Here is a 72,089-nt window from a genome sequence, read left to right on the forward strand (position 1 = left end):
TTGCATTTCCCTTCACATGACTTTCTTTGACCTGACTTGTTTTATCCAAGTGGTACCAGGCTTCTTTTGCTTGTGAATTAACGAAAAAGGCATCAACATCAGTTCCTGTCCTAACACATAGGCACACAGACAGATAGACTGACACACACAGACAGACACAGACATACACATGCACACACACATAGAGAGAGACACAGACAGACAGACAGACACACGCACGCACACATGCATGCATGCACGAACGCACTTTTAGGGGAAGTTACCCTGTTGACTTCTAGGAGGATGTTGGAAAACAAGCCAAGGAATCCAGTAGATCTTTCAGGTCAAATTACTTTCCAAAATGGGTGAGCACTGAAAGGAGATGACAAAATGTTCTCTCTTCTTTCTTTTTCATGCTACAAAGGGTTATGTGTGGGAGCACAGAGGAAAGTTTGCATGCATTTCTTCTGTCACCAACTCAGCCTGCTCAGTTGCTAAGAGCCTGAATAATCATAGCCAAGGGTCCAGGCTCTTGTCTGCCAAGAGTCCCAATAGCTTAGTTGGGAACAGAGGCAGCCCAGATGCTCCCAAAAAAATGTAAAATAGAGATGCTGTGTTTCCTACAGCGTTAGCCAAACATACTTAAAGACGTATGAATCTACTCAAGATGGTAGTTGTGATATAGAATGCTTCTCCAGTGTTAGTGTTCACATCATTTGCAATACTCCCAAATTCTCTCATTATCAGTCTATAAAATCAGCTTCATTCAGCAATTTGCCATTGCATTAATTTTCTGCCTGATAGAATATATCTCTAGCCTTCTTTGGAGGTGGCTTCTTCCTCCCACCTTCCTCCCTTTTCTTCAGCATTCTTCCCCCTCCCCTGTTTCCTCTCCACTCCTTACCTGCTCCAGCCAGCCATAGACCACTTTCCTTTAGTTTCAAATAGAATGCCACAGAAACAGGGATTTTAATTTTAACCATCCACGATGTGCCATCTGTTCTCCATTTCTTTCTTTTGCTCAGTGCATATTGAAGTCCTGTTTTGGTGAACACCATGCCAGGTACTAAGGATATACAGGAAAATGTAACAGGAAGTTACAGTTTGGAAGCGATGAAAGACACACTTTTAATTAGTGAATTATAGTGGTAATGTAATTAAAGGACAAGATTGCAACAAATTTAGTTTTCTACATCTTGATGGGGTTTATTTGGCTTCCTGGAGTTACCAGCTGTGTGTTCCAAATATGTCCATAGTGTTTCTTCCCCAACCATATGAGCAAGTTATTAAAACCAGAGAAAAGTTGTAGAGGCAGTCTGGTTGGCTGTAGCGCCTGTCTGTCGTATTTGAGGATTAAGTGCTTGTGATTGGCTGAGACTCAGGTACTTGGCTAGGAATCCAAGTACTTAACTGTGTAAAAAGAAATCTTTAGGTTTATCTTTGAATGTGTACAGAGGCAGCTTTGGGCTAAAGTTAGTTCAATTAACAAACGTGCTACGAAGGAGAAGTTGAAGATGAGTATAAAATGAGAAGTGTTAATTGTGCAGGGGACAGGACATTCAAGGTAGACCCACTGAGTGAGTGGGGGTTCCTGGAGCTAAGGGCGTGAAGGCGAGGGCAGATATCCTGAGCTATTCTATAAAGGCTGTGAACAAGCCTTAAGTCCAGCAGATGAGGGTTGAGTCAGGGAAGCATAAAAGGTTAACTGATGGCCGAACTCAGTGCAGGAGTGAATCTGAATGGCCATCCAGAGGCCACATAGATAGACTGTGTGTGTCATCTTCTGTGTGAGGTTAGGTTTATCAGATTACAGCAGGGTGAGTCTAGGTTTTAAGCTACCGTAGGCTGCCTGTGATTCAAAAACATAACACACACAGAGGAATATGAGGAATAAACATATTCCTGACCCTTGCTCACAACATTTTATTTTCTTTGTTCTGTGAAGGTATTTTTTTTTCTCCATCTGGAGGATGATCGGGGAAGTGAGTGTAATGGGAGATAACTTGGAAGGATTGCCTCAGACTTCCTCTAGATAAGAGCCACAGGTCCTAAAGACTTGAAAACTGGGGCAGGAGGACTTGGAGCTTAGGAAGAAAACTGTGTTCACACTTGTGAAGTTCAAAATTTAATAGGCCATGTTGGAAGAGTGAGGTAGCCCCACAGAGGCCAGGAACTGAGAAGAAATGAAGGTCCTATTCCTTCCTCTTCAGAGAAGCAGTCAGGGATTCACGAGTTTGGATCAGTAAGAAAACAGTATGTGACGGTCTTCGTTGTCAACTTGACAAGGTTCCAGCTCTGCCTGCCAGGCATACTTAACCCTTGGCCATGCCAGTGAGAGGCGGTGTTGATTACATTAATTGAAGTTACAAGGCCCATCCTAAACGTGGCTACACCTGGGATTGAATCTTGGCCTGTATGAAAAAGAGAAAGTGAGCTGAATGCAAGCTTTAATCCCTTTCTTTCTGACTGGGGATGCAATATGACCAGATACCTCAAGTTTCTCAGGCAATAACTTCCGATCAGTGTTGGCTGTAATCTTGCACATCCAACCAAACTGCACTGTCAGGGTATTTTATCAGAGCAACAAGAAAAGAAAGGAAGACATAGCTCTGTGTGCACCAAATATGGAAGTTTTCAATGCAGGTCAGCGCTGCTGTTAGGAGTTGAGCAGCATAGGTCTCAAAGCAGTGCTGAGGCTGCTGCAACTTACCATAGAGCTTTACAGACGTCCAAGCGAAGCTTCCTTTGTTCCTCCAGTCAGTCTGTGCCCAGAAGCATGCTCCTGTCTCCAGAAAGCACTAGCCTTCCCCCTTCCTTTTAGATCTTATGTAGATGCTTTTTGCTGGCAGACTGATGGAAACCCAGAAGAAAATGGATTCCAGATCTGTGGCCCCTGGTTTCTTTTGTGTGAGGCCTAGGAGATATTTGAAGAGGGTGGCGTTAAGGGGAGATTAACAAAGGAAGGATGCAGGACAAACCGTGACCCTGAGCCAAATGCAGTGGCACTTGCCTTTAATCCCAGCCCATCCGAGGGGCAGAGGCAGGAAGGGTTCAATTAGTTTGAAGCCAGGCTAGTCTAAACAGGGAGTTCCAGGCCAGCCAGAGACATACACAATGAGACCCTGGCTCAGTTACAAACAAACAACAACAAAACAGGTCCAAACTTGGACAATCACATCTGGCTACTGTGAGGGCAAGAAGGTTGATAAGAGTGCTGGAGAGAGGGCTCAGTGGTTAAGAGCACTGATTGCTCTTCCAGAGGTTCTGAGTTCAAATCCCAGCAACCGCATGGTGGCTCACAACCATCTGATGCCCTCTTCTGGTGTGTCTGAAGACAGCTACAGTGTACTTATATATAATAAATAAATTAAAAAAAAAACTTTGTAAAAAAGAAAAAAGAGAAGGTTTACAAGGCTACAGGATGCTGTTCTGGGGGTGTGCTTTGAGCCAGGGAGCTGCTGAGGAAAAGAGCTAATCAGATGTGCGTGTCTACATATAAATGTGAGCCTACCTTCTTTGTACTCCCACACTCAGATTTGTTTGAAGAACCTGGCAGCGCATAGACTGGCAAATGGCACATCTGCAGGATAGGTCTTTAGCCTAGACCCACAAGAATGGCAGCTACAGCTCAAGGCAGAAAGCCATCTGCTGCCAGAATGTTCTTTCTGCTCTGAGGTCAGTCTTTGATCCAGTTGAGGATATTACCTGACTGGAAATGTACCATGGCTCTTTTATTTCTTTATTCATACCCAAGAAGTCATACCTCGGCCTTGGAATAAATGAAGATTGATAGATATATGCTGTACTGGCTGGTTTTCTGTATCAATGGGAGACAAGCTGGAGTATCACAGAGAAAGGAGCCCCTGGAGGAAATGCCTCCACGAGACCCAGCTGTAAGGCATTTTCTCAGTTAGTGATCAAGGTGGGAGGGTCCAGCCCATTGTGGGTGGTGCTATCCCTGGGCTGGTAGTCCTGGGTTCAATAGAAAGCAAGCTGAGCAAGCCAGGGGAAGCAAGGCAGTAAGTAACATCCCTCCACGGCCTCTGCATCAGCTCCTGCTCCCTGACCTGCTTGAGTTCCAGTCCTGACTTCCTTTGGTGATGAACAGCAGTGTGGAAGTGTAAGCTGAATAAACCCTCTTTCCCCAACTTGCTTTTTGGTCATGATGTGCAGGAATAGAAACCCTGACTAAGACACAAACTAACAAACCACATATGTATATATGTGCTGGTACTTGGAGAAGACAGCATGACTAAACATGAGATGGGCAGAGGCTGAAGAATGAGGCTTGAGTATGGGATCTAACAATGATTTTGTGCTTCTATAGTGGAGCAAAAACATTTTAAAGGTTCTCTCCAAGATGAACACTGGACACTGAATGACCATCAGATCTATAATAAACAAGGTGCTAGAAATCTAGAAATCGGTATTTTGGAAAGAAAAGGTAAGTTGGGAGAGGAAAGATGGTCAGATGGATGTAGATAAAGGTTAGAGAAAGGCTTCATTGAAATGGCAGAAAGCAAGTGTTTAAGGCTCTGTAGACCACAGCATCCATGCTGAGACAATTTTTTTTTAACTCTTTGATATTAGACTCAGGAAACATGGCTGTGAGCTGGCATGGCTGTGTACTGATAAACTTTATTTTATAATAAGGAAGTCATGCAAATAGCAATGCAGAACACTGAGGAACAAGGTCTCTGATGCTACACACACCCTGTGGAGGTTTGATTAGAATAACCCCCATAGACTCATAGATTTAGATACCTTGTCACCATGGAGTGACACTATTTGAAAGGATTAGGAGGTATGGCTTTCTGGTAGGAAGGTGGGCTTTGAGGTTTCAAAAGCCCAAGTTAGACCCAGAGACTCTCTCTCTCTCCTTGCTGCCTTTGGATCTGGATGTAGAATTCTCAGTTACTACATCTATGTTGCCATGCTACCCTCCCCATGAGGATGATGGACTAAACTTATGCACTGTCAGCAAGCCCCATTTAAAGACACAAGTTAGGCACACAACATGCACAAAGATTTCTAAATCTGAATGTCAGATAAGTGCTATACAAGTTGAAAAGTCAGTTAGGGAGTAACTAATTTTTCTTTACATATCTACTAATACAAGAAATGGAAATTATATATTTTCCAGGCATTTATTTGTTCAGTAAATCCTCTGTGATCCTCAGATAATATTATCTCTCATTTATATATGTATATGTATGCATGAATATTTATGTGTATACATATTTAAATGTACAAAAGCAAAGGCATATATATATTGGAAAACATTATTCATTTGTCTTGTGGTGTTTGGCTGTTTCCTGTGATTTCTGGATCCTGTCTTTCATATCAACTGGCTGACACCAGGATGAACTTTTCTTGGGTTTGGCCTCACAAGTAGAACTCATATGCTCTTTCGTTAGAGAAGTGATTTTTAGGGAGAAAAACTCAGTGAAAGTAAAACTTTTGCAGAGTGAGAAAGGGAAAAGGTTAGTCTGTGTTAACAGACATTATCTTTTTCTGTGGAAAAACCTTGATCATCCTGGCACTTTGCTCACTCCAGTGTATATGGATACATTATTCAATAGCAAAACTAAAGAGGCCCTTGGCTCTTGGAAGGTTTATCACCCTGACTTATCAAACTTTGGAATTTCCAAATAATCTATCTTGAGAAGGTAGAATGACTTTACGTAAGAGTTTCTTCCAAGATTGTAAGAGTTTCTTCATTCCATCCTGCAGAAAGGAGGTAAACTACTTAAAAGAGCTTCAGGAAGTCCCTGAAGCTGACTAGATTCACTAGGCACCTCCTTGCCAGAGTAGATAATAAAAGCTGTAAATGCACTTCAGATGGGAAGGGAGCCAGGCTGCAAAGAAGACTTCTAGATCAGACCAACTGTCTGGAAGAAGCAGAAACCAGCAGAATTGCCTGAAGAGGTTTAGACTCACTGAGGCACCAGGAAAGACACTCTCCAGCCTGTTGAGCTGTCTGCAGGCTATGTAGTGGACTCCAGGTTCCCAGCTTCATGAGTTGTCACCCATGCTGGGGTGGGCTTTGGAGATGCAGCTTTCTTTGAGTCATTTGTACTCCTCTGAGAATCCCCTCACTTGTGCCCCTGTAAGTAACCTCAATAAAAGTCAATAGTTGATCAGGGTGGATTTAGTGGCATTCATTTTTTGGTCTTTTGTGGGATCTCTATCTGGGGTGAGTAGACAGGTATGCTTAATTGTCCCAGAAAAAGCCTGTCACACAACAGATGCACTCATGTCTAAGCAGTACTTATGTGTGAAAGTCTTTTTAAGAAATCTTTTTTACATGTAATGAAAAGCAAAAAAAAAGTTCTGAGTGTGAAGAGGAGTTGTTCCAGCAAAGCCTTATGAAGGATTGGTGGAGTGAGTAGCACAGGTTGGTCTTTGAGCAGCTGGACACCTGAGCCTCAGTGCTGTTTAGAGGGATCAGGGCCCTTTGCCATGGCAGCCCCTCCCTCCACCCGCCCTCTCTTCCATGCTTCCTTCCACATTTCCTTTATCCAAAAGGGGCGCCCTCTAATGGAGTTCACACAGCTGCTATGGTTTCTGGACAGCTAGAGCTAGCTGTGTGTCCACCGCAGCACATTTCATGTAGTAAGATTTTAAGTTCTAGGGGAAGCTAGATGCGGTTGCCATTTACCGCTGCAAGAAGGAAATTGGACACATTTCGTGGGGCCAGTTCTCAATGAAAGCAAATCTATAGTGTTCTGAGTTCCAGGGAGCACTCACTGTGAATGTGATCGCTGGCCGACGACAACCGGAAGTAAGTCATTACTTGCCTTGACTTGCTTCTAGTTCTTTAGGGCCCCGCAGTACCTGTTCTTCTGATAAGGTTTCTCACTGTTGTTGCCCAGGCTGTCCTTCAACTCACCGTGCTGCCTCCCCTCTCGAGTGCTGGGCACCTGTTACTTTTGAACTGGTTTGCAACAAACATATAAACCCCCTGTAACTAATTTTGCTTTATATTTATTATATTTAAGTACACCTTTGGATGATTCTAGAACATAATTAGTACCTTCTTTCTAATGCACTTTAGGAATGTTTGTGGAAAAAACATCATTAGAAATTTGTAAAGCAATAGTTGTGGCATTTGTGACTCCTGCGCTCCTTGAAAAGCCACAAGGACTTTCCCTCTTAGTTAGGGGCTTCAGAATGAAACGCATATTTCTCTGGAGTCTGAATATAGCAATTGTTTCCAGAATTTTCCTAAGTTTTTTTCTGGACCCGGTTGCCCAGGAGATCATGTGCTGTCAGTACCGGGTGTGTGTGTGTGTGTGTGTGTGTGTGTGTGTGTGTGTGTGTGTGTGTGTGTTAGGGGGTAGCCAGTAACTCTGTTCTTACCTCAATGTCTCTAATCATGAGTTATTTCCCTCAAAATATTATGGGAGAAAAGTTCTTAGAGGGGAACTGTCATTTGACTGTGTCCTGGATGGACATGATTTCTAACAGCATAGGGAGTTGTCAGCGTCATCAATGGTGGAGCCCCTGCCTGCACGTGCAAGGGCAGAGTCCTGAATTTCGCCCCCAGCACTACAACTAAACCCAAACCTAGTAGTCTTGCTGCCCTAAGGAAAGACTCACTCATCTCAGATGCTGAGAGGCTTAACTTGCGCATAGTTTTGAAAAATTAGTAAAACCTTTTAATGTATCATTCACGATTCCTTACTTGTTTTCAAAACCTGGGGAGCCTGGTGCAGATTTCTGAGGTCTATTTACTGCTACTGCTGTTTTTCCTCGTTGGTTCAGTGAAGGCGAATTCCTTTAGGCCCTATGACTAACATCTCTAGATTCAGAGATTATCTTATGAGTTCCTTAGAAAACTTTGGAACAAAATGAATTCAATCCTTACTGAGTATTCGATGTGCTCATAGCTCTAGGGAAATCCACTGGCTTCTGATTCAGTGCTTGGCTGCAACAGTCTGGCAAGGAAGAGAGCTGGGATAAACATTCATTATTGGGGGAACCATCAGGGACCCCAAGGTTCCTATAAGACAGAGAGAACCTCAGTTTTAAGTTTTCTTCCAGAAAACTTGACTTCATTTGTCTGTTGGTAGAATCCACCATTTTTGTTCTTAAGAATATTATATGGAATGTAAGACATGGATTGTGCCTTTGTCTCCCAGAAGTTTTAAGTGGATTCTCTTGGGAGATCAGTTGAATAAAAATCTCAGGCACATTTGCTTTAGGCCATGAGTTTGAAAAACCTACAAGGACCTGGAGGATTTTCCTGAAGGAAAAGGAAACTCAGTTTCCTTTTTTAACTTGGATGCATCAAAAGAAATTTAATCTGTGCTCCAGAAGTCCTTCTTAGTAGTCACCAAGTGCTTTCCCCATGACATATTTTCGTATTTGTGTTGAGATAATGCTTTAAACATTTTGAAAGCACAGAGAAATACTGTGGAAAAAGAGGACCCTGTCCTTGCTCTGTGTTATAAAAAAAGCTCAAGTTATAACTCATGGTTTTGGCCTGAGTTTTTTCCTAAGCCTGCCTTCTGCACATATATTGATAAATTGATGTAAGACTTCTTGGCCTCATGAATATAAGTGTTTTGTGGGGTGTGTGTGTGTGTGTGTGTGTGTGTGTGTGTGTTTGTGTGTGTGTGTGTGTGTGTGGTGTGTGTGTGTGTGTTGGGTCATAGTGGTGGGCTCAGGTCTCAGGGTACTGTATATAAACCTTTGCAGTTCCATTTCAAATGTCTGTGTTCAAAGCCTAGGATATCGAGTTAGCAAATGTGTTCCTATTGATGTCCAGCCTGGGGCAATCAGGGAAGGGAATGAAACCCATCTTCCTGGAACTGAAACTTAAAGTTGAACACAGAAAAAAGTAAGAGACTCAAAACCAGTATTTATATTCGAGGAGAACATTAGTTTCCCTTGTGCCTGACCTCACTCAGTATAATTTTTTTCCCTGTTTCATCCACTTACCTTCTAATTTTATTTTCTTTGCAGCTGGATATAATTCCACTGTGTGACTGTACCCCGTTTTCATTATCCATGGATGGACAGCTAGGCCAAGTTCATTTTCTTGCTATTGTGAGTGGAATGGCAATAAGCATGGATGAGACACCAAACCTGGTTATTGTTTAAAAATAAACTTTTAAGAGCTTAAGAATTTTAATTCTACCAGGCTTCTGTCCAGTTGCATAATTGCTTGATTACAGTAGTAAAACTAAAAGATGTGTTTCTGAATCAATAATAAAGAATAAGCCAAATAAATCAATGTTATCTGAGTCTGCATAATCATTTGGATTTAATTCCAGTTAAAATTGTAAAACAGAATAAAGGTATTAATGTGATTCATTTACACTTATACTAAATATTTACAAAAACATAACCTTTGTTTGTGAATTTGCATTTGAGCCATTGTATCAATTCTCTTAATTAACGGCAATGAAATTAAGTAACACAGAAACTGTTAATGTGTCCTGTGGCCCCAGGACCTTGGATATGCTTTTTGGAGTACAGTGCAACTGCACTGAAGCACTCACTTCTGCCCTTGTGTTGTGTGGCAGACGTTAGCCACTGCTGGAGAAACAACCCTGTTGCCAGTGGAGGTTGTGCTGGGGAGGGGAAGATTTTAGGGCAGGGCCATATTAGGTTTTTGGTGATGGAGAAGGGACAGGAAGTGCTTTTCTCAGGAAATTGACCATTGGATGGGACCAGAGGCTGCGGCTTCCGTCTGGCTCTGTGGGGGATTACCAACCATTGTATCATTTCCCTGGATTTCATTTCCGAAGCAGGACAGCCTTCATGTTATTCAGAGAAGACACAGTGTAATGCACGAGTGCTGTTTGTCCTTAGTTCTGGCCATACACAGAGAGAGGGTGGGGTGGGGGAGGTGGGATGGGGTGGGGGAGGTGTAGGAGGTGGGGCAGGCTCTATGTTGTCCTTTGTGGAAGAATGGCTGGATGGTGATAGAGTTGGTCTGCTCAGGGCTTTCCATGGTCCTGCGCCATCCAGCAAGAGTGGTATCTCAGGGACACTGGACTTCCTGTTTGTATTAGTTTGCCAGGGCTACCACACCAACGCTCCACAGACTGAATAACTTAGACAGTACAAATGTATTCCCCCAGAGTTGTAGAAGTCAGAACTCCAAGGTTTGGGTGTTGGAAAGCTGACTGGTGCTGGATTCTCTAACTGTTTGCAAACAGGATCAACAATGCCACACACCTTTACCACCAACTCATTTTCCACATCTCGCTACAAGATTCACTTTTAAAATTTGATTCTGTGTGTCAGAAGGGGTGCAGGTGCACATGAGGGTGGCATCTGCAGAGAGAAGACTGTGACGTCAGACCCCCAGGAGCTGCAGTTACAGGTGGCTGTGAGCAGCCTATTACAGGTCCTGGGAACTGAATGGGCGTCCCCTGGAAGGGTGGCTCTTAAGGTCTTCACTGCTGAACCATTGCTCTAGCTCTCATTGTTTATTCCTCACCAAAGCTATGCATCCTGAGGCACTTTTGTCTTTAAATTTCTCAAAGAAAATATGACACCAAAATGAACTTTCCTTCCTTCCATCCTTTCTGGTTTTTTGAGGTGGGGGTGGGGGTGGGGGGTGGGGGAGTCTCAGGCAGCCAGGCTAGCCTCGAACTCTGTATGTAGCCGGGTGACATAGACCTCCTTGACTGCCATGCTTTCCCCCACCGGGTGTGTTACATGTGCCTGGGTTGCTTTTACTTCTATGAATTAAGTCTCATTCTACCTGATGTTGCCCGGTGGGGGATTATGTTTTGAAGTTCTACATCTATGTGTTGCTTCTGATTTCCTGTGATTATCTGTGTGTATATCACAGTCACTCACGTACATATTGGGGAGCGGTAACGTTTCCTTGTATTTCAAGTATACATTTTAAGTTCACAATGAAAGATGAGAGAAAGAGAGAGAGAGAGAGAGAGAGAGAGAGAGAGAGAGAGAGAGAGAAAAGGAGAGAGAGAGAGAGAGAGAGACAGGGAAAGACAGAGAGAGACAGGGGAGAGAGAGAGAGAGAGAGAGAGAGAGAGAGAGGAGAGAGAGAGAGAGAGGACAGAGAGACACACAGAGAGAGGAACAGGGAGAGACAGACACACTGAGAAACAGAGAGACAGAAAGAGACAGAGAAACAAAAAAAGCAGCAAGGGATTCCCCCAAAGAGAGCAATGCTCCAAAGAGAGACCCAGTGTTTGGTGCTCTCCAGAACACTAGCTTCACTAGATACCCCTCTGATAAACTCCCTTGTTTTGGCAATCTAATAGTATATTTGAAGCAAATATAATCCTGTAAAAAATAATCTGTAATGAACATGCTGTATTACCATAGCACACCCATGTCCATGTGCTTCTGCTCATTCCCAATAAGACCTCTGTCATCTATTAAAGATAAAATAAATGTTACATACTAACATATAATATGTGAATTTTATTTGGACTGTTTTTGAAAACATTTAAATGTAATTTATTAGTAAAGTTTTCTGTCTGCAAAGATTAAACCATATACTCTCTCTAAATAGAATTCCCAGGCACTAGAAATAAAGGAGCTGGCTCTTATAATACAAAGAATGCTCACTAGAATGAAAAACAAAGACATAAAGGTTCCAAAGTACATTCTAGCATGGCAGGAGAGTCATGGCACAAGAGCGTAAGACACTGGTCACGCTGCATCGAGAACTCGGCCCACACTCTCCTCATGTTTAACCTAGTCCCTAGCCAATGGATTATGGCTTTTCCCAGCTCAAGTAACATAATCCATGCAGTTCCTCATAGATATGCCCTCAGATTTGCTCCCATGGCGACTGTAAATCTCTGTCTACTGGTCCTCTCTCCTGGCCATCTGGGCTGATAACACAAAAATTAAAAATGGGAGACTGAGGATGTGGCTTAGTTGTAAGAGTGCTTGCCTAGTGTGAAAAAAAATTTGATCTAATTGCCAGTAAAACCAAGTGTTATGTCAAATGTTTGTAATTCTAGAAATGGAGACAGAAAAATTGGAAATTCAGTGTCGTCCTGAGCTACAGATGGACTTTGAGGCCAGTCTGGATTACATCGCTGCATCTATCGGTAGTGAAGAAGCAGAGATCAAAGGATGGCTACAAGCATCCTCAGCTTGCCTCTCCCACACTCATACAGTTTATCCCGGATTCCCATCCTAGGAAATGATGTTACCTACAATGCGTGGGCCTTCCTAACCCAGTTAATGTAATCAAGACTAACCCCCTACAGACATATCCAGAGGCCCTTTTCCCCGGTGACTCAAAATTAGTTAAGTTGACAGTCAGCACAGTCTCTTTGACAACGGATGTTGAGAGAATTACAAGCCCATATCCAAACAAACAAACAAAAAATAAACAAATAAATAACTAAATAAGGAAAAAATAAAGTTAGATTCAAGTTCTCAAAAATATGCCCCCTGAGAATCAATGCTTTCAGGTTTTAATACTCGATTTGAATATCTTAAACTGTTTTCAAAAACTAACTTTGCCCAGTTACAGTCGATAAATGCTTGTATTCTCAGAAATGAGGAGGTGGGGGCAGGAGAATCAGTTCAAGCCCATCCTTAGTTGTATGGCAAGTTTGAGACTATAAGACCACTGCAGGGTTGGGGATTTAGCTCAGTGGTAGAGCGCTTGCCTAGCAAGCACAAGGCCCTGGGTTCGGTCCCCAGCTCCGAAATAAAGAAAAGAAAAGAAACAAACAAACAAACAAACAAAAAAACAAAAACAAAAAACAAACAAACAAACGAAAAACCAAAAAACACTTAACCAGAGTTCCTGAGTTCAATTCCCACCAACCACATAGTGGCTCACAACCATCTGTTAATGGGATCTGATTCCCTCTTCTGGTGTACTCACATACTTAAATAAGTAAACCTTTAAATTTTTTTTTAAAAAAGAAGTGAATGATAACTTTAATATCATCCATAATGATAACTTTAAACTTCTGAAGAAAGTGATAAAGACACTGGAAAAACAAAGGCGTCCCATGGTAGAGAATTAATACTGTGAAACAGCCAAAAGTTATTTACAGTTTCAGCGAAGTCTCAATCAAAATCCCTATCTCGTTTGACCTGCACTAGCAGGCAGTTTTTTAGTGAGGGGTCTTGAGAGAGGACCAGGTCAGAAGACAGGAGACAAAAAAGCTGGGATCAGGAGGTCCTATATAAGCTCTGTCTTATTCCGAGCACGTTTATCAAGAAGTACAGCATCTTATTTCCAGGGGAGAAATGGGTTGAGTCCACAGAAGCTATCATACAATAGGACAAAGTCAGCAAGAAGCAATGCTTCACAAAGGGAACTCGGGGCGTCTCAAGAATATTAGAGACAGAGCACATGGCAGCCTAGGTACTGAAAATTCCAGTCTTTTCAGGGGAATAAAAATCCATGTTCTTAGGAACTAAAACCTTAACTCCTTTGAGACCATAGCCTCAGCCCCAGAATAGCCTTTCCAAGTCTACTCTTGAGCAAGGACACAGAACTATGTTCCTTTTATCCTTTCATCAGGGCCCCTTGAGAAATCCTTGGATCAGTTCAACTCTGAACATCATGCTTCAAAGAAAGTGAAAAAAAAACAAAACCCAACTATCCTAAAATTCATATGGAATCACAAAAGTCCCCAGATAGCCCAAACAACCTTCAACAACAACAACAACACAAAACAAAACACTTGAGGGATAAAAAACCCAGATCTTAAGATATTTCAGAGCCTTAGTAGTAAAAACAATACTGGCACAAGAGCAGGACACGTAGACCGGTGGAACAAAATCGAAGACTGAAACATGAGAAACATCAACCACTTAACATTTGAGGAACGTGCCAAAAACTGAGGCTGGAGAAAAGAAAGTGTCTTCAACAACCGGTACCAGGAAATCTGGATGTCCACACGCAGAAGAATGATATCAGACCCATTTTTATCACTTTGCACAAAACCCAACTCCAAATGGATCAAAGTCCTAAATGAGGAACCCGAAACACTGAAACTGCAAGAAGAAAATAGGCGGTGCTCGCATGCTGCAGGCAGAGGAGAGGACTTTCTGACTAGGACTCCACTTGCCCACGAATTAAGGCCAAGAATTGACAAATGGGACTTCATAAAACTAAAAAAGCTTCTACACAACTAAAGAAACAATCAATCGGATGAAGGTGCAGCCCAAGAAATAGGAGGGAATCTGCCAGCTACACATCTGACACAGGTTAACAGCCAGAATAAAAGAACTTAAAAACAACAGTATAAAACAAACAAAACAACCCCCAACTGACCCATTCAGAAAGGCCTGGAACCTGAACAAAGAGTTCCCTAAAAGAAAAGGAACAACAACAACAAAAAACCCCCAAAAAACAAAAAAACCAACCAACCAACCAAACAAACAAAAAGAGTGTGGTTGGTGGGGGGGGTGATAAGAATTCTCTAGAATCACAGAACTTATGGGTAGTCTCTATATAGTAAGGGAATTTTTGGTGACTTACAGTCTGCAGTCCAACTTACCAGCAATGGTCAGCAGCTGTGACTGGAAGTCTAAGGATCTAGCAGTGGCTCAGTCCCACAAGGCAAGCAAGTGAAGAAGAGTGAATCTTCTTTTTTTCCAATGTCCTTATATAGGTCTCCAGCAGGTGTGGCCCAGATTAAAGGGGTGTACCACTGTGCCTGCATCTGGGACTTGCTTTGTCCCAGATGACCTTGAACTCAGAGATCTCCTTGCTTTACTCTCCTGGGATTCATGGCCTCTATACCTCAAGATCTCCATGCTAAGATCCAGGTCAGAAACTTGTATCTCCCAGCCTCAAGATCACAGGTGAGCCTTCCAATTCTGGATGGTAGTTCCTTCCAGATACAGTCAAGTTGACAACCAGGAATAGCCACTATGATAAATGTCTAAATAAATGTTCATTGTCCCCAGAAACTAGGGAAATGAAAATCAAAACTTTGAGATTTCATCTTATCCAAGCAGAACAGTGAGGATCAGCAAACAACTAACAAACCTAGAGGCAGCATAACAGAGCCCAGACACTGACATGGCTGATGCCCTATAGGAGGCTCTGTTCTTACCCTAAACTTAGCATGTAGGCCCCAACACCTGGTCAGCCCTGAAAACAGACACACAAGTAGTGCTATACAGACCAAACGCATTGCATTTTGGAATACATATACATTTACATATATGCATGTAACAAAATGAATGATAAAAGATGCCAGGAATTTGAAGGAGAATAAGGATGTAGCTATACTACAACTTCAAAAGTAAATAAAAGTCACCAAGATCAAGACAGCTCATAAAAGAAAACATGATGGGGCTGTGTTAGACTCCATGATGGCAGAGTGAGGCATAGAAGGAGGAATAGCTCAGAGCTCATATCTGAGCTGCAAGCAGGAGGCAGAGGATCTGAATATGAAATGGTACCCGACTTTTTTGAAACCTCAAAGCCCCCCCACCCATTTACTGTTCTTGTCGCTGTGGTAAAATACCCTAGCAATTGGTAGTGCCCGCCATACCCCAAGGTAGTAGGTCCCGTGCCCAGGAGTAGTTACTGGTCAACACCAAATAAACTAAAATATTTTTTTCTTTGTTTAGGTGGAATTTTTTGGTCTCATTTTAGTATTTTTAGTGACAATTTGGAGGCTTGTCTCCTGGGATTATAGATACAGTCAAGTTGATAACATTAACTCTCCGAGTGTGTTTAACGTATAGTGTGCAACGCATAAGAACTTGCTAGATAAAATTTATCATTTCAAAAAACCCTATTTTTGAATAAAAACACAGAGAGTTGAGGTAAATTATCTACATCCACACAGCAACATTTACATGCGCAAAAGATTCAATGCAGAGGTTTCAGAACAAGTTCAAGTGTTTCCTGAGTCAACCGCCACTATTAGGTTCTAATCGATTTGTTATTTTGAAATAAATGAAAATGCAATTTACATATTTCTCAGTTGAGGCAAAGCCTTGAGGTTTAAGAATAGTTTAAATATTCATGCTCTTTTACTTTTCATTTATTACTGGGTAATTGGCCAAGTGCTGAGAGTATATGGGCTGCAGGAATTGGACTCTGTGGGTTTAAAATAAAATGAAAAAACAAAGAGTTATATCCATACCCATAGAAGGAATATGGTTCTAGAAGGAATTAGGGAGTGATGGTTAGGTTTGAAATGCAATGTCCAAACTTCTCAAAAGAAATTAATAAAGACATGAAATAAAGATCAAACAAACGTGAGGACAAAATGGAATCAGGAATTCTAATTGATCCAGTCACTACACTTCCTGGTAGGAGGAACCGGATAATCCGGAAGCTGTCTAGAGGATAGTCGATCCAACCCGATTGGATCAACTTAGAGTAGAGAGTTCCGCCCACCGCTCTGTATTTAAGGGCTGCAGCGACGCCTCCGCTTCCACACCTACTCTGGTAGGCGAATTACTCACTCGCTCCAGAGCTGCGTCTCCAGGGCAGCATGAGCCTGAAAACTGCGCAAAGTTGGTTCCCACAAGGGCATCCTGAAGCCAGGAGAGTCCTGGTTCATCCAGTTGGGAACTTCCTGCTGTCTTACTACCAGTGCCCCCCAACTTGTTGCCAGACCCACCAGTTTATCGTGGTCCAGGTGCCTTCCCCGAGGCCTGGCCCTGGGGCGCACCACGGCTGGCTTGCAGCGCCTTGGGAGCAGCTACACTGGCGACCCCAGGTGGTCTGGAGGAAGATACTCTGCCCTGAGACGTTGACCACGTCGTCGTCGACTGCGTCTTCCTCCTCTTCGTCACCGTCGTCCGCTGCGTCTTCCTCCTCTTCGTCGTCGGCTATGTCTTCCTCCTCATCGTCGCCGTCGTCTTCCTCGTCGTCCTCAGCCTCAGCTCGGGAGAAGAGGAGGCTCATCCACACGTCCAGCCCCAGCCTGGCCAACACCACAGCTGCCAAGAGGACCTTCAGCAGCAGCATAGCCACAGGTCAGCCGCCACACTTAAACACTTACATAGTCACTCCACAGCAAGTTATCTACAGCTATACTTTAATTGGAGTGAAGAAGCCCGTCCTCACCAAGGAGTTTAAGGACAAGATCCCTGTGGCCATGCGTCAGCACTACTTGGGCTTGTTCACCGAGGAGTGCCTTAAGTTCTCCTCTTCGCACCTGGAGGCCATCGAGAAGGCGCAGTCAGAGGAGAAAGTGATCTACGACCGAAGTCCCAGCAAGAACAAGTACCTGAATGTCGCCCTGCACACCCTGAAGAAGCTCAGGGGCCTGGTTCCCAGCGCCATCCCGGGTCTCAGCAAGGCCACCTTGTACAGCCGCCTTCAGGGCTATCTGCTCACGGAGGAGCAGCGCAAGGTACACGGTTTCCCGTTTGCGCATCCGGAGAAGCCAGGGTCCGCAATGCTCTACACACGAGAGCAGCCGCTGAGCACGGCACACAGGACCTGCTGCCGCTGTGGCAACAAGTTCCTCGTGTCATCCTCGGGCCGCTGCCTCAGCTCAGAGCCCTGCGTGTACCACTGGGGGCGAGTCCTCTCCAACCCGGTGCAGGGAGGCTGGCAGGTGCGCTACTCATGCTGCTCCGCGCCCATGGGAGCCACAGGCTGCAAGGTGGCCAAGCAACACGTGCAGGACGGCAGGAAGGACAACTTGCATGGCTTCGCCAAGACCTTCCCGAAGAAGGACTGGGAAGCGCACGCGGGAATCTACGCCCTGGACTGTGAGATGTCCTACACCACACATGGCCTGGAGCTCACCCGCGTCACAGTGGTGGACACTGATCAAAATGTGATTTACGACACCTTCGTCAAGCCAGACAATGAGATCGTGGACTACAACACCATGTTTTCCGGAGTGACCGAGACAGACCTGGCGAACACCAGAGTTAGGCTGTGTGATGTCCAGGCCGTGCTCCTTAGCCTGTTCAGCACTGAAACCATCCTCATAGGACACAGCCTTGAGAGTGACCTGCTGGCTTTGAAGTTCATCCATGGCACTGTGGTGGACACATCCGTGCTCTTCCCGCACCACCGGGGCCCCCCCTTCAAGCGCTCCTTGCGGGGCCTCACCTCCCAGTACCTCAACCGGATAATCCAGACACACAGCGGTGGACACAGCTCCATCGAGGATGCCACAGCCTGTATGCAGCTGGTGACCTGGAAGATACAAGAAGACGCCAAGACCTCGAGCCCCTCTCAGCAGCAGGCCTCTTCCCAGAAGTGCGACCCTCTGCCGAAGCTGCGGGTTTGTACTAGCCGATACACCCAGACACCGAAGATGCTGGAGATTCCAGACGTGTTGTACCTGGAGGAAAGTGATTCAGATCAATCTCTCCAGCTAGAGACTTGAGGACTTCTCGGCGTTGATTACGCATGTGTGGGTGAGGAGTGGATCCCCTACAGTTGCAAAATATTTAGTCCAAGCTTGAAACCTTGTAGAGTTATGCCATCTTATCAGCCAAGTCTGGGTACTGCTTGATGTGTTGTGGGTGTGAAAATTCTTCATACAGAATGACTTTGGTTAAGTCTCATCACACCCAACTAAAGGGAGAAGGAGGAAGTATTTCAGCGGGTTCCGGAACTTTCTCCCAGAGCTGACCCAAAGAAAACAACCTGGCCTTAGAGGTGAGACTATTTTGATTCAATAAGTGTGACTGGAACTGTTAACTGTGACTTTAAGATTAACTTTGCCCAAGTAGAAGCTACCACTCCTTGTTTGCCCGGTCTTCAATGCGTCAAGAAGTTCGATGAAATATTTTGGTTATTACTAGTTCCAAGCAACACTGATAGTTTTTAATTTTCAGGGTTTTTATTTTTGTTGTTGTTGTTGTTTTATTTTTGTTCTTGGAGTTGAAATAGTAAAAGATTTTTTTTTAGATGGGGCTAACTCTTTTCCTTCCACTTCACAAATAAATTCCATTTATACAATATATCAATTATAAAATGCAAGTGGCTTTTGAATGGTTTTCAGAACTTGGTTGAAAGTTTATTGAATTATTTCCACTAGAAAATATTGTGGACCCAAATACCCTTTATCTCTTCTTAGGGTTATTGTTTTTAACCAGAAAATCAAAAGCACTTTTGTCTTAACTGTGAAGGAAGCCCCCTAGCTGGGTTAAAGGTCACTTTCTGTTACTGTATGAAGGCTAATGCAAGCCACTGTGTTTTAGAGGGCAAGGGGAGAAAATTAACTAGTTTTAACCACCCAACTTTTAGGTGGCATAGGATAAGTTTAATAAGGAATGTTAGTGTTTGTACACGCCAATAAAACCTTAAACTCTTTATACCCAAGGCAGGAAGGTGAACTCATTAGCATAGTATTTCTAATATGTTCAAAATGGAAATAGAGCTCTTAATACTGTTCTTTCCCCCGCTGTTTCACCTGTGTGGCCTAGAGCTGGTTTTGATCTTTTTTCTGTAACCTCTAGATTGGGACTACAAGTATGAATTACTATGCCTGGCTAATGTCCCTCAACTGCTTTTTCAAAACTAAATTCTAAATCACCAGTTATTCTTTGGACTAATAACTCTTGCCTGTGTTTTTTGGTTTGTAATCTTGTTGTTATTCTCAAATAAAGTTTTTATTTTTAATTAGACATTTGTGCCCATGTGTTTGTTTACATTTGGTAGGGTAGGAGTAGGGTTTGAGAAGGACTGGCAGGACAGAAGCTTCTAGGTCGGAATCTGGAGTCCTGGTCTTTAGAGGAGCCAGTCTTATACCGAGTCTTCTGGCTTCCAGAATTTGCTTTCCCAAGCCCACTTGGAGCTCTGACTTGGGACAAAGGCATCCTTTATAAGACCCCAGCCTTCACATCTGGGTACCTCTTGTCAACGGTGGACTTAGCCTGGGTGGGCTACCCTGGCTGGCTTGCTTTGCGTTCTGTGCCGAGAGAGAATAGATGTTTCTGTTGGCCGATCACTTGTTTTAAGAGTCTGGCTTTGAACTGTGCTTATGTGGCTGAAATGGCTGTGGACTTTACTCCATCTCCCAGTTGTTATAAGGATGACAAGCGTGTGCCGAGACTGTTGGTTAACTCGGGTTACATGTTCAGCCCTTGTTTTTATTTTATTTTATTATTTTTTAATATATGTTTTAATACTTTAAGCTGGGGACTTAGCTACTAACTCTGTGTAACCAACCATGATTTACAACTCCTAGATACTGGGTTTAGAAGCTCATGTCACACAACCAGCCAGAGTTTATGTGGGAAAGAAAAAAAAAAAACATGTTTGGGAAGGATAAAATCTCGAATTGAATTAAAACTATTCTAGAAAAGAGGAGAGTAGGATTGTAGGCATTGGGACCATATTGGCGATCTTCTGCTTTCACTATTTTATCAGTTAAACAACAGATCGGGGATAGAGGTGTGGGAGGAGTTGGTGTGGGGGAGTTGGTGTGGGGGAGTTGGTGTGGGGGAGGAGGTGTGTAGGGGGTTGGTGTGGGAGTTGGTGTGGGGGAGTTCTTGTGGAGGCACCCAGCACAGCAAACAACAACAGCAATTTCTGATCTAGTTTTCAAAGACAAAGTACTTCACGAGTATTTAAAGCTGTAGAGAAGCCGAGCTTGTCCTACAAGGCAGATGCTGCTTTCACAACAGTGCAGTGTAAGGAGAGCAAATTAGCAGGAAGAGAAACCTGTCCTGCTTGCATTCATTTAAGGACACTGGAGTAGATACAAACCTGAGCTCCTCTGGCTGTTAGCAGTTTGCTGGAAAATCTTCACCATAATCCTGTAACCAATGCATTGCCTCTGGGTGTTTAATTACGATGATCATACTAACCATTTGCAAGAGTACAGCTTTTATGTAGTTAAGAGTCATATCCTTAACCCATTTTCAGAAAACACGGATTGCAGCTGAGCTCTGTGCAGATGGAATTATTTTTTGATAGTCCAAAATAGTATCAACCAACTTCTGAATGAAAGAAACTGAATAATCCAAGTAGATTTAGACCCTTCATCTTTAGTTGGGCAGTGGTGGGGCGTGCCTTTAATTCCAGAACTTGGGCGGCAGAGGCAGGCAGATCTCTGTGAGTTCAAGGCCAGCCTGCTTTCTAGAACAAGTTCTAGGGCAGTCAGGGCTACACAAAGAAACCCTGCCTCAAAAACCAAAACAAACAAAAACAAAAGGAAAAGAAAGAAAGAAAAAGAAAAGAAAAAAAAGTATGTTCATCATTAACTATTTTATTAAACAGAGTCATGATCAGGTAGCGATGTTTGGGGGATGACAGACTAAATATTAATGAAAGTCCCATAAGATTGCAATAGAAGTCAGGTCGTGGTGGCTCATGAGGTGAGCAAGGAGTTTTACTGCAAATTCAAAGTCAGACCAGTCTACAGAGTGAGACTCTGTTCAAAGCGGGTGGAAAATTATAATACATCTAAAAGAATCCCATTTCCTTGTGCCTTTACAGTAAGGTTATATATAATATGACGAATTAATCATATGTTTGGGTTATAGCATTGCAAACTGTAAGTCTAGAAATGCCACCATGTGCTGAAAAAAAAAGAAAAAGAAAAACTTCTTGAGACAGGGTCATACTGCAGCTCTGGCTGGCCTGAAACTTACTTTGTAGACTAGGCTAAGCCAGAACTCAGACCGGCCTCTGCCTCCCAAGTGGTGGGATGAGAGGTGTGTGTTACTACACCCAGTGTCAGAAAATATTTGGTAATGATTAATGACTGTTATTATGTATACTATGCTCTTAAGAATATTTATTTTTATTATTTTTAATTTTGTGTATATGTGTGTGGCGGTTATAAATGAATGGATGCCAGGGAGGCCAAAAGAGGGCATTGTTTTCCCCTGGAATTGTAGTTAAGGGTGGTTGTGTGCTGCTCAACATGAGCGCTGGGTTCAGATCTCTGATCCTCTTTAAGACTAGTAAGCATGATATGATATGATATGATATGATATGATAGGATATAAATGCTTGAGACTGTACTCTTACTTACAGAAAAGTGTTATTATGAAGTGATACCTGGTGCACCACCCGCAGCTTCAGATAAGCTTCAGATAGCTTGTGCCTACTTGAGTCAAGATTGCATCACGATGTCAAGTCATGTGACTGACTTATGCTGTCTTGGTTTTTGTAAGTTCACAATATCATATTTGCACAAGACTGGCTGATTGGACTGGTGATGTGTCTCATTTGGTAAAGTGTTTGCTTAGCATGCACAACCCCTGGATTGTATCCCTCCCTGATACAACATAAAACCACATGAGCAAGTACACCTGTAATCCCAGCACTCAGGAGGCGGAGGCAGGAGACTTAGGATTTAGGAGGCATTCTTGGCTACACAGGGAGTTCAAGCCCAGCTTGGGTCAGTTTTTCTTTTTTTAAAATCTAAGCTATATTATTACCATGCTGTTCTCACAAAAGATGGCATAATTTATGTTAATCGTTTGGGTAAGTAGAAGCTACCCAATGAGTTTGAAATGATTTGTGGGGCATTTACGTCAGGACAGTTTACTCGTGCCCTCATTTTTGTTCATTCTTACATATCTGGACTTCCTTCACAACGAATGAGAAAAGTAGAGCTTCAAAAGACTTGGGTTAGAAAGAATTATGTCTTTAATACAAGCACAGGGGAGGGAGAGGTAGGCGGCTCTCTGTGAGCTTGAGGGTGGTCTGGTCTACAAAGTGAGCTCCAGGACAACAAGAGTCATGTAAAGTAACCTGTCTGGAAACAAGCAAACAAATAACTCCCACCCCCCAAGCCCAAACAAAAAAAATAAAGAGTCAGAATGGAGGCTGGAGAAATGTTCTGCAGTTAACAGTCTGGCTTTTTTTTTTCTTTTTTCTTTCTTTCTTTCTTTCTTTCTTTCTTTCTTTCTTTCTTTCTTTCTTTCTTTCTTTTTTTTTTTTTTTTTTTTTTTTTTTTTTGCAGAGGCCCCAGGTTCAATTCCCTGTACCCACATGGAGGCTCACAACTGGTTGTAACTCTAGTTCCAGGGATCCAACCTGCTCTTCTGACTTTTTCTGGGTACCACACCCTCACGATGCCCATAATGCATGCCCACAAATCCTCACACACATAAAATTAAAATTAATGCATCCGGTTAGCCAGGGACATTCAGATGACTGCGAACCCACTCAGAGTAATGTGTGCTGTGGGTTTCAGTCCCTAAGTTTATCTAGAAAAATGGCCTAACCGTAAGGATGTGGCAGAGCAGATTCGAGTGTCCATGAAACTGTTCTCACACTCTGCCTCAGAGCACGTCACCCCAGGCCACTATGCATTTCCATTTTTAGTGAAAAGCATGTGAAGCCCGTCAGAAATAATTTTCTTTTATACATGGAAAAAAAATTAAATCAACTTGGCACATTTCCTGAGAAACTAAACTCAGATTTTCTCAGTAAGTTTTTTTCTGACGTTCTGTTAATGGCTTATTTTATTTTTCCTTTTTTCAATACATTTTTAAAACTTCATTTTACATCCTGATCCCACCTCTTCCTTCGAAGTTCCACCCTTAGAAATCTCTCAGAACACTGGGAGCACCCTTGGGTACCACCCCACCCTGGGACATCTAGTCCCAGCAGGACTAGGTACATCCTATCCCACTGAGGCCCAACTCTTCCAGTCCAGGGAGAGGGGGAAGGGATCCAATGGCAGGGAACAGACATTGAACCCCTGCTTCTCTGTGAGTCCCCGTGGGCCAAGGTCAGTTGATTCTGCGTGTCTCCCTGTGGTAACCTTGCTCAAGACTAAGACTCTCTGAGCTCTGCCTGTTGTCTGGCTGTGGGTCTCTGCACCTGTTTCCATCTGCTGCCGGATGAATCCACTCAGGAGACAGATATGCTATGAAACCTGTCTGAAACCATAGCAGAGTATGGCTAATGGTGTCAGGGTTTGGCTCTCTCCCATGGGATGGGTCTCACGATGGGGTAGTCATTGGTTGGCTGTTTCCTCAGTCTCTGCTCCATCTTTATTCCTGCACATCTTGAAGGCAGGACAGATTTTGAGTTGAAGGTTTTGTGAGTGGATTGATGTCCCTCTCCCTCCTCTGGAATTCCTGCCTGGGTTTAGGAGGTGGTTCCTTCAGTCTCTAAATCCCCCTGTGGTAGGAATCTCAGCTAGCACCCCCCCATAGACTCCTCATATCCCCCCTCCATCCCATGCCTCTAACTGATCCCAGAGTTGCCCCCCTGCTGATTTCTGTTCCCCTCTTTCCCCCCTTTTCTTTCCTACCCAGTTCCCTCTCCATCCACCTCCGATGACTATTTAGTTTTCCCTTTGGAGTGAGATTCGTCTGTCCACCCTTGGGGTCCCAGTTTCTTTGGGTCCGTGGGTTGCTTTATGGCTGTCCTATGCTTTATGACTAATGGCCACTTACATGTGAGTACATATCATATACATTTTTCCGGCTCTGGGTTACCTCACTTAAGATGATATTCTCAAGTTCCATCCATTTGCCTGCAAGATTCATAGTGTCTTTGTTTTTAATAGCTGAATAGTATTCATGGTGTAGCTATAACACATTTTCTTTATCCATTCTTTAGTTGAGGGACATCTAGGCTGTTTCCAGTTTCTGGCTGTTACAAATAAAGCTGCTATGGATATGGTTGAGCAAGTGCCCCTGTGGTAGAGTGGGACATCTTTTGGATATATACCCACGAGTGGTATAGGTGAGTCTTTAGGTAAACCCAAAGCCACCAAAATAATGTTCAAAGTGGTTTTACAAGTTTGCACCCCCATCAGCAATGGAGGAATGTTCCCCTTGCTCCCCATCCTCATCAGCATGTGCTGTCACTTGAATTTTTGATCTTAGCCATTCTGATGGGCATAAGATGGAATTTCAGGGTTGTTTTGATTGGCATTTCCCTGATGACGAATGTCTAGATTAGGTAGGTTTTAAAGAATTTTATTTTTATCATTTTCAATTATATGTATACGTGTGGGTCTGTGCGTGTGAGTGTATGTTCCTGCAGGTGCCAGGAGGGTCAGATCCCAGAACTGAAGGCAGCTGTGGGTCATCTGATGTGAGTGCCGGGAACCGACTCTGGCTGCTGGCTCTGACTGCTGGCTCTGCAAGAGCCGTCCGTACACATGCTTTCTAATGCAGCCATCTCTTTAGCTGCCTGTAGGGCAGGTTTTAACTTGTTATGGTTCTTGGGAAACTGAGGAGACTGCAGGCTGGCTCTTGGTGCTTGGGAAACATTATGGATCGAGTGATTATGTTTAGTGTAGACCGCAATGGTGACTTCCTGATCTGTTGTAATTCTGTAAACGAATTGTGCTTGAATAATGCATCCGAAGAATGGGAAATGGCCTTGTTGGAGTAGGTGTGGTCTTGTTGAAGGAGGTGTGTCACTGTGGGGGTGGGCTCGAGACCTTCCTCCTGGCCATGTGGGAGCCATGTCTGCCTTTGGATCAAGCTGTGGAACTTTCAACTCCTCCAGAGCCACATCTGTCTGGACACTGCCGTGCTCCCACCTTGATGATAATGGACCGAATCTCTGAACCTAGAAGCCAGCCCCAATTAAATGTTGTCCTTTATAAGAGTTACTTTGGTCCTGGTGTCTCTTCACAGCAATGGGAACCCTAAGACAGTAACTAATATACTATGCCTAGAGCGCACCTCCTGTGTAAGTAACTACACCATGTGTAATGTCTGCTCCTCATTGTCAACTTGACCACATCTGGAATGAACACAATGCAGAACTGGAGGGCTCACTTGTGATCTAGATCCTGAGGCTGGAAGACACAAGTTTCTGACCTGGTTCCTGGCAGGGAGATCTTGAGGCACTGAAAAGCTTAGGCCCAGGCAAGGGAGTACGCACCTTTAATCCCAGGAGGCTGAGGCAAGGAGAGCTCTGAGTTCAAGGTCAGCCTGGGACAAAGCAAGTCCCAGATCTGGGGAGGGTTATACACACCTTTAATCTGGGCCACATCTTCTACTGGAGACCTACATAAGGGTATTGGAAGGAAGAAGACTCTCTTCTCTGCCTGCTTGCATCTACTTGCCAGCACATCTGTTGGAATCTACTTCTACCGAAGACCAGCTGAAACAGCCAGCCTCGTGGGACCCAGCAACTACTGGATTCTTGGACTTCCCATTCACAGCTGGCCATTGTTGGGGAGTTGAACTGCAGACTGTAAGTCATCACAATGAATTCCCTCAATATAGACATTCCATAAATTCCGTGACTCTAGAGAACCCTGACTAATACACCATGTCCAGAGGTAAGTAACCAACGCACTGTGCCAAGCACAGTCACCCTATGTAACTAATGGACCACACACCTTCTGGCTCAGTAACTAATACACCATGTCGAGAGCACACATTCTGGTTAAGTAATGAGTGTCTCATTCCAGAGCACACTTTCTATCTTGATACCTTCAGTGGGCCACGCCCCTTCTGCAGTCGATCATTGCAGCAATTTGTGTCCTTTGGCCACACTTTGCACACTTCCTAGTGGGTGCTTTGTTTTTGTGTTGGGAGACAGGGCCACATTGTGTCTTCCCTGTGTTGGAGCTCATGTTCTTGTGTTTATCCCCTGAGTGCTAGAATTATAGCCACACGCTACTGGGCCTGATTTTACCCTCTGTCTTTTTATTAATTGTTTATATTTATTTTTGTCACTTTGTTTTAAAGTTAATTAAAGATGGCTATGGTAGTACACACATGTAAATGAGTAATTCTAGAACTTGAGAGTCTGAGGCAGGAGTATCCTGGGTTGGAGGCCAGACTGGGGTCTCTTCTACAGTGTGACTCTGTTTTTGTTTATTTTTCTTCGTTTTTTAAGAAAGAGAAGAAACAGATTTTAATTTTCAGGCTCCAGAGAAGTCTCAGTAGTTTAAGAGTGCCTGCTGGTCTTAATTGTGAGTTTGGTTCCCAGCTCACAATTGCCTGTAACTCTAGCTTCAGGGGATCTGACACCCTCTTCTGGTCTCTGTGGACACCAGGACACCAACACACACATACCTTACACACAGAGACACATATACACTTAAATAAAAATAAAAACCTTTAGGGTTAAATTCTAAATTGATGAGCAACTGAGTTAACTAACATTTGCATTATTCATGTGCATGCAGGTCTACAGAAATCTCAAACATCTTGTCTCTTTCTATGTCCTTATTTTATTTTATTTTATTTTATTTTGAACTTAAGTGTTGGGGATTGAAGCTAGGGCCTCTTGCTTGCTGGATAAGTGCAGCATTTTGAGCTGCCTTCCTAGCCCATAGTAGCTCTAGTCAGTACAACCACAGCAAGGGTCTCAGGGTCAACTTTTACCTGCCCTGCCACTCTGTGATAGCAAGTTGTGGTTTGAGCAAGAATGTCCCCCATGGACTCCCATACTTGGTCTCTAGTTGGTGGCTCAATTTGGGGAGGTTTAGGAGGCGTGGCATTACTGGAAGAAGTAGGTCATTTGCTCCAAGCAAATCTGATAGATCTAAATTTCTCTCTATGCTTCGGTTGATTCTTTTCTTTGTGCTTGCATTTAAAGATATGAGTGATCAGCTTGCTGGTCCAGCACTCTGCCTGCCTGCCACGATGGAGTCTAATCCTTTGAAAACATAAGACAAAGTAAACTCTTTATTACTTAGTGCCCACACAGACCCAGTGATTAAAGTTAATTATCCCTTTACTGCAGTGGACTTGTCAGAAAAGGCTTGTTGTCTAGCTCCCTCTTCGATGAGGGTCTCAATAGTGCATGAGCCCTTTGTACACTTGAAATCTGTTTTCTCTTCAGAAGGTAAGAGGGACATAGAGTTGTAAGGGTCTGTTTTCATGAGGCATTAAGCAGAGACTTTAATTTAGCTTTAAGACTTTCATTCTAGATGCCTGGAAGCCAGTCTTCTGTTAGCCTTTGGAACAAGATGTTGAACTCTCGGCAACCCCTGCGCCATGCCTGCCTGGGTGCTGCTTTGCTCCCGCCTTGAAGAAAATGGACCCTCTGAGCCTGTAAACTAGCCTCAATTAAATGCTGTCCTTATGGGTTTGACCCCCAAAGACTCATATGTTTGAATACTTGGCCCAGGGGGAGTGGCGACATTAGGAGGTGTGGCCTGTTTGGAATTGGAGGAAGTGTGTCACCGTAGGCTTGAGGTCTCTTATGATTAAGCTTTTCCCAGTGCGGAATTCTAGTCTCCTCCTGGCTGCCTTCAGAACACAATCCTCTTGCTTTTGGATCAAGATGTCGAACTCTCAGCTCCTCTAGCACCAATTCTACCCGCACACTGCCATGTTTTTCATGATGATGATGATGATGATGGACTAAGCCTCTGATACTGTAAGCCAACCCCAATTAAATCTTTGACTTTATGAGAATTGCCTTGGTCATGGTGTCTCTTCACAGCACTGTAACCCAACCTAAGACACACCCCGTGCCTATGTAATGTAAAAGCAGCCATACAAAATAGCTAGATGCAAACACTAGATGCGTTTCACTAAAATTACTGGAAGGGGATGAGGGATGCGGGATGCAGGATGCAGGATGCTGAAACTGAAATCGCATGTATTGTTTATACTTTTCCTTTGCTTTTTTTTCTTACTGTTTTATGGTGTGAAAATTGTCCTTATTGTTTTCTTGTTTTTGTTTTTTGGTAGCCTAGGATGGTCTGAAATTTGTGGCAATCTTCTTAAAACATTCTCAAGTACAGCTACCACACCCAGGCCAGAATATGGAAACTGCTCTTATCTCACAGAATTTCCAGGAAGAGATGAGGCATTCAATTTAACTTGACATGATATCAATTTAATTATGCAATTGGGAGGGATTTTTCAATTTTTGTGACAATTGTGTAAGCATATTTTCAAATAATTTTATGTGAACAGACAATATTGTTCAATAAATTACTAGTATGGTATCGTGACACAAAGGTAAAATATATCGGGTTAAATATGATTTTATCTTTCTGGTACTGTTTCTCATAGATTTTTATCAAACGGTGTGGATTCTTAGTTCATTTCTGGATGCATTTAAATGTGGACTGGAAAAATTGAAAAAAAGAATGTATGCATCAAGGAAAAGTTTATGAAGTGATCAGATAATGAAGCCTGCTTGGTGTCATGGAAACTTAGGAGACCAAACTCTCGGTCCGCTGCAAATTTGTTATCTCATGTTGTTTGGGCTCCAGATGCCGCTCGTTACTCCTTCCGTTTTAGCCATTGTTTGCTAAATTCTTTTCCAGTTCCTCAGAGCAGCTGTTGTAGATTTTCTTTGCTTTCTGTTTCCAACCTTATCATGTCTCCCTCCTGAGCTGGAGAGCCAGTGCCTATGTCTGTCCTGGGAGCTCCTACAGGACTCTTCCCTTGTCCTTGGACATTTCTGCTGCCTTTCCTGCTCCATACCTCATTTTTCTGTTTATTCCTCTCCTATTCCTGGGGAACGTGGTTATTTTGATTTCTACGACCGAATCATCTGTGTTCTCACAACCACTATTTCTGAACACTTTCCGTAAAACTGTTTAATTGTTGATCTCCTGCATCTTTTTTTTTTGTCTCCCTTCTTCTCCCTTATATATTTTTTAAAATATTTACTTTATGAGTATGTATGTATTGTTTGCCTGCCTATGTGTGTGCCTGGTGCCTAAAGTGACAAGGAAAAGGTATAGGACCCCCTGGAACTAGAGTCAGTTATAGACCGCCGCAAACATGTGGGTGCCGGGAAATCCAGTGCTCTTAATCCCTGAGCCATAGCTTCAACCCCAACAGTCACTCTCTTTTTTTTTTTTTTTTTTTTTTTTTTTTTTTTTTTTTTTTTTTTTGAGCTGAGGACCAACCCAGGGCCTTGTGCTTGCTAGGCAAGAGCTCTACCACTGAGCTAAATCCCCAACCCAACAGTCACTCTCTTTATGAAACAGTTTTCATGTATCCCAGGCTGGTTTCAAACTCACTATGTAGATGACATCCTATTCCCGGTTTGCCTACTTGCGTGCTTTTGGGATGTCAGGTGTAGGCTACCACGCCCAGCTTCTTGCTCTCCCTGAGTCAGACCTTGTCCAGTCTCTCAGCAGTGATACCTCGTGCCAGTGAACATTTACTCTGTTGACTAAGGTACTGTCCTCATTGGTGTGTATTGGCCTGTATCACCCCTTCACTTATACCTTAAAGTAATCACAAATCTACAACCAAATAATTAATTCCTAGGCCTCTTTATTTGAGGATACTGACCAGCCTTTTAGGCTATTTTGCATCTTAAATGTAATCTATACCCAATACCTTCCCTTAACCAAGTATTCTTAGCTCTCCCATACTGAAAAATCTGCTTTCTCTCTGCTGTTATCAACTCTGATTTCTATTAAAAACCTTCTTTCTCCACATTCCCACCATCATTCCTGTTCTCTTTACATTCTCATTTGTCCTTGGTAACTAATGTATATTTCTAGGGGAATTTTTATTTCTTGGCTTCTGGAAGATTGTTTTCTTCATATCTAGTATAGTGGCTTGAATGGGTTTGGCCCCCATAAACTCATGTGTTTCAATGCTCGGCCTATAGTGAGTGGCACTATTAAGGAGGTGTGGCCTTTTTAGAGTAGGCATGGCCTTTTTTGGAGGAGGTGTGTCTCTGTGGGAGTGGGCTTCAAGGTTTCCTATGCATAGTTCTGCCTGGTGTGGAATTCTCAGCTCCTTCTCCTGCACCATGTCTGCCTGAATGCTGCCATGCTTCCTGCCATGATGATAATGGATTAAACCTCTGAAACTGTAAGTCAGCTCCCATGAAATATTTTACTTTATAAGAGTCACTTTGGTCATGTGTCTCTTCACAGCAATTAAGCCCTAATTAAGACACCTAGGGTCAGGTGTAAATTTTTTGCAGCCTATCTTAATAAGCATTTAACCCTTCCTCTAGCCCATCACCCACCAGAGGTAGTGGAAAAGTTAGGATATGGGGGAAGTGGACCTATTTAGCAATAGGTCATTCGGGGAGAGCTCAATCTTCTTTGGTAGTAGTTCAGTCCCGTAGCAGACACCAGATACGACTCAGCAGCTGCAGCCCAGCCCTCTAGGCAGGCAGACACCAGACACAAACCAGAATCTTCACAGATTTAATCTTGAAGAAACTGCCAGGCTCACCAACTGGCATGAGGCAAGGCTGGGGAAGCAGCAAGCTGCCCCAGGAACCTCTGGAGCAGTTCTTGGGTAAGTTTCTCTCAATGTCAGCAGTTACCACAAAAGCTGAGCTCAACGACACTGTAAGGCAAACCAATACATGCATGTTATTAGCAATGAGTAGCAAGACAGAGCAAACCAAACCAAGCTCAGTGCTTGTCTCCCACTGTCTGTGGGGTCATATTTATACTCCTTCATCACACCTCCTTTCACCTGAGTCTGTTGAAGGATGACATTCTTTCACGTGTCTGTGTTATAAAGACATCCTGTGCATTCACCTGTGCATAGCAAACTATCATTTGCTGCAGCTGACTTTGCAAACAAACCAGAGGTTTCCGCTTCACTGAGGTTTTCCTTTTACTGGAGATGTTGGTTACACACTTGTCATTCTGCACTAGTGTTATGTCTTTAACCGACTCTTCCTGTCCTTTACTGAACTAAGCTCCTGTTCCAACTTTTACCTTAGGGCTGGTGGTGACTTATCTATCCCTCCCCCTGTTTCTGAGACAGGATCTCACTCTGTAGCTGAGGAAGGCCTTGAACTCACTGAGACCTGCCTGCTTCTGCCTCCCTAGTACTAGGATTAAAGGCATGCAACACTGCATCCAGGTCCCTGAATATTTTATGTGAAATTGACAGGCATTCTAGTTAAAACTGAACAAACAGATATTTCCTTCCAAATGTCCCTCCCCCAACCCCCACATACATGCACATCTTGTTATCCTAGCCCCTAACTCATGGAGGAATTCTCTGGAACCTTCCAGTTAAGCCTGCCAGAGAACAAAGTAGGCTATCCAAGGAGGTGGTAGGCTAACAACAGATCTTAGCCCTCTCTCCTCCCCTTTCTTCTCCTCTCCTTCCATCTCTTCCGCTCTCCTATCCTCCCCTCCCCTTCTCCTTTCCTCTATATACCATCCCACAATGAAATAAGGCATTAGTTCTTTGAGAAAATAAATAATATTGACAAATCCTTATCCAAATTAACTAAAAGGCAGAGAAAGAATATTGAAATTATCAAACTTAAAAATGAAATGGGGGACATAACAGACTCTGAGAAAAAGTTTCTTTTTATTTATTTATTTTTATTGGGATTTTTTATTTACAATTCAAATGTTATCCCCTTTCCTGGTGTCCCCTCCAAGAAACACCCATCTCATCCTCCCTCCCCTTGCTTCTAAAAGGGTGCTCACCCACCCACTCCTGCCTCCCCCAACCCTGGCATTCCCCTACACTGGAATATCTAGCCTAGACAAGACCTCTAGGCCAAGGGCCTCTCCTCCCACTGATGCCCAACAAGGTCATCTTCTGCTACATATGTGGCTGGAGCCTATGTACATTCCTATGTACTCTTTGGATGGTGGATTAGTCCCTGGGAGCTCTGGGGGGGTCTGATTGGTTGAAATTGTTGTTCTTCTTATTGGGTTGCAAACCCCTTCTGCTCCTTCACTCCTTTCTCTAACTCCTCCATTGAGGACCCTGTTCTCAGTTCAAAGGTTGGCTGTGAGCATCCGCCTCTGCATTTGTCATGCTCTGGCAGAGCCTCTCAGGAGACAGCTATACCATGCTCCTGTCAGCAGGCACTTCTTGGTATCAGCAATATTGTCTGGGGGGCAGTCTCTGAATGGCAATTCCTTCAGACTTTGCTCCACACTTTGTCTCCGTATTTTGTCCTGTGAGTATTTTGTTCCCTTTCTAAGAAGGACTAAAGTATCCATGCTTTGGTCTTCCTTCTTCTTGATGTTCATGTGGTCTGAGAATTGTATCTTGGGTATTGTGAACTTTTGGGCTAATATCCAGTTATCGGTGAGTGGATACTGTGGGTGTTCTTTTGTGACTGGGTTATCTCACTCAGGAAGATATTTTCTAGTTACATCCATTCACCTGAGAATTTCATGGAGTTACTGTTTTTAATAACTGAGAGTACTCAATTATTCAAACACATTTTTGTATCCATTCCTCTGTTGAAGGGCATCTGCGTTCTTTCCAGCTTCTGGCTATTATAAATAAGGCTGCTATGAACATAGAGAAGCATGTGTCTTTGTTATATGTTGGGGCATTTTTTGGGTATATGCCCAAGAGAGGTATAGCTGGGTCCTCAGGTACTATGTCTAATTTTCTGAGGAACCACCAGACTGATTTCCAGAGTGGTTGAACCAGCTTGTAATCCCACCAACAATGGAGGAGTGTTCCTCTTTCTCCACATCCTCGCCAGCATTTGCTGTCACCTGAGTTTTTTATTTTAGCCATTCTGACTGGTGTGAGGTGAAATCTCAGGGTTGTCTTGATTTGCATTTCCCTGATGACTAAGGATGTTGAACATTTCTTTAGGTGCTTCTTGGCCATTTCATATTCCTCAGTTGAGAATTCTTTGTTTTCCTTTGTACCCCATTTTATAAATAGGGTTATCTAATTCGCTGGTTATTTAACTTAACTTCTTAAGTTCTTGTATATGTTGGATAATAAGCCCTCTATGGATGTAAGATTGGTAAAGATCTTTTCCCAATTTGTTGGTTTTGTCCAATTGACAGTGTCCTTTGCCTTACAGAAGCTTTGCGATTTTATGAGGTTCCATTTGTTTATTGATCTTAAAGCATAAGCCATTGGTGTTCTGTTCAGGAAATTTTCTCCTGTGCCTATGTGTTCAAGACTCTTCCCCACTTTCTCTTCTATTAGTTTCAGTGTATCTGGTTTTATGTGGAGGTCCCTGATCCATTAGACTTTAGCTTTGTACAAGGCGATAGGAATGGATCGATTTGCATTCTTCTAAATGCTGACTGCCAGTTGAACCAGCACCATTTGTTGAAAATGCTATCTTTTTCCATTGGATGGTTTTATCTCCTTTGTCAAAAATCAAATGCCCATAGGTGTGTGAGTTCATTTCTGGGTCTTCAATTCTATTCCACTGGTCTATCTGCCTGTCTCTGTACCAATACCATACAATTTTTATCACTATTGCTCTGTAATACAGCTAGTGTCAGGGATGATGAAATACCTAGAAATTCTTTTTTTGTTGAGAATAGTTTTCGATATCCTGGACTTTTTGCTGTTCCAAATGAATTTTCAAATTGTTCTTTCTAAGTATGAAGAATTGAGTTGGAATTTTGATGGGGCTTGCATAGAATCTGTAGATTGCTTTTGACAAGATGCCCATTTTTACTGTATTAATCCTGCCGATCCATATGCATGGAAGATCTTTCCATCTTCTGAGATCTTCACATTTTTTCTTCAGAGACTTGAAGTTCTTGTCATACAGATCTTTCACTGGCTTCATTAAGAGTCACACCAAAGTATTTTATATTATCTGTGACTATTGTGAAACTTGTCATTTCCCTAATTGCTTTCTCAGCCTGTTTATCCTTTGAGTAGAAGAAGGCTTCTGATTTGTTTGAGTTAGTTTTTTACCGAGCCACTTTGCTGAAGATGTTTATCAGCTGTAGGAGTTCTCTAGTGGAACTTTTGGGGTCACTTAAGTATACAATGATGTCATCTACAAATAGTGATATTTTAACTTCTTCTCTTCCAATTTGTATCACTTTGAGCTCCTTTCCTTGTCTGATTGCTCTGGCTAGGACTTCAAGTACTATATTGAATAAATAGGGAGAGAGTGGGCAGCCTTGTCTAGTCCCTGATTTTAGTGGGATTGCTTCAAGTTTCTCTCCATTGAGTTTGATGTTGGCTACTGGTTTGCTGTACATGGCTTTTACTTTGTTTAGGTATGGGCCTTGAATTCTTGATCTTTCCAAGACTTTTACCATGAAAGGGTGCTGAATTTTATCAAATGCTTTTTCAGCATCTAATGAAATGATCATGTGGTTTAATTTTTCTTTGAGTTTTTTTAATATAGTGGATCATGCTGATGGAATTCTGTATATTGAACCATCCCTGCATCCCTGGAATGAAGCCTACTTGATCATGATGGATGATCATTTTGATGTGTTCTTGGATTTGATTTGTGAGAATTTTGAGTATTTGGCATTGATATTCATAAGGGAAATTAGTCTGAAATTCTCTTTCTTTGTTAGGTCTTTGTGTGGCTTAGGTATAAGAGTAATTGTGGCTTCATAGAAGGAATTGTATAGTGCTCCGTCTGTTTCTATTTTGTGGAATAGTTTGGATAGTATTGGTATGAGGTCTTCTATGAAGTTCTGATAGAAATCTGCACTGAACCCATCTGGTCCTGGGCTCTTTTTGGTTGGGAGACTTTTAATGACTGCTTCTATTTCTTTAGGGGTTATGGGGTTGTTTATATGGTTTATCTGATCCTGATTTAACTTTGGTACCTGGCACTTGTCTAGAAAATTGTCCATTTCATCCAGACTTTCCAGTTTTGTTGAGTATAGGCTTTTATAGTAGGATCTGATATTTTAAAAAAATTTCCTCAGTTTCTGTTATGTTTCCCTTTTCATTTCTGATTTTTTTGTTGTTGTTTTTTTGTTTTGTTTTGTTTTTTTTTTTTGTTTTTTTTTTTTTGGAGCTGGGGACCGAACCCAGGGCCTTGCGCTTGCTAGGCAAGTGCTCTACCGCTGAGCTAAATCCCCAACCCCCCATTTCTGATTTTGTTAATTTGGATACTGTTCCTGTGCCCTCTGGTTTTTTATTTTTTATTTTCTCAAAGAACCAGCTCCTGGTTTTGTTGATTCTTTGTATAGTTCTTTTTGTTTCTACTTGGTTGATTTCAGCCCTGAGTATGATTTTTTTCCTGCTGTCTCTTCTTGCTGGGTGAATTTCCTTTTTTTTTTATTCTAGAGCTTTCTGGTGTGCTGTCAAGCTGCTAGTGTATGCTCTCTAGGATTTTTGGAGACACTCAGAGCTATGAATTTTCCTCTTAGCACTGCTTTCATTGTGTTCCATAAGTTTGGGTATGTTGTGACTTCATTTTCATTAAATTCTAAAAAGTCTTTAATTTCATTCTTTATTTCTTCCTTGGCCAAGTTATCATTGAGTAGAGCATTGTACAGCTTCCATATGTATGTGGGCTTCCTGTCATTTTTGTTGTTATTGAAGACCAGCCTTATTTCATGGTGATCTGATAGGATGCTTGGGATTATTCCTATCTTCTTGAGGCCTGTTTTGTGACTGATTATATGATCAATTTTGGAGAAGTTACCACGAAGCGCTGAGAACAAGGTATATCTTTTATTTTAGAATGAATGTTCTGTAAATATCTGTTAAGTACATTTGGTTCATAACTTCTGTTAGTTCCACTGTGTCTCTGTTCAGTTTCTGTTTCTATGATCTGTTCATTGAGGAGAGTAGGGTGTTGAAGTCTCCCACTATTATTGTGTGAGATGCAATGTGTGCTTTGAACTTTAGTAAAGTTTCTTTTATGAATGTGAATGCCCTTGCATTTGGAGCATAGATATTCAAAATTGAGAGTTCATCTTGGTGAATTTTTCCTTTGAGTATGAAGTGTCCTTCCTTAACATTTTTGATAACTTTTGGTTGAAAGTAGATTTTGTTTGATATTAGAATGTTTACTCCAGCTTGTTTCTTGCGACCATTTGTCAGAAAAAAAATTTCCCAGCCTTTTACTCTGAGGAAATGTCTGTCTTTGTTACTAAGGTGTGTTCTCTGTATGGAACAAAATGCTGGGTCCTCTTTTTTTTTTTTTTTCTTTTTTCTTTTTTTTCTTTTTTCTTTTTTCTTTTTTTCTTTTTTCTTTTTTTCCCGGAGCTGGGGACCGAACCCAGGGCCTTGTGCTTGCTAGGCAAGCGCTCTACTACTGAGCTAAATCCCCAACCCCTGAGTCCTCTTTATGTATCCAGTCTGTTAGTCTGTGTCTTTTGATTGGGGAATTGAGTCAATTGATATAGGGGACATTAGGCACCAATGATTGTTGTCTCCCATTATATTTTTTGTTAGAGTTGGAATTATGTTTGTATGGCTATCTTCTTTTCTGTTAGTTGAAAGATTACTTTCTTGATTTTTCTAGGGTGTGGTTTCCATCTTTGTGTTGGAGTTTTCTGTTGTGGTTTACCCTGGAGTTATCTGTATTTTGATGCTAATTCCACTGCCCCAAGGACAGCTGCCTAGTCACTTAATCAGCAATCAGGTGACTTCACCAGAAACTTCTCCCCATTGAATTTGTAAAATACAGGTGAGGAGCAGGTACAGGATAGAAGGAGGCCTGTCATTGGAGGAGAAGGAAGGATGGGTGGGAGAGAAGTCTGAAGGAAGAGGAGGAGCCTGGAACGGAAAGGAGGAGAGGGAGGGAGAGAGAGAAGCTGTGACAGGACAATATGGCGGGTGATGTTAAGATTCCACTCTGTACCTTTACAGGTTGTTACAAATGTTCTTAAGGGATGGATGGTACTGGGCTTTGTATGTTTAGGTGGGCAATTATATCTTACCAATTGGGTCAAAGATGATTGTGTTGTGTGTTCTTTTATGTGACGATTTGAGTGTAGCAAAGTGTCAGCGGCAGGAGACACTGGGCCACCGAGGAGTTGGGATGTATTTCCACCAAATATCTTGGGGCACCGCAGTGCTGGGCCTAGCTAGGTAAAAGACAACAATACTTTTTTATTTTTTATATTTTTACAACAACAGTTTTCCATGAATTATTCATTGTAGGGATGGATTTCTGAAAGATTTCATGTAAATTTGGTTTTGTTATAAAATATCTTGTAATTGAGATAATTGAGAGTTTTGCTGGATATAGTAGTCTGGGCTGGCATTTTTGTTCTGTTAGGGTCTGTATGACTTATGCCCAGGATCTTCTAGCCTTCATAGTCTCTGTTGAAAAGTCTGGTGTAATTCTGATAGGTTTGCCTTTATATGTTACTTGATCTTTTTCCCTTACTGCTTTTAATATCTTTCTCTTTTGTGTGTGCATTTGGTGTTTTGACTATTATGTGGTAGGAGGAATTTCTCTTCTGGTCCATCTATTGGAGTTCTGTAGGCTTCTTGTATGTTTATGGGCCTCTCTTTATGTTAGGGAAGTTTTCTTCTATAATTTTGTTGAAGATATACTGGTCCTGGTAAGTTGGGAATCTTTGCTCTCGTCTATACCTATTATCCTCAAGTTTGATCTTCTCATTTTGTCTTGGATTTCCTGGATGTTTTAGGTTTGGAGCTTTTTGCGTTTTGTATTTTCTTTGACTTCTGCTCCTGAGATTCTCTTTTCTATCTCCTGTATTCTGTTGGTGATGCTTGTGTCTATGACTCCTGATCTCTTTCTTAGGTTTTCTTTCTCCAGGGTGATAGCTTTATTGTTTCTATTTGCATTTCTAGATCCTGGATGGTTTTGTTCAATTCCTTCACCTGTTTGATTGTGTTTTCCTGCAGTTCTTTAAGGGGTTCTTGTGTTTCCTCTTAAAGGGAATCTACCTGTTTACCTGTGTTGTCTTGTATTTCTTTGGGGGGGGGTGGTATTTACATCTTTATCAAAGTCCTCTAACATCATCATGAGATGTGATTTTTTTTTTTTTTTGGTTCTTTTTTTCGGAGCTGGGGACCGAACCCAGGGCCTTGCGCTTCCTAGGCATGAAATGTGATTTTAAGTCAGAATCTTGCTTTTCTGGTGTGTTGGGGTATCCAGGACTTGCTGTGGTGGGAGAACTGGGTTCTGATGGTGCCAAGTGGCCTTGGTTTCTGTTGTGTATGTTCTTGTACTTGCCTTTCACCATCTGGTTATCTCTGGTGTTTGCTGGTCTTGTCTCTGATAGTGGCTTGACTCTCCCGTAAGTCTGTATGTCAGCACTTCTTGGAGAACAGCTCTCTCCAGATGGGATCTCAGTCCAGATAGCTGTGTTACAGGGTCAGATCAAGGCGCAAAAGGAAACCTAATATAGATTCTTAAAAAAAAAAAAATTTAAACATAGTTTAAACACCTGCATACCACCAAATTGAAAAATATAAAAAAATTAAGCAATTTAAATAGACCCATAACCCCTAGTGAAGTAGAAGCATCAATTAGAAATCTTACAAACAAATCCCTGGGCTAGATGGTTTTAGCACAGAATTCTTCCAGTTTCTCAAAGAAGAGTAAATGCCAATATTTCTCATATTTTCCCACAAAATAGAAATAGAAGGAACATTTCCCAAGTTTTTAACAAGGCCACAGTTAACACTAATACCCAAACCACATAGAAACTGAACAAAGAAAGAGATTTACAGACCAGCTTCCTTATGAACATAGAAGTATAAAAATATTTAAAAACCATAAAATTTCTAAATAGTTGCAAACCAAATCTAAGAACACAAGAACATAGCATCCACCATGATGAAGTAGGCCTCATCCCAGAGACTCATGAATATTTCAACATACATTAATAAATAAATGTAACCTACTGTATAAACTAAGTGAAAGACAAAAACCACGTGATCATCTCATCAGAGGCAGAAAAAGCCTTTGACAAAAATCCAATGTTTCTTCATGATAAAAATCCTGCAGATTAGGGATACAGGGAACATGCCTCAACAGAATAAGGAAAGTTTATAGCAAACACATAGCCAACATCACTTAAATGGAGAGAAGCTTAAAGCAATTCCAATAAAAGCAGGAACAAGACAATGTTGTTCACTCTCTCCAAACATACTCATTATAGTAGTTCTTGAAGTCTTAGCTAGAGCAATAAGACAACTGAATGAGATCAAGGGGCTAGAAATTATAGATTGTGTGATAGTATACAGAAGTGACCCTAAAATCCACTGGGAAATTCCTACAGGTGAATCATACTTTCAGCAGTGGCTGGGTACAAAGTTAACTCACATAAATCAGAAGCCTTCCTATGTATAAAGGGCAGAGTAAGAAATACTTCAGGGAAATAACACTTTTCACAATAGCAGCTAATGATATAAAATATCTTGTGGTGACTCTCTCCAAGCAAGTGAAATATTTATATCATAAAAATTTTGAGATGTTGAAGAAAGAATTTGAAGACGATAACAGAAGATGGCAAATCTCCCATGCTCATGGATCAGGCATATTAACATTGTAAAAATAGGCATCCTCTGAAGAGCAATCCACAGATTCAATGCAATTTCCTTAAAATTCCCACAAAATCCCTCTCAAATCTTGAAAGGATAAGTTTCAGCTTGATATGGAAATGCAAACAAAACAAAACAAAAATCCAACTAAACAACTAACCCAACAAAATCTACACATACCAAAAACACAGAATGGGAAACTATTTTTTACCAATTACATATGTTACAGAGAGCTCATAAGCCAAAAGATATGAGCTCCAAAAAACTAGTTACCAAGAAAACAAATACCCCAATTTAAAAATGGAGTAAAAATTGAAACAGAATTCTCAAGAGGAAACTCCAAGGGCTGAGAAACAGGCAGTGTGGCAGTTCCTCAGGAAGACGGGAATTGATTTACCTCAGGACCCATCTACACCAGTTATGCTAGTCAGTTATTCTAATGCTGTGAAGAGACACCGTGACCAAAGCAACTCTATAAAAGAGAGCATTTAACTGTGGCATGCTTATACATTCATAGGTTCATTCCATTATTGTTTTCGCAGGTAGGCATGGTGCTGGAGAGGCAGCTAACATCTATGTCCTGATCCATAGGCTGAGAGCAACTCTGGACATGCCAGAGGCTTTTAAAATCTCAGCATTCACCCCTAGTAACAAACTTTCTCCAAGGTCCTGCCTCCTAATCCTCTTTTTTCTTTCTTTTTTAAAAAAATTTCTTCTTTTTTTTAAATTTTATTTTTCTTGGATATTTTATGTATTTACATTTCAAATGTTATCCCCTCCCCCCACACCTCTTCCTACCTCCTTCTGCTTCTATGAGGATGCTCCTACTCCAACCTACCCACTCCCACCTCAGAGCCCTAGCATTCCCCTACCATTGGGGAAACAAGCCTTCACAGGACCAAGGGCTTTTCCTTCTATTGATGCTGAACAATGCCATCCTCTGCTACATATGTGGCTGGAGTCATGGGTCCCTTTGTGTGTACTCATTGGTTGGTGGTTTAGTCCCTGGAGGTCTCCTCTCGTGGCCTCCTAAACCTTCCTCTTTTTTTTTTTATTGATTATATTTCATTTTACCACCCTAATCCTTCTGATACTTTCAGATAGTGCCACTTCCTGTTCATGAAGCATTGATATATATGACCCTATGGGTCCATTCTTATTCAAACCACCACTTTCCACTCCCTGGCCTCCACAGGCTTGTAGTCATAGCATAATGCAAAAATGCATCTTGTCCAGTTTCAAACCCTAGTTAGTCTATTGCAGCCCAAACACTGGACAATGTTTAAAAGACCGAAGTTTGAAGTCTCTTCTGACACTCATAACAATCTTTGTAACCCAGTGTAAAATCAAAATTAAAAAGCAGATCACATATTTCTAATCTACAATGGTACAGAATATATATTATCATTCCAAAAAGGAGGAAACTGAACATAGGGAACAAATGCCTTCCTCATTACAGACCAAAGTAAGACCGAAAACCACCAGGGCAGTCTCCAAAATCTGCATCTTCATGTCTGATGTCAAAGAATTCTTCAGATCTCTAAGTCTTTCCAGCTTTGTTGACTGAATCATACTCCTCTCTCCAGGGCTGTTTCCACACCCCCTTAACAGCTCCCCTTGGTATGTACCCCATGACTCTGGTATCTCCAACATCAAGCAACAGAATTTGGCAGCTTCTGCCATGTGGTTCTGGTTTAGAATCAAGGATTCAAGAAAGGGGTTTCAGAATCTCCCTCTGCAGCTAAGGAAAACTACTGAGGTCAGACATGTACCAAGGGTGTTCTTGTGGGAGGCACAGAAGGAGTGCTTTGTGAAGCTATGAAGGTGAAGCCTCGGTTCCATTTGAAGACCTCAGGATGTTGGAGATGCCAGCAAAAGAATGGATAAAGAAAATATGGTACACAAGGGAGTGTAACTCAGCCATTTTAAAAAATAAATAATGAAATTCACAAGTAAATGGATGGAACTAAGAAAAAAAGTCATCCCAAGTTAGGTTACCCAGACCCAGAAAGGCAAAGAAGGTATCTATTTGTTTATAGGTGGATATTAGCTGCTAAGGCAATGATAATCAAGCTATGATCCATAGAACACAGAGGTTAAGTGTAGAGTAAGGGATTGGGGGAGACAGACAGATCTTACTAGGCAAGGGAAGCAGGATAGTTATGGATGGCTGGGAAGCAGACTGGAAGAGGATGAGTAAGTGAGGGAGGGGAGAGGAGAGGGGATGTGAGTGAATGTGGGGAGAGACAGCTAAAACTGAGAATCACTTGAGGGGTAGTGTGAAGAACGAATCCAGTAGAAGCTTCATAAAATATATAAATGTATAAAGCAGATCTAAATGAAGTCGCCAAATAAAGGGTGAGTGAGAGCCCCAACTGGCCATCTCTTGGGGTCTCATGGGAAATCCACAGACAACCCAGGCTGCTGCCAAGACAATAGGTTTCTCTCCACAAACTGACTGCAAGGCCTCCTGGCTGAAGGCGTCTACACAACACAGTGAATGTGGAGAAGCTGAGCTGGTGCTTACGTAGATCCTTCACCCTCTGTGCTTCTAGCATCTTTGGAACAGTAAAGGGACTCTGCTGTCTACCAAAGCAGAAAGGTAGACACCAAGTCAGCTGCAAAACCTTTGATCTACGATAGTGTCCTGCCTGCATGCTAATGCAAGGGTGCCACAAAGCCTGTGGGAGTAACCAACCAATACCTGGTTTGACTGAAGGCTCACTCCATGAGATGCAACCCATCCCTTTCACTTTTTGGATAGTCAAGAGCCTGAGACTAGATAGCCCAGGGACCTAAGGTAAAACTAAATACCATTACTTACAAACGGCAATAATCAAATCAAAACACAGTAACAACATCCACAGCCATGTAATGACTGCAAATGACATTCTGCTATACTCATAGATCGGTCGTTCCTCAGTCATAGTGAAAGAAACTTCCTCCTGCAGTGGATGGAAACAAATACAGAGACCCACTGTCAGACGTTATGGAGAGAATGAGCCACCTTTAAACATCCAATCTTTATGGGGTGTTTCCTTCAGATCCCTCCCCTCAGGGCTCAGGGACCCCTGCAGAAGAGGAGACACTGTGTAAGAACAAGAGGGGATGGAGGACTCCAAGAAAGCAAAGCCCTCTAAATTACATACATACATACATACATACATACATACATACATACATACATACATACTCACAGAGACAGGTGCAACATGCACAGGGCAGTGTCTGTAAGAGATGGAGTCCTAGAGCTGAGGGAGAAGTGGACACATGCTCCTATCCCTAAGAGAAACAATCTCCAACTTGAAAATGAAAGTTTAGCTTCCCCCAAGGGAGTTAGTCTCACTGAGAAAACAAACTCCTTTTAAGGGTAGGCTTCATGTGCAGTTGTAGATGGTCAACAGAGAACAAATTCAGTGGCATCCCTGGATGTTCCTTGTCCCCTAATGTCATGTTGGGGCTTTCCTTATTTTTACTTTTCAATTTTGTCCTCGTCATTAATTTAATTTAATTTATGTATTTTTTCTTCTCTCATTTAATCCTGCAGGTGTATGTAGTATGGTATCCAGTTTAGGGTTTTACATTTTATTTTATTTTAATTTTTAGAAGATTCCTCAGTGTGAGAATTTCTTTAATATTTTCTTCTGTGTGGTTACTTCATTCCATCCTGATGAGTTGGCTTTTATTTTATCATTATTTTATTTTAAATAGTTCATTAGAAGCCTTTTTATCGGATGAAAGGGGGGTCGATTTATATGGAATGGGAGGTTGGGAAGGAACTGGAAGGAGCAGAGGGAGAGAAAACTGCCATCAGGATATATTATGTGAGGGGGAAAGTCTTTAATTTCAATGTAAGAAAAACGTTTAAAAATGGAAGAAAGGAGTTTCTGAATAGGATTCCAGTCACCCAGAACATAAGGCTGTAGTGGCTATTCCTGGTTGTGAACTTGACTATAACTGGAATGAACTACAATACAGAATTGGAGGGCTCATCTGTGGTCCAGATCTTCAGGCTGGAAAACACAAGTTTCCGACTTGGTTCTTGGCTTGGAGATTTTGAGGCACAGAGGTTATGAAAAGCTTAGGCCCAGGCAAGGGACTACACACCTTTCATCCCAGGAGAATAAGGCAAGGAGATCTCTGAGTTCAAGGTCAGCCTGGGACAAGCAAGTCCCAGATCCGGTCATGGTGGTACACAACTTTAACCTGGGCCACACCTTCTGCTGGAGATCTACTTAAGGACATTGAAGAAGGAAGATTCACTCTTCTTGCCTGCTTGCAATTTACTTGCCAGCCCATCTGTTGGAATCTGCTTCTACAGAAGGCCAGCTGAAACGACCAGCCTTGTGGGACTGAGATCCTTGGATTTCCCATTCACAGCTGACCATTGTTGAGTTGGACTACAGACTGTAAGTCATCACAATCCATTCCCTCCATATAAGTTCTGTGACTCTAGAGAACCCTGGGATCTAAACACGGAACCTCATGTGACTAAGATAAGTAAGAGAAACAATTAAGATAAGTAAGAGAAACAATTAAGGGGAAATAGTTTTCCGAACTAAAATGCTTCTGTGGATATGATGGTTGTTGCTGGTGTGAAGGAAAACTACTCCAACGTCTATGGAATTTCTCAAAAGCTAAAAGCATATGTGCCATATGACCCATCCAGCTCTAGCACTCCTGGGTATTTACCTGAGCAGAGTGCTTGCACCCCAGGGGTGCTTGTAGCACTACTCACTGTAGCTAGGCTGTGGAACCAACTCTGTTGTCTAAGAACAGAAGAATGGGTGAGATTATGTGCTTCATAAGCACAGTGGAGTTTTCAACCATAAGAATGAAGTTGTGCCATTTGTGGGACAATGAATGCAACTGGAGACAGTTACAGTCAGCAAATTAACCCAGTCTCAGAAAGACAGATGGTTTCTAGATTTTATATAGTCACATAAAGCCATGCATGTGTGCACTAAAGGGAAGTAGATGTAACATTGTGTACGGGAACCAAAGGGGAATTAATAGGAGGGAAAGGGGCACAAAATGGGGGTGGAGGTGGTTTAGAAAGTAACATGCTGAGGGGAAGAATATGTTTAACATACAATATTATGGTAAGAAAAATAATAAAATCCAACCCAGAAAAACAAACAACAGAAAAACCTGAAAACCATATTTTCAATTGGATTACTTCTGACTATGCTAATTACTTTAATTTTTTTATAATGAAGTACGACTTCCTTGGTCCATGAAATCTCACAGACATCCTTGACTAGTTCCTTTTTACTGCTCTCCATAGATGATGTTCAAGTCCTGACATATTCACCATTGGAATATTTCTGCCCTCTTTCCCGTCAATGTTTATGTTTAGATTATAGAAGTATATATATTATATATTCTTATATAAGTATATATTGTATATTCTTATATAAGTATATATTATATATTCTTATATAAGTATAATACATTTTATATAAATATATACCACATATTCTTGTATAAGTACATATTAATATCAGTATTATTAATATAGTAATATCAATATCAATATAAATTAATCCAATCAATTGATTAATTGATCAATATTAATATTAATATATACTTACATACTTACATGCTTAGGTTATGTACTTTAAAGAATTAGTAGTGTTCTTTTTACTTTCTCTCTCCTTCCTGCCAACCTTCCCTCCCTTCCTCCTTCCCTTATTTCTTTCTTTCAATAGGTTATTGATTTATAGCTTAGCCTGACGACAAACTCCTCTGTGTAGCTTTGACTGATCTTTCTGCCTCAGCATCCCAACTGCTGGTGTTGCCTATACCCCATGTTTACCTGGTCTGAGCCATGGCTCTGGTTCATTCCGACAACTCTACCTTTGAATCCATCCAATCACCTCACTTCTGGAGTACTGCGTCACTGCTCAGACAGAACAGCCCTCAGTTGTGGAGGGCTGAGCAGGCTCAAGCTCCAGTGTTAGTAGTCTGCCTTCTGGGATCAGTCCTCACAGGTAGCTAGTATTAACATTTCACCAAACACAGAGCTCCCTACGGCTCTGCGGCAATCCCAAGGTCACACAGCTTTTAAGACTCTGGTCTGGAATCTCAGCTCATCTTAACCACCTTCGACTCAGGATGTGTGGGGGTGGGAGGAAGGGACCACCCTTAGGCTTTTAGCTATTATAACTTAATGCCTTTGGTGAGTGACTGAGTAAAGTTCAGATTTACTGTTTTGACTTTTAACACTGGCCTCCAGTTTCTTTTAATTTGCAGAACAGTATAAGCCCACACCGCTGTAGTAGTTCACCTGTCTGTCACCTTCACAAGGTGGAAGCACAACGTGAGAGCACTGTGCCTCCGGCCTGAACGTCATTTACGTTGTTTTCTTTACCTTCTCTCATCTACTAAACGCAGAGTCTTCGCAGAAAGCATTTGCTGTTCTGCCCTTAAACCCCACGGCATCAACTCACTCATGAGGAACTCTCGTTCCCTGCCTATCAACTACATTGATTTTGTTTCTCTTGTATCTACCTCTCATTTACAACATGTCTATGTGTGGTCTCCTCTTCAGAACTGAAATATGTCCATGAATTAGAGCTGTACTGAAATGTCAGGAGGGCTGGGGAGATGACTCAGGTTGAGTGCTCGCTGCTCTTGCAGAGGATCCAATTTTTAGTTCCCAGCACCCGAGTTGGGCTGTTCTTAACCACGTGTAACCCTGGTGTGAGGAGATCCAATACCCTCCGAAGTATTGTACTCATGTCACAGATATACAGACTTATGTATAATTGAAAGCAGAACGAATCTTTATCTTGTGGTCGACAAACAACGCTAATCCCGGTAGTTGAAATCAGAGGTGGATGAATGTCTGAGTTCAGGCCTGTGTGATTTATATAGTGAGTTCTAAAACAAGCTTATGGAGGCCTTGTCTTAAAAAATATCTTAAGGGCTCGAGAGATGGTTCGGCAGTTAAGGGCACTGGTTGCTTTTGCAGAGGTCCTGAGTTCAATTTCCAGCAACCACATGGTGGCTCACAACCATCTATAATGAGATCTGATACTTTTGTCTGGCATGTACGTGTATATGCAGATAGAGTACTCATATACATAAAATAAATCTTTAATAAAAATCTTAAAAACTACTTAAGGAAAATAATTAAATGGGTCTGATATTCTTTCCTGTTACGATTTTAAAAATGAAAAACCAACTCAAGAAAAGGAAGCATTAGCTCTTGCCCAAGTAGCAGATGATCTCAAATGATATAATCACTTCTGGGATCCGGTTACTACTGGAAGCTGAAAGACCGCGACCACAAGGATGGAGATATTCCCACTAGTTCTGGAATAAACAAGAAATACAGTACCAGACTTCTGGCAGGAGAGTTTGCCATCTTGAAAGTTCAGGTTCTGAGATTGGAGCCCTTTCATCCCACTTGCTAAGTCGTCACCATCATTTTCTGTTACCTAACTACTGGAGACTCTAGGACAGTAGTTCCCACACCACATGCAGAGTCGATGAAAACCAGATGTCCCACATCTAGAGGCTTTTGCAACACAAACCCCCGGATGGGCTATCTGTCAGTGTGGTAAGATGACGAAGCTGCGAGACCAGGCACAGTGTGACGAGGGAGGCCAGAGAAAGTGTCTTAGGGTTTGTTATGTTCTTTGCTTTAGCTACTCTGAATCCATATTGCTTTGCTCATGGAAAAAGCACTGGGCCTGGAAGATGCAATCTGCAAGACAAACCTGGACCCAGTTTCTCCCAGTGAAGCTCGTTATAGCCAGATTAAGGCCCTACTGCCAGAGATGCTGGCTCTGCCTCCGTGGATGCTTCCTTTGAGATTTGGTGTGTGTGTGTGTGTGTGTGTGTGTGTGTGTGTGTGTGTGTGTGTGTGTGTGTGTGGTGTGTGGTATGTGTGTGGGGTGTGGTGTGTGGGGTGTTTGTGTGTGTGTGGTGTGTGTGTGTGTGTGTGTGGGGTGTGTGTGGGGTGTGTGTGGGGGGGGGGGGGGTGTGTGTGGTGTGTGTGGGTGGGTGTGTGTGGTGGGTGGTGTGTGGGGGTGTGTGGTGTGTGTGTGGGGTGTGTGTGTGTGTGTGGGGTGGGGGTGTGTGGTGTGTGTGTGGTGTGTGTGGTGTGTGGTGTGTGTGGGTGGGGTGTGTGTGTGTGTGTGTGGGTGGGGGTGTGGTGTGTGTGTGTGTGTGTGTGTGTGTGTGTGTTGTGTGTTGTGTGTTCATTTTCCTGCTTGGCTCTTCTCCCTAGAACTTAGAATTTGAAGTTAATAAACCATAATGGAAAAAGAAGGAAAGAGAGCGGCTAGAGGCCTGTAAGAGTCGTTGGGGACAGACAGCTAAAATGTCGGTGGAGAAGGAAGATGGAGTTGTCTCAGAAAAGAATCACAGTGAAGAGCAGGATTGGTTGGCAGAGTCTTCTAGGTGACAGGCTGATGTTTGGTATATAATATAGGTACTTAGTGAGCTCGGGAGATGGCTGACCTGATACCTTCCAGGAAAATAATTCAAGCCAACATTAGGCACACATAAATCCACACACCTCACAGACTGCATAAGGCATTAGCCATTAGTCAATAGGACATACTCTCCTTGCCATCAGTTCAAAATAGCACTTATTTATGGAACACAATCTGAAGAAGACTGAAGTCTTTTAAAATATCCCACTCCACAAAATAAAATAAAAAGGCTTTTGTCGGCTTTCCGACTCTGTCAGACAGAGAGAGCCTTTGATGCCACTATCTTGTGTGCATTTCTTTTGGGGGGGGGTTTATATTTTTCATTGAGATTGATGTACTTTTAAAAAGCTAGTTCAAAGGAGCATAAAATGTCAGTATGTTTTAAATTAATTGTAATTGAACTCAGCCAAAAGTCATGCTTTCCAAGCAAGCTATGGGTTGAACTGCCTTTAAGAGTTTAAAATTACAGTGGACTGGGCTGCAGCAGCCCAGTGCAAACAAAAGCATTGTGTGTTTCTAAAGACGTGGAGCTCCAGATTGATTTATTTTATGTGTATGTGTCTGAATTATATGTGTGTACCATGTGTGTGTAGTGCCTTTGGGGGACCAGAAGAAAGTGACAGAGTCCCTGGGACTGGAGTTGCTGGTAGTTGTGAGTTTCCCTATGTGGGCCGCACCATTTGATGGCTATCCTTTGTGACAAATAGCATGTGGATTTCTGCACTTGAGTTGCCAATCAACGTGGTGCTGCTGCAATGTAATTAGCACAAACCAGAACTAATTCCTGGAGGAAATACATACACACTTTTTTAATCCTAACACTTCACACTGGTCAAGTCTATTGCCATTCTGTTACAAAAGACACAGCTAGATTGAGTACCACCAAGTGCCTTGCTTGCCTTAGCCCAAACACTAATGGGCTTCAGTGCTGAATTAAAATCAATCCGCATGGTCTTAGGCCTGGAGCCAAGTCACCCTTCCTATTCTGCAGGTCCCATACCCTGCCTATTTCTGTATATGAGTAGGGCTGAGGGCGGGCAGGCTGGCACTTGCTGCAGCTGGGAGCTAGTGCACCAGGCAACTCTTTTTCTTCTGCTGCTCTGCACATAATGACAGATCACTGAAGAAAGTCTTTGAGGTTTGCGAATTTTAGCGGAACGTTGAATGCATAGACTCTCGATCTGAATAAGATCCTCCAGAAGAATTTACCGTGTACACGAGAATACAGGAACGTATCTGCCCACAAACCCTCATGCAGCTCGTTGAGAGGAGGGAACACCAGGCAGGGTCTCTGAACTCTTCACTCTCTGTAAGCTGTATACCAGTGAGCTTCCTTGGTTTCCATGCTTCTGGTTTGTGTTACAGGTATATCCATCTGATTAGTCAACTTGTTTCAAGGGACAAAGCTAATCAGTGCATTGGATAATGATGCCACAGATGTAAACGTCTAGTCACGTAGTCATCTGCAAGGGGGTCCTGCGTGTCACACAAGGCAAGTGGTAGTACATTTAATCAGTCACACTGTCATAACCTGAATCCCAAAGCTTCGAGGAGTGTGGCCAACTCCCACATATATGCTTTTCTCCTCTCTTCATTTGACATTATCAAGAAAGAGGTCTATGTATAATGATTCCGGCGACTCCCAGAGCTCAGTTTGAGAGACGAAGTGATAACTTTTAGCAGAAACATTAAAGCTGTACCAACCCTATATGGCTGTTAACAACCAGGACACTACTCTAGACTTGGACTGACAGAGTAATAGACTGATGAAACAGCGCTAAGATTACAGCGGGGACAATCTCCTGAGGTGGAACAGCACCAAGGTGTGACGTCTGTTGTCACAGAGGCCTCCTCAGCTTCATGCTTTTGGGAAAGAATAATTTGGGGCAGGGTCGTTCATTAGTGTCTTAGGGTTTCTATTGCTACAAAGAGACACCATGAACATGGCAAACTCTTCAAAAAGCAAACATTTGATTGGAGCTGGCTTACAGTTCAGGGGTTTACTCCATTATCATCACGGAGGGAAGCATGACAGCATGCATGCAGACATGGTGCTGGAGAGGGAGCTAAGAGTTCTACATCTGGATCTATAGGCAGCAAGGAGAGAGAGAGTGACACTGGGCCTGGCTTAACCATCTAAAACTACCTCCAAAGTTACCCCCAGTGACATACTTCCTTCCACAAGGCCACACCTATTTCACCAAGGCCATACTTCCTAATAGTGCCACTCCCTTTGAGCCTGCGGGAGCCATTTTCATTCAAGCCACAATAGCTAGGTTCTGATTCTCCTCAAACTATACTTCCTAATTGGTTTTATACTACGAGTACTCTTATACAAATATATACAAAGATTTTGCATAAGGGCAAAAGTTTTGACGATTTTTCTTTATCTTAATGGAATATCTATATTTTGAGTAATAAGAATACATCGATTATAGTTCATGCACCTAGAAGGGATTTTGAGCTGGATAGCCCTGCTCTATCAGCCTAAGAAAGTGAGTTCTCTCTGTTCCCCAACACCCACATAAAACGCAGAGTAAAGTGCTGTGTGTTTGTACCTACAGTGCTGGGTGATAGGAAAAATCTCTGAGGCTCAAAGGGCTGGCCTGCCAATGACCTTTGTGTGCATACACAGCTCAAGTACACACACACACACACACAGACACACACACAAACACACTATGTAAATGTAATATAAAACTATAAAATGGAGAGTGATGGGGGAAGACGCTGAGCAATGACCTCTGCCCTCTATGTGCACATATAACTACATCATGGATGGACACACAAATTTACACATATGCTATACACATCCATTAGCAATTATTGTAGTGATAGATGACCTGGTTTATAACCCAAACTAGCCTCCAAGTCCTGGCAGTCCTCCAGCTTCAGCCTCCAGAGTTCTAGGATGACAGGCATGTCTGCTATACTTGGCATCGAGTTTTAAGTAAAGTACCACAAACACTCCAGAGGGTAATGAATCCAGACACATTAGAAATACAATTCTGGGGATATTACGTGCAATGGCCTGGAGTCTGGGCAGGGAAGGTCTTGGTAAAGGAGGATGAGGTTCTGAGCCAGGGTGGAGGGCCGGAAACAGAGGAGGAAATGGAGTAGAAGAGCTTTGGATTGGGGTCCACACCTGCTCCAAGCCACAGTGGTTAATGAAATATGCTTTCCTGGACAGGACTGACAGGTGATTAGCTTGTGTATATGTTAATGTGAGAGCGGGAGTCTTTGTCGTGAGCGTGAGTGTTGGGCAAACCATAGAAAAGCTGCCTCTGTCACACTATTACAGCCTTGGGCTTAACAGGGTTATGCATTCTCATTGTCATAGGTGGCTATGGTAGTTTGAATAGGAATGGCTCTGAAGGCTCAGCTAGAATGTGTGGTCATTATGGAGTGGCACTGTTATGTGTGTCCTTCTTGGGGCAGGTATGGTCTTGTTGGAGGAAGTGTGCCACTGTGGGTGGGCTTTGGGGTTTCGAATACTGCAGCCAGGCCCAGTGGAGCTTTTCCTCCTTCCTGTTGATCGGGACATAGAAATCTCTCCTCCATTTCCAGCACTATGTCTGCTTCCATGACAGTAATGGACTAAACCCCTGAGCTGTAAATTTAATGTTATCTTAGTTAAGGTTATATTGTACATAGACGCCATGACCAAGGCCGGCAACTTTCATTAAAAACAAAAACAAAAACAAAAAACTGAAACCAAAACCAAAAAAATCAATAGCAAAAAACCCCATTTAATTGGGCCTGGCTTACAGTTCACAGGTTCAGTCCATTATCATCATGGAGGGAAGCTTGGCGTCACATAGGCAGACACGGTGCTGGAGAAGGAGCCAAAGGTTCTACATTTGGATTGGCAGGCAGCAGGAAGATAGAGTGACACCGAGCCTGTCCCCAGTGACATACTTTCTCCAGTAAGACCACACCTCCTAATATCGCCTCTCCCTATGAGTCCGTGGGGACCATTTTCATTCAGCCCACCACTCCCTATGAGTCTGTGGGGACCATTTTCATTCAGCCCACCACAGATGGTGTCCTTCCTAAGAGTTGCTGTGGTCATGGTGACTCTTCGCATCAATAGGAACCCTAACTAAGACAGTTGCTCACTTTAAAGCCTTGGTTGTTATTTGCGTACATGTTAGACACATGGTATTTTTTTTTGTTAGGATACTGTACATTTCATAACGCAATAGTTGTCATCTGTGACACAGAAGATGCCATTTAGTGGTGAATAAAAGGATTCTCACCCTTTTAATGACATCATCCTATTCTTTGTCTTGCAGACAGCAAGAAATTCTTCCTGACATTTCTGAGAATCCCTTGAGGACAGTTTTCTGCTCCTGTCATCTCAGTAGGAGGCTCTTTTCTTTTCTGTAGAAAACCATATGATTTTGTGGGAATCATGAGCTAGAAATAGAAATTAATCCCAATTTGTGATTCCTTGCTTATCTATAAGGAGAACACTAAGACCCAGCCCCGTACCTGAGGGCAAGGACCTAAACCAATGTAGACATTTCTTATTCACAGCTGCTGGTGACTCATGCTAAGCCGTGCTGCAAAGTTCAGTTAAATGGTTGATGTATTGTTTTCAGTACCACTTCAAAGGCAATAATTGCTGGCACATGGGAAGCATTATTTATTATAAAGTGTGGTTATCTTTTCTGTCACTGAGAATGAGTATGCTTTCCTTTATTGTAATGTCTTCCATTCTTTGAAGCATACCAGACATGAATGAAGAAAGCATTCAATATTCCTTTTTCTTAATTTAAATAAACACACACACCACACACACACACACACACACACACACACACACACGAACATAAGGATTTGTCTGTGCACCAAGTGTGTAAAGGAGCCAGTATTGATCAGAAGAGGGCACTGGATTCCCTCGAACAGAAATTACAGATGGAACCATTATCTGGCTGCTGGGATTGAACCCAGGTCTTTTGCAAGAGCCCCTGGCACTGTTAACTGAGCCATCTCTCCAGCTTGAATACTTAGAATCCAGTGTTCTGAAAACAAACCCATTCACAGTCGGGATGAGGAAGAAGCCTGCAAGGATGTCTGCCACCAATCCCTCCCCTTCAGGTGTGTTTGTGCTGTTTCCTAAGAGGTCAGATCTGACTGTGCTCTTCCTGTTTCTGGGCAAGACATGTACTTTAAAAAATATTAAACTTTAGTATTAAAAAGACCTTACAAATAAAAAGTCAGCATACATTAAAATGAACCAGAATCAAAGTTTATAGATTTCGACAACTTCCATCCAGTTATAGTAGCTATTTGGAATGAAAAGGATAGAGCTTCATGCTGGATTTTACACTTTCATTATCAAATATCATATTTCCTTTCTTATTGAAAACAGATTTCTCTCTTGCATGTATAACCTGATTATGGTTTCCCCTCCCTCCACTCTTCCCAGCTTCTCTTCATGGCCCCTCCAATTTGGATCCACTCCCTTTGTCTCTCATTAGAAAACCAATAGGCTTATATAGGATAATAATAAAATAAGATAAAATAAAATAAGGTAAAACAAAAGCCAACACATTGGAACCAGGCAAAAGAAACAAACAAACAAAAAACCCAGAGAAGGCACATGAGTCAGAGACTTATGCATTTACACTCTCCAAGGACATGTAGATAAAAAGAGAGAAGAAAAATATAAATATAAGATAATAAGATAAAATTAAAAAAAAAACACAAAAAGAAAGGAAGAGCCTGGGAGAGTGTTACTGGACAAAGTCCTTCCAGAGATGCTGTTGAGTTCATTTCCTGTTGGCCATCTGCTTCCCAGTGAGACTCCCTTGGAGAAAACTAAAGTTTTCTTTGAAAGTGGTTATCAGTTGGAGATTGCTTCTGGGTTAGGGAGGCGGACATGTGTTCACTTCTCTTTCCAGCTCTATGAGTTCAGCACAAGCAGACTTGTGCAGGCTTTGGGTATGATGCCTCCCTCTTTATGACTTCATGGGTGTCTACCATGTTTAGAGGACCTTGTTTTCTTGGTGTACTCTGAGGGGTTCCCTGAGCCCTGAGAGGGTGGAGGGCTAGGCTGAGTGTTTCCAAGGTTTCTCACTTGGTGCATCATGTCAGGCTGTGGGTCTCTATGTTTGTTTCTGTCTGCTGGAGGAAGCTTCTCTGATGATAGCTGAGCAAGACACTAATCAATGATTATAGCAGTACTGAGGCTGGGTTACTTGTAAGTGAGTTGTTGGCTAAAGGAGTCTCGTAGGCACCCCCAAACAATCCAGGCTGTTGCCAAGAGTGTAGGTTGCTCTCCACACACTGTTAGTGATGCCCCATTGCTGAAGACAACATCTGCACAACACACTGAACTCGGAGAAGTTGAGCTGGCCTACATAGAGCATGTGTACCTATATGGCAGCATCCTTGGTACAAGAAGGTACTCAGCGTGCTTTCAAAGAAGAAACGTCAACACTGACCCAGCCACAGAACACTTTGATCTGCATTGATATCCTGCCTGAAGGATATGCTAGCTAAGACTGAGGGCACACGGTTTGTGTGAGTGACCAACCAATATCTAATATGACTGAAATCACCCCCCACTATAGAACTCAAGTCACAATACTTCTTGGATGACCCATGTCTTAGGGTTTTACTTCTGTGAACAGACATCATAACCAAGGCAAATCTTGTAAAGCACAACATTTAGTTGGGGCTGGTCTATAGGTTCAGAGGTTTAGTCCATTGTCATTAACGTGGGAACATGGCAGCCTCCAGGCAGGCATGGTGCAGGCAGAGCTGAGAGTTCTGTTTTCATCTGGTTGCTAGTGGGAGACTCCCTTCCAGGCAGCTAGGACTAGGGTATTAAAGCCCATACCCACAGTGACACATCTACTCCAACAAGGTCACACTTCCTAATAGTGCCACTCCCTGGCCCAAGCATATACAAACCATCACAACCAAGAACATGAGACTAGATTGTAAGGGACCTAGAGTAAAACCAGATATTAGTGTTAGGGTTCACAGTGCCATCAAATATCTTGCAATGCTTCTCCTACCCTAAGCTGGCCTACTTTAGAGAGGAAACAAAAGACAAATGACTGAGGGAGTGTGGCCAGTTTGTCCACAGGGTCAGCTTCTGTCTAGGAGGCCATCTCCACAGGGAAGAAACATTTGTGCTGCAATTTTTCACTTTGGCAGAATGGACTTTGGGGTGTGGCGGATGGTGTGAGAATGACTTTCTTGTTCTGCAAAGGCAGGAAAAAGAATAATTTGGGAAGATCTTCCTTCTATTAGAAACTTGAGGGTGTGGCCAGACACAGGTCTTTCTGCTTCTGGCACTTCATCCAGAGTTAAACAAGAAGAGAAACAGCTGGGGACAATGTGACTCTCCAACTGTGCCAAGAGTAGACGTGTAAATGACATTTGCCATTGGTCATTGGCAGGAATGACTGAATTTAGGAGGAACATTATTATTTTGAATTTTATATTTGGCCTAGTTTGATAAGACACTTAAAAGCAGATGCCTTTCAGAACCCTCTCTGAATTTCACGAATACCACGAACAAATAAGAATTAACAAAAGTTGGAAGCACTTAACATTAATTCATTCATTTATCTGTTTAGTCAACAACCGTTGGATACTATCTATATGTCATGTGGTGTTGGATCTGGAAGACACAGTTGGCGTCAGGGTTCAGGGACTTTTAGACAGAAACATCAAGAAACACTATGTAAATGATGGCTGGCAGTTAGTGAAGAGGAACAAGAGGTCTGGCCGATGACCCGATGAGGAGTCCTACTAGGAAAGTGCATGGAACATGGAAGACTGAAACGCCAGAAGTCCTCAGAGAGGCGGGGAAGGAGATAGAAAACATGAATGGGAGAGATAGCAACACTATGACTCATACTGCCAGTCATGTGAAAGACTCCTCTGCATATTCAAATATCTTTAAAACATTTTAAACTGTGTGTGTGTGTTTGTGTGTGTGTGTGTGTGTGTTTCACCTAAGTGAGTTCAGTGCCTGAAGGGGGCAGATATAAGATATCAGATTCCCTGGAGCTGAAATTATAGGTGGCTGTGAAGAACCAATGTGGATGCTAGGACCCAAGCTCCAGTCCTCTGGCAGAGCAGAGAGTGTTCTTAACTGTTGATCCTTCTCTTCAGCTTCTTCAAGTGACATTTAAAGCTGTAGATTGTATGTGACTTGGTGTCTGCTTGCAGAATAGTTTTTTTTTTTAATGGACAAGATAAACTTTGGTCAAAAGATGTTGTCATTCATCAACAATGAAATCTCTATGGTGTAAAATCTGTTTTGCAACAGAATCCTAAGCAACGCAGAGGAGATGCGTCCACATTACTAGGGTTGCTGGAAGGGATTTGTAATCATTTAGACACCTAACTGGCCAGTATCCACTGGGCACAACTGCTCATCTCTATAGAGTGGAATAACTTACATTTCCACGTACAAGTAGCCAGCTTTCCAGACAACATGCTTCTCTTGCCTCATCCCCTTTGGCCTCGTATAATTATTATTACTAAAGCATAGATGCTGTCATGTTGTCTTCACACATACGTCAAGTACAAGTCTTAAACTAGCCAAAGTGATGGGCTGAGAAGGATGTGCTAGGCAGAGTACCTTGTACTGTGTGGTGATGCCTTATTCTGAGACAGCCTCTGACACTCTAAGAGACTTAACCTTGGCAGAGCCTCACAGCCAGAGTTAATGATATACCTTGAGGTCACTTTTAAGACTTAAGACGGCAATCCTACTGTGTATTCAAACTGTTTAACTTGTCTTTAAGAGAACAATGTAACAGCCGCCCTAATTTGCCTGGGATTTCCGTGTAATCAGCTTTTATAACCTAAGGTAATCTATAGATGTAAATATATATATATATATATATATATATATATAATGTGTGTGTGTGTGTGTGTGTGTGTGTGTGTGTGTGTGTGTGTGTGTGTGTGTGTGTGTGTGTGTGTGTTAAGTTATGTATTCTTCCATGCCCTTGGTCCACAAGCTAGATCAACCCAAGGCTTTTGTGGAAGTCCCAGAAAAGAACAAAAAACACCCTAGTTCTCTGCCCTTGCCTAGAGGCAGACTTGGCAAGGTCCAGTCTGGGGCTTGGGACCAGGGAGTTAAGGCTTCAGTTCCTGGGAACCTGGCTTTCTCCCATGTAGAACTGTGGTTTTGGTCCTAAGGCAGCTGGTGTCTACATTGTCCTGTACTCTTTTTTAGCAGCATTGTCGGACTTAGCTTTCTGCTGACCTTGGCCCATTCTCCCTGTGCAAATAGTTAGATGATGTAATTCTTAATAAGTTTGCTTGGCATAAGACACAGCTTGTGCATGACCTCCTGATTCTAACTAGTCTGTCTTCTTTATCTTCTTATAACTTGACCTTCCTTCGTGGGATCCTGTCATGCAGAATAACTTACTGGTTCAGGTCATGATGCGTATGTGTTATGATAATCATTTGCCAGAAATATCATGTATAGGCTGAAAGTAGCCACATATAAAGAATATCATAGCTTCCATAAATGTTGAATGCCACGGAGAGATAATTTTGTTTGGTAAACAGTGATGCAATGCTGTTTATGATCTGGGTCAGTGGGGTCAGCTGGAGTCAGTGACTTCATCCCTTGTAAAACTCTGTTAAAGATTTCTAAAAAGTATCCCTCATTCAGTCTCTATGTGATGCTTTCCAAAATGTTCAATAGACACAAAGCAAAGTCCCATGTCAGAGCAGACAGACACAGAGACAGATTCACAGGACAGCAGGCTGGTACAAACTCAGACTCATATGACAGGAAAAATGGGACATGCAGGAAAAGAGAAGTACAGAATTCAAATCTGGGCTCAAGATAGGTTAAATTACCCCAAGGGGAACCGTTTTCTTTTTTAAATGTTCCTTTAATATGGCACCAACACATTATTGGTGACTCTGAGTCCTCACTAATACATTTAAAACTGACAGCGCTAGTAGCCATGTGAGGTAACCCAGCGTGGTGGTCAGCCACAGGGTGGACAAGCAGCCATATAGCAGGAGTGGTCCTTTAAAGAAAGAGCAAGGATTCCCAAAGTGTCAGGGACAGCCTGCTTAGAACAGAGATAGCAAGACCAAAATGGGAAGCTCGATATTTTCATGAGTAATTCAGAACAGATTTTGGAAGCTGCATGGTCCCAATAATCCAATATCTTACCTATTTCAAGTCTGTCATGATCCTTGTCACCATTCATATGCTGAGGATAATTTCTCAGAGCTTAGCATGGGAGAGATTGTTGATGTGGACACTCTAGAGGTGGCCCTCATCCTCCTCGCCCACTGACTGACACACAGTTTAGTTCCCGACCCTTGACCGTGAATGTGATGGTGTGACCCACTTTTAATTAATAAATACAGCGCGACAAAGCTGATATGGCGACTAAAGCCTCTTGTGCCCAGGGCACCCTCTGTTTTCTCCTATTATGTCTGGCAGAGAGAGCTGTAGTCATGTGAGGACAGGAGCTGTTGCCTCTCCCAGCAGGATAGTCCAAGGATTGACGGTATCCAGGGATCGCCTTTGGAACTAGCTATTCCTCTAGTGTAGCCCTAAAGTGGCTGCAGCCTCAGCCAGCAGGATCAGCCAGCATCGAGAGCGATTTTGTGAGGAATTGTAGAACAGTGAACCACACCTGTACCCATAGCCCTTAGACCCAAAGGACGAAGATGAAGCAAGGTTTTTTGTTTGACGTTGCCAAGCAGTGTGGTAATCAGCCACTCACTGATAAAAACCCAGTGCAGAATCCATAAGTTCACCAATGACCGACGGGCCAGGAGATTTATAGACATCTTAAAATTCCATTTAGAGTAAGGGTTTTGGAGCTGGGTAAGACTGAGCAACCCCAAGCTCATTATTAAAATTTTGGTAAAGTATCTTAACTGGAATTGTTTAGCTCCCCAAGCAACGGGCCTGGGTCCAGACTGAGTCTCTTTTGAACACACAGGCCAGTGCTCAAGTAATCCCTTACTCAAGTTTTCCACAAACATTAATTAATCATGTGCTTGGCTCTGAGGACGAAAGGAAAAATATATTGTCTTTTACCCCCCCAGAAATTTATACTGGAATGAAGTCAGTCTACAGAAAAGTAAGTTAAAATGCAGGGTGGGGTGGGAGGGCCATCTGCAGGACATGTGCTGTACCCTAGGCTGCTCCTGTTGAAACAGCCTGCACTACGAGCTCCATCTTTACCTGAAACTGCTTATTTTAAAAAAGTATGTATTAAGGTTGAGGTAATCATGTAAGATCAACTCCTAACCTTTGTCATTTGAACACAGTCCAGAATTCCTAGAGAGGGGCTGGGGATGTAGGTCAGCTCATGGGGTGCGTGCTAGACCCCAGTACCAAAGAGAAATAGGGTGCATGGGGTGTGGTGGCCATCCAATACTAGCATCAGTTCACTGTCATCCTTGGCCACAGACAGATTCTGAGGCCCTCTGGGCCACATGAGTCAGACTTGACTGCAAACTAACAAATTCCTGGAAGGGAAGCCACTCTACAGCCCACACTGAGCCCACTCTTAACTGGATGCTGGGGTCACGGGTAACGATCGCTCTAAGCCCATCAGCTGATGAACGGCCTTTAAAACTGTGGTATATAAGCACAATAGACTACTATTCAGCCTTTAAAAAGACAAACAATATTGTGGAAGTATGAATGTGTAGCACAGCCTACATGCTGTGCTAGGTGAAATAGGCCAGGCACAGGAAACAAAACAAAACAAAACAAAACAAAACAAAAAACCAAAAACCAAAAACAAAAAACAAAAACAAAAATCCAGACCCTGTCACTTCTATGTGTTCTTAAAAAGTTGATCCCATCAAAGCAAAAGTAAAAACCCATGGTGTTTCCTAGAGATCGGAGGGGCAGAAATAAGAAGACAGTAGTCGAGGGCACAGCTATTTCAGCAAACCAAAAGGAGCAAATCCCAGTTATTTGTAGAGATGGGCATCGTGATTAATTTGTCTCAGTCATGCGTTTGCATGACAGATTAGTGATTTCCTTCGTACCTATAAATAAACAAGTACCAAATTTCAATATCCAATTGAAAATAGATATGCAGGGGCTGGAGAGATAGCTCAGCATTTAAGAGCCTTGACTGCTCTTCCAGAGGACCAGGGTTTGAACCCCAGTACTCGCATGGTGATTCACAATTGGAACTCTAGTTTCAGGGGGAATTGACACCCTTTTCTACCTTCCTTGGGTACCACAGACACATGCAGGCAAACACTCATACACATAAGGTAAAACAAAACAAAACAAAAACAAAAAAAAAAAAAAAGGAGCACACGCTGCTCTTGCAGAGGACCTAAGTTCAATTATGGTAGCTGACATTTCAAAGGTCCCGAGGTCCCCTGCTGGTCCCCACAGATACCTACACTCACATATATACATACACACATATAAAACAATAACAAAAGTAGATCTTAAAATAAATAAATATACGGGTGTTAATTTTTGTTGCTGTCACAGAATAACTTAAGGGGAGGAAATATCTCCTTCATATCATGGTTCCAGAAGCCTGGGTCCCTCATGGTCCTTGTGAAACTGCCCACTCACATCCTAGCAACAGGGAAGCTAAGGTAGGAAGTTCTGTGATTGTTCTAGTCCCATATTTGTCACAACCCATCTCAAGGGTCCGAGATAGTGCCACCTGCATTCAGAATGGGTCTACCCAACTTGTACTTGGCTAGTTTAATGTCAACTTGACACAAGCTAAAATCATCTGAGAGGAAGGAGCCTCAATAAAGAAATTGCCTGCTTAATATTGGGCTGTAGGCAATCCTGTAGAGAGATTGATGTGGGAGGGCTCAGTCCTCTGGTCTGGTGATCCCTGGTTCTATAAGAAAGCAAGTCATGGGAAGCAAGTCAGTAAGCAGCACTCCTCCATGGCCTCTGCTTCAGTTCCTGCCTCAAGGTTCCTGCCCTGCTTGAGTTCCTGTCATGACTTCCTTTGAGGATTAACAATGATTTAAGCAGAAGCCTAATAAACCCTTTTCTTCCCAGTTTGCTTTGGTCATGGTGTTTCTGCACAACAATAGTGACTTCAACTCAGATACCATTTTAGTTAGTCCTCTCTGGAAATATGATGGGTATGGTTCGCTTGTTTGTTTGTTGTTTGTTTTGAGACAAGGTCTCTCTGTATAGCCCTCAATGCCTTGAACTCACTATGTAGACAGAGTGACCTCACATTTCCCTAGTGCTGGGATTAAAGGTGTGCTCCAACATATGATAGAGCCATAGCAGACTTTTACTAACAAAATTGTTCTGCAGGGCTGTTCCAGGCACATTTTCTTCTGTATGCACAGTTTTTCCACTGAAAAATGAATAATTATGTAAAACATCCCCAGGCTCACCTTCAGTATGCTCTTATTAAAAGTAAATACATAGACTAAGATTAGTCACAGTTTGAATATTATTATTCTCTGCCACCTAGAAAACATTTTTTGTATGTTTCACTTTTAAAAATAGCAAGTAAAAGAAGCAGAAAAGACTCTTTCTCAATATTTTAAGTTATGTCTATCCCTGAGAATGAGAAGAGGTGGTTGTGTAAATATGTAACCACCCTAGATAAGAATGTTTCCATGCAAATGATGGAATAGATGAAGTTTCAAACCTTTGTGTGTGTATGTGGGGGGCTTTTGAAGAATAGAAAAATAGCTTGCATCAGGAAGTTAATTAATTGGTTGACTATTGAATACCCTAGATTTCCTAAAATAGGAAAGGACTCTCTCTTCCCAAGAACAACCAGTGAGCCGCCCCCTCCACCCCAAATGCCCTGCTATACTGTTCCCAGCCCTCAGACAATGGTCCTGGACAGTTCTACAACCTGTTAGTAACTTTAAGCTCTGAGAATCTCGAAGTAGTATACTACAAGTTCAGTCAAGTCTACCTCCTTCAAACTTGTGTTTTGTGTGTATGTGTGTGTGTGTGTGTGTGTGTATGTGTGCATGTGTGCATGTGTGTGTGCATATATATATGTATATATATATTTGTCTAGTGTATGCATGTTTGTATACATGGATATGCATCTTTGTGGAAGTCACTCAATATAAAGTGTCTTTATATTCTCCACCTATGTTTTATACTTATGTGTATTTTTTGTACACATTTATTTATTTTTTTTAAGATTTATTATATATGAATACACTATTGCTGTCTTCAGACACGGCAGAAGAGGGCATCGGATCCCATTACAGATGGTTGTGAGCCACCATGTGGTTGCTGGGAATTGAACTCAGGACCTCTGGAAGAGCAGCCAGTGCTCTTAACCACTGAGCCATCTCTCCAGCCCTTTTGTACACATTTAATGTGTATTTATATGTGCCTGAGTGTATGTATGTGCATCGTGTGATTGTGTGTGTGTGTGTGTGTGTGTGTGTGTGCGCGCGCGTGTGCGCGCGCCAGCGCCATTACCAGTGGAGTCCAGCAGGGGGCGCTGAATCTTCTGGAACCGGAGTTAACAGATGGTTGAGAGATGCCATGCAGAGGTTGGGAGCTGAACCTCCATCCTCTGCTAACCACTGGACAGCCTCTCTAAGCTCTCCACTTCATTTTTCTGAAACAGTACATCTCACAGACTCGTGCCCTGGGATCTGCTTGTCTTTCCTTTCAGTGCTGGGGTTTCCAGCGTGTGCTATCACAACAGGCTGTTTACCTGAGCGCCAAAGCACTGAATTCACGTGCCCCAGCTTGTGTAGCAAACACGTGACTCACAGACCCGTCGCCCCAGTCCTTATCGTGAGTCCTTATCTAATGGAACACTCCTCTCCAGCCATAGGTGGTCTTCTAAATTGTGGGGGCTGTGAGAGGAACAGAAGAGGCTGGAGAAAGAGGACAGCAGGTTTATTGTGACCGAATCTTCTGCCTTTCACTGGCCGAGTCTCAGCACCGTGTCTGTGCCTCTTCCCTGTGAGCCTTTCTTAAGTTTTTCTCACCACAGGCCAGGCCTCACTTTACAGCAGTTCTTAATGTAGATGCAGTGTAGTTTATGGCTAAATTACTGCGATGGCTGTAGCCCTGGTCAATACTTTCCCCAGGCTTTACAGTGGATTTAACCACCTGCCTTCACAGCCCATGTGTGCATAGGTTCCTTTAGCCTGTCCGAGGTGTGAGCTAGACCTTTAGTTTTGAAGAAGAGATGTTTAGAAAACCAGAGATGCATTTTGGCAATACAGGAACTCGAGTGTCTATTTAAAGAAGCAGAAGTCAGCACCACACACACTAACTTTCAGCAATCAGCCCTCTGAGCTTTTCCTATTACATTTAAATGGTCTCAGAATATTCTATATCTTTATTTTAAACTTTTTGTAGTATTTGATCAAAATATATTATAAACTTTCATGGAAATAGCCTTATGTAATCCAGTGTAATAACAATAAAACAAAAAATACCAGATTATATATTTCTAAATGGATACGAGAAAACATGCAGAAAACTGGTCAAAATCCAATAGTATGGTAGTGGTGTATGCAGACACTGATAGGATGTGGATGGAGTAAGATTTCTTTTTCACCTCAATACCCTGCTCTATTTAGTACTGTCCAGCAGAAGAAAATAATTTCAATTTTAAACAAACTCATGAACACAGAAAAGGAAATAGAACAATATCCCCATGGGCTTTTAACAGAGGAGGCTAGCGGTTTGCATCCGTCTGTGGGAGGAACATGGGCTTGGGGATCCAGGAGGTTAGGGTTGGAGCTGAAGGCAGACCTGCCTGGGAGGAGGGATGAAGGGTGCTCTTCCTCCCGCGTCTGTTGGAACCAGCAGCCCTTGGGCTGGGGAGGTGCCGGCAGCTCAGCCACAGGCTGTGAGGTAGGATCTGTCCCAAATCAAAGGCACCTGTGGCACCCATGCCCCGCATGAGGGGAGTTCCTGAAGGACGCTGCTGGGTTTCTCTCCAGAGGGTCCCCTCTGAAATGTCAACTGTTGACTCACAACCCAAGGCAGCCAGAGGGATGCTGTAAACTTCCCTCGTACGGGTTCCCCCGGGCGCTGCCCCTCAGGAAGACAGAGTTGGTTCTCGGCTTCAAGGTCCTCCATCTTCTTGGGCACCTTACCAGCAGGCTAAGGGGCACAGTGGGCAGTGTCTGCTCCTGGCTGACCCAATACATCCATTTCATACCATGAAAGACTTTCTTTCCAAAAACAAGCGATCAGCTATGTTGGAGAAAGTGGGCAGAAGCCGGCAGATTAGCCACTCAGCAGGCTGGCTTCTAACAATGTCCTCTTTCCCTCTTGGGCAGGAAACTTGTTTCAGCGAGCCGGGGACTTGGCTTCACCTAGTCCCAAATTCCCTGGTGAGGTACTGTGTACACAATGGAAACCTAGTGCAACAAAATTTTGAAAAAACTGGCATTACTTTTTACCCATCCCATTTTGCAATACTTAAAATATGACAGAGTAGCAAAATGTGGGTTTAAAATAAAGCTGGGACCAGAGAGACTGTTCAGTACTTAAGGTCACTTGCTTCTCTTCCAGAGGACTTGGGGTCAGGTCCCAGAACCCAGATTTACCTGGGACCATCTCTATCAGGCCGGTCTCAACTGCCAGTTCTTGGGGATCTACCGCCCTCTTTTGGCCTGAATGCGCATCTGCACACAGGATGGCACAGCATACATACACTTGTGCACACATACCGTGAAAGAGCAAAGCTTTAAAACAAAAGTTAAATCTACCAGGCAGAAGGTATCAGTACGGTCTGTTTTCGCTCCTTTGGGTAGTTTTCACTGTCTTTCTCTGCATCCCCTACACATTGCTACAATGTACTTTTAAAGGATATTTCCACTGCAGAAAATTATGCCAGGTAGAGTAAGTCTGAAGGACAGTCTGCCACTCACAACTTTGAAGCCATTTCTAGGCATGCAGTTTTCCTGCAACAAGGCCAGATTCAAGCACGGAGCAATTACATGACTGGATTGAGGAGTGTGGGCTTGGCGGGTGTCTGGAGTCTTGTCTTCCCCGTGGGAGAGAGTTTAACACAGCTGATAACTTGTTTTTGGAAAGAAAGTCTTTCATGGTATGAAATGGATGTATGTATCATCTGAGTGTCACCCGGCATATTTACTCAATTCTTGTGAGGAGTTCAGACTTTCTACACCAAAACAAACAACTGAAAAACAAACCCCTCAAAAGTTCTCTTGAATTAGAAAATCATAGACTGGTCAATCTTAGGAACCTTGTGAGTATTAATATAAACACACATGTGTGTACTGGGTTTGTGACTCAGGACATTTGCATGTGAATGTTCATGTCCTTCAAAAAATGGAGAGAGGGCTCCATGTTTAAGAGCACCGGCTGCCCCTGAAGAGGACCCTGGTTCAATTACCAGCACCCATTTGGTAGCTTACAACTGCCTGTTACTCTAATTCCAAGGACTAACCTCCCTCTTCTGGCTTCCACAGGCACTGGCACACACACACACACACACACACACACACACACACACACACACACACACACAGAGAGAGAGAGAGAGAGAGAGAGAGAGAGAGAGAGAGAGAGAGAGAGAGAGAGAGGAACACTCATACATAATAAAGTAAAAATAAACTTAAAATGTTAAAGAGAGGGGTTGGGGATTTAGCTCAGTGGTAGAGCGCTTGCCTAGCAAGTGCAAGGCCCTGGTTCGGTCCCCAGCTCAAAAAAAAAAAAAAAAAAAAGAAAAAAAAAAAATGTTAAAGAGATTTACTTAGAGACAGAACGTCACTGAGTTGCACAATCTGTATAGAACTCTCTATGCAGCCCAGGCTGGCCTCTGGCTTGGGATTTCTTGTCACTACGCCTGGCTGACAGTTTGCTTCTAAGTGACTCTAACTAGGTGGTCACTACCTGCAAATGTAAGTGACAATCTGAGCTTTGTTGTAGACTTATTTCTTTCAAATCATATCTAGTATCTTCCCAACTTGCTGTTAAAAATATAAATTATAACCCGACCTCCTGAATGCTTTCTATATAGCAGGAATTGTTTACAGCAATTTATATGCATTTCGTAATTTAATGTGATCAGTAATGATGTGAGGAAAATCCTAATAACATTTGTGTTTGTTTTGTCTGATGAGAAAAGCGAGACTTTTTCCCTTGGACAGAGATGGTGTCGGATACTCTGATGGCGTGACTGCTCTGGTATGGTTAAAGGGGAGGTTTTTTCTTTTCTTTTCTTTTCTTTTTTTTTTTTTTCGGAGCTGGGGACCGAACCCGGGGCCTTGCACTTGCTAGGCAAGCGCTCTACCACTGAGCTAAATCCCCAACCCCTTAAAGGGGAGGTTTTTATTATAGCTATGAAGAAGAGAAACAGCCAGAGGCATTTAGAGAGTCCAGAGCAGAGACAGAAAGTATTAGACTGGACCTGGCGGTGAGAGAAGCAGGAAGCTGGGAAGAGGAGTGAGAACACAGAGAGAAGAAAAGAGGACAGAGAAAGACCAAGAGAGCAGAGCAGTTACCTGGAGACGAGCAGCCGCAGGGAGGGAGGGACGAGGTGGAGAAGCGTGGGTACGGTAGGGGAGGCAGGGACTCTGAAATTGTTCCAGGTGCTTTGTGGTACTGAGGGAGCCTGAAGGCCAGCGGGTGCTTGGTCCGCTAATAGACACCACAGATAGCCATCTGTGCTTTTGTGGAAGTTGGGCAAATTGAGTTCCTTTTGGACCTGACGAGTATCCAGCTTTTCAAGAATCCTGTTATCACTTAAGCTGTAGCGTGACGTCTTCAGTTTTAGGCCATCTCTGTAGATTGATTGCAAACGCTAAACCAGAGAGATTAACCCCTGTGCATTTTCTAGGAAGGTTCCAGCCTCGGCTCTGCCGAGCGAACTGAATTTGCTTCTTCTTGTGCAGTCTTGGCTTCCTCTGCGTCTCACAAGCTGTCACTACTGAGCTATTCAAGACTGAGCTTGGGCTCAGCACCTCCCTCCACATCTCATCATTACTAAAGCAAAGCAACTTTTGACTTGAGGCAGGCCGGCTGTTTCTGCCTCCTTCTACCCTGAACCCTCTCCAGCAAGAGAGGAAACTGATGAGAGTTGCGTTTCAGACGGTCCTAAGGTCTGGATTTAATGTGGTGTCAGGGAGTTTTGAGAACGAGCCCGCCATTCAAGGGGAAGGCAGATAGGTCTGTAACTAAGACGTGGAAAACACAGGAAGTTGGAATGAGGAGAAAAACAGGAATCCACCAGAGGGGAAGAGTGACCGACTGAGCCTAGAACAGTGTCTGTGTGGAAGAGATTGCTGATGGGGTGTTTTATTCGATGTGCTAGCTGGTTTTGTTTGCTTTCCTTCATTTCTTTTTTCTACTTGACATACATTAGAGTCATCTGGAAAGATAGAACTTTGGCTGTGAAAATGCCCATCAGCCTGGCCTGGTAGGTTGTGTCTTTGGAGCAATTAATAATCATAATTAATAATCGATATGGGGGTTGGGGATTTAGCTCAGTGGTAGAGCGCTTGCCTAGGAAGCACAAGGCCCTGGGTTCGATCCCCAGCTCCGAAAAAAAAAGAACCAAAAAAAAAAAAAAATAATCGATATGAGAGAGCCAAGGGAATGTGGGTCATGGGTCCTGGTTTGCGTAAGAAGTCAGGCTGGCCGTGCCACGTGGATCAAGACAGTAAGCAGCCTTCCTTCAACTGACTGCTTCCCTCAGTGATGGCCTGTAACCTTGATCCGTAAGCTGAAACAAACCTCTTTCTCCCCGAGCTGGTTTTGCTCAGTGTCGTTATCACAGCAACGGAAAGCAAATAGGACCAGAGGTGTCCACAGTATGAGCTCTGGATGGAAAGACGGCTCTGAAGGACCCACATCCAGAGGGTCATGTTTACAGACAGCACAGCACAGCACAGGAGTGGGGCTCTGCTAAGGGCACTGGTGTGAACAAGTCGCCCCCTTTCTGTTTGAAACCACCATTCTCTATTACAGTGCAGTCAGACAGGAAGACCCTCTACTCCCTATGCTCATACACAACGTGTAAGTGATTTGCATCTCTCAACCACAGGGGAGCCAGCAGTTAGATAGGAATGACAGGGGAATTCTGCACAGGGGAAACCTATTGTCTGTGTCTGCTCCTTTTCTATCTGCATGGAAAATTTCAAATTGAGAGCTTTGAGGAATGGCCCCCGGGGACACATCAGGTCTGTAGTTTTCAGGTAAGGAAACAGAGGAGCTTGCTTCCTGTCACTCGGTTTCTTTTAGTTAGAATTCTCAACACTTGGAAACTGCTGACTCTGCAAGAGTCACGTGGCTTTGCAGACACCTATTGAAGATTGCACACAGGCTCCTCCCAGATGCTGCCGCTGTTGACAGGAGACAGACAGGTAAAGGACAGGCCCAGTACAAGATTGCTGCAGGGGTGGGCTGGCTTTCACAACAGGAAACTGGAAACAGAAGGGTTTGAACCTGAAACCCTGCAGTTGGGGGTTCCAACACCTCCTAACTCCGGGATTTCCTTAAGACTCTTAACATAGGAAAAGTTGGTGTTCTTGTTAATTGGTGAGTGAGTGAGTGAGTGTGTGTGTGTGTGTGTGTGTGTGTGTGTGTGTGTGTGTGTGTGTATGTGTGCGTCCTGCTTCATTGTTTTGTAAAGAAGGAAAGCCTCTACTTTTTGGACCATTGCGGTGGTTGTAAGTGCTGGTGACTTTTAGATACTATAGCAGTTACAATAATGTGAGTAATGAATATGGATAATAAAATAAACTCCTTCCATAGATTTTATTATGCCTGGAAGTGGATCAATAAATACATACTTAAAACAAAAATCTGTAATTGTAATTGTATGTAAATATAACACAAATTTGTCATATATATTTTACTTATTACTAAAATTTTACTTTGGGATCATGTGATTGTAACTTTTAATTAAACCAGACTCCAATAGCTTATTTGCTTATTTCTGTGTGGACTATTTGAACACCATGCAAATGCTGTAGCTAGTAGTTAGCTTCTATATCTTTAAGCCATGTATATTTTAAAAAATGTTTACTTGTTTTTATTATATATGTATGAGTTGCCTGCTTGTGTGTATATACCATGTGTGTGCAATGCCTGCAGAGGCCAGAAGAGGGCGTCATATTCCTCAGAACTGGAGTTACAGATGGTCGTGAGACACCATGTGGGTACTGGAAACAGAGCTGTGGGTCCTCTGGGAGAACAGTCAGTGCTCTTAACTGGTGAGCTATCTCTCCAGCCCCTAGATACTTCTTTTCTATCTATTTATTTAGTGATGTTCGTTTCCCTTTAAACTTGGCTGTTACTGAATCCCATCCATTTGGATGAGTTGTGTTTTTATTTAGTGCAAAATGCTTATTTTAAATTTCTTTTCTACTTGATGTTATGCATGCCATAATTTAATCTGCACATGTGAGGGTTACTCAGGTCCCTTTTTGTCATTAATGTCAATTTTGCCTTAGTCTGAGAGAGACAGTGAGTGTGTTCAAATTCTTTTATTTTCTAAGATCTTTTGTGGCTCAGAACTCTTTGGCACCTGCTCAGAGTGAACGCCTGAGCCATGTGTATGTAATATGCTGTTGGATGAATTCACCTCTAGATATCCACTGAGCCAGGTGATTGATGGTGCAGCTGAACTCAATATTAGCACAATGTCTGTCTGTCTCCTCTCTCTCTCTCTCTCTCTCTCTCTCTCTCTCTCTCTCTCTCTCTCTCTCTCTCTCTCTCTCTCTCTCTCTGTAAGCCTTTTAGTGTGTCTTATACTTCTTTTCTTGATAGCAGGACACCATGCATTGGTCAAGGATACTGTTGTACATAGGTGTTAAATACAGTGGCAAGGTGTAGTTGGGAAGCCAGAGCTTTCAGGCTGTGAGAAACCTATGCCTGAGTTTCCTGCAGCATCTCCCGCCTGTGCTGGCCACTCAGGCTCAGAGAAAACCTTTACAAGTAAGAACTGAGTATCTAACAATAATTCCTTTCCCTGACTTGGAAGCATGAATTTTTCTCAAATACTCACTGTAAGGGTCAGATGAAGCTCTGAGAAGTAAAGTGACAGCCGTGTCACACCCCACTGTGGCTGGTGTTTCCAGAGTTCCGACTATTCCGGCTGAGCCTGCGATGGGCAGTGTGTGTGGATTACACTTCCGGTTTCTGTGCTGGCCTGGTCCTGCTGAGGCCTCCTGACTTCCTGGTTTCCTGGTGGCGGGGCTGTGGCTGGGGACTATGAAGTCACCTGGGTTTTCCAGTTCGTTCAACTTTCCACTTACTGTCGGACAATAAGTGTCTCCCATGCCCATGCAGAAACCGTAAGTCTGTTTTCTGAGTTTCAAAATTTAGCCTTTTTCGCAAAAAAAACATTCGCTCTCCTGGGTCCCAAGTCCCAAGGCCTGTCTGAGCTGCAGAGGGAGTTCGGCGCCATCCTGGGTAACTTGGTGAGGCCTTCAGCAAATAGTAAAAATAATAAACAAGTAAACAAAGAATCTCAGGATAGAAAATAAGAAGGGCAAGGGTAGAGCTCTCCTCTAGCACGACTGAGGCCATGCACTCCATCCTCAGTGCAGGAAGAAGTAGAGGTAGGGGCTGGAGAGATGGCTCAGCGGTTAAGAGGACTGACTGCTTTTGCAGAGGACCTGGTGTTCACACGGTCACTCACGACCTCTTGTGCTCAGGTCTAGGGGACTCAGCATCATATTCTGGCTTCCGTGGGTACCTGCCTTCACATGGCATTTACACACACACACACACACACACACACACACACACACACACACACACAGAGAGAGAGAGAGAGAGAGAGAGAGAGAGAGAGAGAGAGAGAGAGGAAAATGATATTTAAATTGATGAAAAGAAAGATTTATTTCTCAGGAATCTCTATTTGGTTTTGTTGTGTATTGAAACAAACTCACACTCACAATGTATCCCAGAAAGACCTTCAACTTGCAACCCTCCTGCCTCAGACTCCCACAGCTGCAGTCACCAGTCACAGGTGGGGGCTTCGGTGCCCAGCTTGTCACAGTTCTGAAGGCTCCAGAGTCCAAGATCAAGTCTCTATCAGACTGGAATGTGGTGGGGGCTCACTCTGCCTTACGGTGGTGCCTTGTTGGTGTGCCCTTACATGGTAGAATGGAGAAAAAAAAATCTCCCTCAATCAATAAGGGTACCAGTTCCATCCAGGAGAGCAAAGTTTTGGGGGCTTGATCACTTCCTCCCGGTCTCACTTCTCGTCACCGCTGCCAGGGCATCAGATTTCAACACAGGACACTGGAAGGACTCTTTAATCTGTAGGCCTCCAAATACCACCCAGCCCCGTTCATCATTGCTGTTCCTACCTCACACCCGTTCACTCAGGCATTTGAATTTGCCTGATGCTCTGGGAAGGAAACCCATTGTCATGGCTGCTCGCACCACCTGACATGCCACCATGTGCCCCTGTGGTCTGAGGTAGAGAAAGCACACATAGAAGCAGCCTGGGATTCGAACTTAGCAGTGCTGAGAGCAGCTGACTGCCAGCTGTGTATCATTGGGGAAGCCTTTAAACTCATTTGCATGGCAGACATAATCAGTAACAAGTCTGTCGCAGGGCTGCTATCTCAAAAACGATGGAAAGGATATTTAAGATATTTGTACTATAGCAACTCTAGTTGTTCTTGTCTTGGTTATTTAATATTGTTCCTAAGACTAGAGTTTGGTTCTTAAGGATCCATCCTTCCTTCCTTCCTTCCTTCTTTCCTTCCTTCCTAAAAGATTTTATTTATTTATCTTATATATGTGAGTACACTGTCTCT

The 72,089-nt window shown here is 42.8% G+C and overlaps 1 protein-coding gene across 1 annotated transcript; it reads left to right on the plus strand.

The window, feature by feature from the left end:
- Window positions 1-16,412: 16,412 nt before the first annotated feature.
- On the plus strand, window positions 16,413-18,272 carry LOC116895867 (RNA exonuclease 1 homolog). The gene has a single exon (XM_032896968.1). The coding sequence runs from the start codon at window positions 16,413-16,415 to the stop codon at window positions 18,270-18,272; it is 1,860 nt and encodes a 619-aa protein (XP_032752859.1).
- The last annotated feature ends 53,817 nt before the right edge of the window (window positions 18,273-72,089 follow it).

This window comes from Rattus rattus, chromosome 3 (genome assembly GCF_011064425.1).
Source record: "Rattus rattus isolate New Zealand chromosome 3, Rrattus_CSIRO_v1, whole genome shotgun sequence".
Taxonomy (NCBI): domain Eukaryota; kingdom Metazoa; phylum Chordata; class Mammalia; order Rodentia; family Muridae; genus Rattus; species Rattus rattus.

Bases quoted from the DNA above. Each gene is read 5' to 3' on its own strand.
- LOC116895867 (XM_032896968.1), top strand. From the start codon at position 16,413: ATGAGCCTGAAAACTGCGCAAAGTTGGTTCCCACAAGGGCATCCTGAA.